This window comes from Oncorhynchus keta, chromosome 27 (assembly GCF_023373465.1).
Source record: "Oncorhynchus keta strain PuntledgeMale-10-30-2019 chromosome 27, Oket_V2, whole genome shotgun sequence".
NCBI lineage: Eukaryota > Metazoa > Chordata > Actinopteri > Salmoniformes > Salmonidae > Oncorhynchus > Oncorhynchus keta.
The window spans coordinates 23,070,570-23,142,658 of NC_068447.1; the positions used below are offsets into that span (position 1 = coordinate 23,070,570).

At 43.5% G+C, this 72,089-nt stretch overlaps 3 protein-coding genes and 1 long non-coding RNA gene across 6 annotated transcripts in view; 2 read left to right on the forward strand and 2 right to left on the reverse strand.

Annotated features, from left to right (window-relative positions):
- The first annotated feature begins 1,727 nt into the window (after positions 1 to 1,727).
- On the forward strand, positions 1,728 to 24,993 carry LOC118359616 (ninjurin-1-like). 2 transcript variants are annotated; one of them, XM_052481980.1, is made up of 3 exons: positions 1,728 to 1,872; positions 18,362 to 18,605; positions 22,176 to 24,993. In XM_052481980.1, exons 2-3 carry the CDS (start codon positions 18,413 to 18,415, stop codon positions 22,316 to 22,318), a joined length of 336 nt encoding a protein of 111 aa, XP_052337940.1. In that variant the 5' UTR covers positions 1,728 to 1,872; positions 18,362 to 18,412; the 3' UTR covers positions 22,319 to 24,993. The 2 variants fall into 2 exon arrangements, with proteins under 2 accessions (XP_052337940.1, XP_035594061.1); XM_035738168.2 differs by lacking the exon at positions 1,728 to 1,872 and having other exon boundaries at positions 17,650 to 18,605; positions 22,176 to 22,351; positions 23,686 to 24,993.
- Positions 24,994 to 25,117: 124 nt separating this feature from the next.
- LOC118359615 (caspase recruitment domain-containing protein 19-like) lies at positions 25,118 to 29,539 on the reverse strand. Of its 2 annotated transcripts, XM_035738165.2 has the most exons (6): positions 29,293 to 29,528; positions 27,749 to 27,906; positions 27,283 to 27,442; positions 27,005 to 27,073; positions 26,311 to 26,376; positions 25,118 to 25,969 (listed from the first exon to the last, which is right to left on the reverse strand). In XM_035738165.2, exons 1-6 carry the CDS (start codon positions 29,297 to 29,299, stop codon positions 25,857 to 25,859), a joined length of 573 nt encoding a protein of 190 aa, XP_035594058.1. In that variant the 5' UTR covers positions 29,300 to 29,528; the 3' UTR covers positions 25,118 to 25,856. The 2 variants fall into 2 exon arrangements, with proteins under 2 accessions (XP_035594058.1, XP_035594059.1); XM_035738166.2 differs by lacking the exon at positions 27,005 to 27,073 and having other exon boundaries at positions 29,293 to 29,539.
- Positions 29,540 to 42,835: 13,296 nt separating this feature from the next.
- On the reverse strand, positions 42,836 to 52,782 carry LOC118359617 (uncharacterized). The gene is made up of 5 exons (XM_035738170.2): positions 52,240 to 52,782; positions 50,455 to 50,643; positions 44,689 to 44,836; positions 44,248 to 44,412; positions 42,836 to 44,151 (listed from the first exon to the last, which is right to left on the reverse strand). The coding sequence occupies exons 1-5, from the start codon at positions 52,325 to 52,327 to the stop codon at positions 43,797 to 43,799; spliced, it is 945 nt and encodes a 314-aa protein (XP_035594063.1). The 5' UTR covers positions 52,328 to 52,782; the 3' UTR covers positions 42,836 to 43,796.
- Positions 52,783 to 71,820: 19,038 nt separating this feature from the next.
- Positions 71,821 to 72,089, forward strand: part of LOC118360351 (uncharacterized) — a 4,088-nt gene continuing 3,819 nt past the window's right edge. The window contains exon 1 of the long non-coding RNA XR_004820833.2: positions 71,821 to 71,850. This is a non-coding gene — a long non-coding RNA (uncharacterized LOC118360351). The remainder of the gene's footprint in view (positions 71,851 to 72,089) is intronic.

Below are 72,089 nucleotides of genomic sequence, written 5' to 3' on the forward strand. Positions count from 1 at the left end.
TTTGAGTCCCGTGTGTTCGCCACCATGTGTGAGAGGCTGGGTATGCACAAGACCCGCACTACTCCTCTCCATCCTCAAAGTGATGGCCTTGTGGAGCGCTTCAACAAAACGCTTGGACAGCAGCTGGCCATCGTCTCTTCCAAACACCAGCGTGACTGGGACAAGCACCTGCCTATGGTCCTCATGGCATGCCGCTCCGCTGTCCAAGACTCCACTTCCTGCACGCCTGCCCTCCTCATGCTGGGGAGAGAGATCCGCACCCCTGCGTAGATGGCGTTTGGTCGGCCCCTGGATAGCCCTCATGTTCCTCCGGGGCCGGAGTATGCCCGGAGACTCCAGGACCGCCTGGATACAGCCCACACCTTCGCCAGAGAGCAGCTGGTGAATGCAGGTGTGAGGCAGAAAAGGAACTATGACGTGCACACCCGGGGAAGGCACTTTGTGGCTGGGGAGCTGGTCTGGGTCTACAGCCCCCTAAGGAAAAAAGGCAGATGCCCCAAGTTGGACAGTCACTGGGTGGGACCCTGCAGTGTCCTGGAGAGGGTAGGGGAGGTTGTGTACCGGGTGCAGCTTCCTCCCAGGGGGAGAAAGGTGGCACTGCACCGGGACAGGTTAGCCCCATACAGAGGGGCCTCTTCTCCCCAAACCCCAGGAACCCCCACAATTCCCCTCTCTGGCAATGACATTCTCCAGGCACCCACCCTCAGGTGCCGCAGACAAGGCTCCAGACAGCCCACTCCCCCTGTCTCCCCCCCTGTGTCACCGCGTGGTTCCCCAGAGCCACGGACTGTATTACCCGTTCCCGCTTCCTTGTCACCCATATCCCTGCCTTCATCCCCTGTGTCCCAGAGGGGCACTCTGCGACCATCACGGCCACACAGGCAAAGGAGACCTCCGGGTCGCTTCAGAGACTTTGTTTGTTCCCTCGGGGACGAGGGACTTTGTGGTGGGGGGGCTGTGTAGCGACCCGCACAGACAGCTGTGTGTTATGTGTTAGGCTAGGAGGTGGTTGTGTTGTACTGACCAGTACCCGGTGTTCGCGGGGTCCGACCTGTCAATCAACCTGCTATCTGCCAATCACGGGAATGCCTGGAATGTTCTGATGCTGGGCATCCTGGTGGTTGGCGGAGTGGCGTGGAGGGGGGTTGGGCAGGGGGGTGGAGCATTGGAAGTTAAGACCAGGTTCAGCCTTTGTTCTCTCTCTCTTACGTCTGGGTTTCACAAGAGAAGGTCACAATTGGCTTGTGGGTTATCTGTCCTCTATTTGGCGTGTGCTACGGCCCAAACAGTAGCCTGTGTAAAGTTGGTGTAATAAACCGTCAATTCGTAAACTCAAGCCTCTGTCTGGACAATTGTTCATTTATGATCGAGTCAGGTCATTACAATATGATGAATTAATAATTTAATCATTAATTTGAGTTCCCTGCTCTAAATAATATTACATACATCTTTGTTTATAAAACATTTTTTAAATGTACTAGTATGATCATAAATATACACCCAGGCCTATGTTTCAATAATAATGTATTTTATTTGTAGACAACAACCCTGGACTTTGGTCTTCAAATGTGGTATTTTCAATCTATGTAGCTATGCCAGAGCAACTTTTGTTCCCCAGGCAAGCTATTATTATGGGGTGTATAATACTAGGATAAATACACCAGGATTTATGCAGTTGATCCAAATCGGGAAATTGATCCATCCCCCATTCCACAGCGCGCGCGACCCAAGAGATCACTTTCCTTCGCGGAGCAGACAAGTTGGTTCCACATTTTTTAATGTGAAACAAAACTTGCATCTTGTTTTTTTACCCCTGACATTGCCATCAATATGGAAATGAACGGCAGCGCCGACAGATAAAATGGAGGGGAGGTAAGTGATGATCTGTAGTTGCAACCTACTTAACATCAAAGTAACACGTTATCTCACTTCCAAGAGAGGTAATGGACTGGCAGCAATGTTGCCATTGCCATCCACATTAGCCATTGCCATCCACATTAGCCACTGTCGCCCGTTTAGCTAGGCTAACAAACCTGCCAACTGTAGGCCTAACAATATAACTAACAATATAATAATGTTTATAGACACAAAATACACTTTTACTGAAGCACACAATATTTCTTATTATAGTTTCCCTAAATTTAATAGCGGCTAGTCAGCTAATCTTGCTCTAAAATTGGTTACCATGGTGCCAGTGTGAGTTTATAGGCTGCTGCGCTTAAAGAGGCAGAGGCTGTGAGATCCCTCACAGACAACTGCATCACCTTTCATTCTTGGGATGTAAGCATCGAAGGCGATGCCATGATATGAAGAAGAAAAACACAACATTGTAGCTTAACTAAATATGTTATCAACACAAAACAACCTGTTGTAATATCGTGCACCATAATGTTTTCTACATTTCTTTGTGTCTACAAGATCTCCACCAATTAAGCCTTATTTGGAACCATATTGCATGCATTTTAAGAAATGCTTCATTTTTTTACAACTTTTTATAACACCATTTTACGATATCCTTTTATAGCACAGATATCAGATACATAACACCATTAAAATCTAACTAGTAATCAACACATTTTCAGTTTAGAAACGTTTTGGAGGGCACCCCACAATGTAACCTTGGCTATTGTTATAATAAAAAAATATTATAATCCTTGTTAGCAGAGCCCTTTAGTGCTTAGGATAGATTGTGTAGGTGAGGTTAGTCAGTTGAAATTCTGATTTTGTTTTGGGACAGTCTACGGATCAGATCAACACTTGGCCTTTCCTGAAATGGCTGACATCTTTTGGCCAGGTCTCCGGTGAAAGTCTGCATCTCTTGAGGAGTTGTGCCTCTATGCACCTAAGTGGCCCAGTGAATAATGAATGCCCTTTGTGTTGGATCCCTGACACGGTGTTCCAATAAGAAACAGTTTCATTTCTTTCATCACACATCCAATTTTAGTGGAAATAATTCTAAAGGGCTTGGTGTACGCATTTTGCTTAATGCATTTATGGTATTGATATGATGGTGCTCAATCAAATACTTTCATTAGCAATTTTGTGTTAACTAGACCCCTGTAATGTGTGTTTCAATTTCCCCAGTTATTGGGAGGTAGTTTAGTGCTACTTATAAAGCAATAACACTTTACAGAGGGAGGAAATGAGCTTCATTGTGTCATCCCAACAGCCTGTCCCTGTCCCCCATATAGCTCCTTTAAATTTCAGAGAGAGAGAGAGATAGAGTGTGCGCGTGCGTGCATGTCTAGCTACTGTCCTGAGACTGTCACAGTTGAGTCACGGAGGACAGAATATTGATATCTTTACACTCGATTCAATGTGCAATTGGTGTCATTTACAATATGTCTCCCCATAGTGAGAGTGAATAATGCCTCATGGACGCTGTGTAAATTGCTTTCTGTCCTCTCAGAGGACTTTATTTAATTTGCACTGCCTAAGCTCAAATCCGAGCCTGGAGATCCGCAGAACTACTATGTTTATTTTCTACCTGGTAGTTAATCGACTGATAAATGTTCTTGATTCGGCACAGCCACTGGCGATTTTATCATGTCGATCTTGGTGGGACAAACAGAAACATTTTTGGGGGGATGCATGCCAACAAAGCCACTAAACAATACATTAACTGCACTATAACGGTGACAAACGGAGCCCACAAACTGTTAGGGCCTACATAAAGCTGTCCCAACAGCAGAGCTTTCTTTTCAGCGCCATGGAGTGAATCCTTACCACCGCTACAACTTGCTATCAGCAGAGCCTCGTCTGGCAGCTAAATAGTTCATTCAGCTTCATTTACTGATAAAAAAATACATAGCTGATATGACTGACTTGTGTAAACAAATGTGGTTTCTACTGACAATTAAGATGTACAAACTATGGCATAAGGGAACAATGAGCGCATAGGAGGCAATCCATTATTTCGATTAAGACATTAATGAACGAGCTAAGATGGACGTAGTCAATATAACTGTTTGTAAATCACTTTTGAAATGTACAGCAACAGAATTTAGAACATGGGCCATTCTTACAGTATTCTCCCTGTACACCAAGCCAAAACCATAGGATAAATAAAGGGGGCATATAAGTAGACAATGAAAACTCTTACAATATTCGATGATGACTTTTGTCTAAAACAGGCTGTAGGCTACATGTGCACCACCAAGTCAGAACAGTAAGCTAAATTATGAAGGGGTTAAGGGACCAAATTATTAGGGTGAGGCACATGGGCTACTAATGGGGTTAAGGGACCAAATTATTAGGGTGAGGCACATGGGCTACTGATGTCAGCCAATATACACTTAGTATTCATTTCTTAGCTACAGTATACATATCTCCCTGGCATATTACATTATTTATGCAGCAGCATACAATACATTTTTGGACTCACCGTTGTGCTGTGCTCACTTGAACAGGAAGGTCCTTCATGTGGACAAATTTTGTCATGTAACTTTGTCATCAAAGTCTGGCATTCTCTGGATTTATGGTGCTTTCAAGACAACTAGGAACTCTGAAAAAAACAAGGTTGAATCATGACGTTAGTGAGCTTCAGGTCGGAGATCTAGAAAGAGGTCCGGGTTCCCAACTTGGAATTCCGAGTTGGATGACTGTTCAAAATGTATGTCCCAGTCGGAGCACATTTTTTTCAGAGTTCCCAGTTGTCTCGAACTCACTAAAGTTAGAGATTTCCCAGTTCTGAGTTTCCAGTTGTTTTGAATGCAGCAGAAGTCATACTTGATTGACAGCATGGCCAATGTATTCAACTTTTTCTAGCCCATGGTGTTGTGTGTGAATGTTTATCCTTTTAAGCTTGGAAAAGAGACCCTTAAACCCAGACTTGGACCACACCCCCTCTCCACCAAATAGAAGGCAGGGGAAGCAAAATAGTGGTTGCTTTGCATCGCTTGCAGTTAGCCACTGATTCCTTCCAAACCACTCATTGTTGAATTTGCGATTTCCAACTTGTTGCGTAATGTTTATGTCCAATGTCTGATGAGCACCGATACGTTTTATCTATAATTTCTCTTCATATGACAAGGATTTGCCAGTCGATTGTTGATGATGATTGTCTAGCTTGCTAGCTAAGATTTTGAAGGTATGACGTTGACATGATCAGTCCAATCAAAGCTACAGTAGATATAACGGGCACTGATAATGTAAATCTATGGCAGCACCCAAGGGGGCTTGAACTTCCTAGCTCTCCCTGTAGATTTTGAGTGACAGAACACTGAGCCAATCACTGCGCAACTAGAGAAGATTTCTTTTTTTTTTTACATTGTTTGCAAACTGATATGTGACACGTATTAATGCCAAAATAACATGCAAAACAGGCATATGAAAAAACATACACACACATATGTATGTATATACACACATATATATGTGTATATATATATATATGTATATAATATATATATGTATATACAGTTGGGCAAAAAGGTATTTAGTCAGCCACCAATTGTGCAAGTTTTCCCACTTAAAAAGATGATAAAGGCCTGTAATTTTCATCATAGGTACACTTCAACTGTGACAGACAAAATCAGAAATAAAATCCAGAAAATCACATTGTAGGATTTTTAATGAATTTATTTGCAAATTATGGTGGAAAATAAGTATTTGGTCACCTACAAACAAGCAAGATTTCTGGCTCTCACAGACCTGTAACTTCTTCTTTAAGAGGCTCCTCTGTCCTTCACTCATTACCTGTATTAATGGCACCTGTTTGAACTTGTTATCAGTATAAAAGACACCTGTCCACAACCTCAAACAGTCACACTCCAAACTCCACTATGGCCAAGACCAAAGAGCTGTCAAAGAACACCAGAAACAAAATGGTAGACCTGCACCAGGCTGGGAAGACTGAATCTGCAATAGGTAAGCAGCTTGGTTTGAAGAAATCAACTGTGGGAGCAATTATTAGGAAATGGAAGACATACAAGACCACTGATAATCTCCCTCGATCTAGGGCTCCACGCAAGATCTCACCCAGTGGGGTCAAAATGATCACAAGAACGGTGAGCAAAAATCCCAGAACCACACGGGGGGACCTAGTGAATGACCTGCAGAGAGCTGGGACCAAAGCCTACCATCAGTAACACACTACACCACCAGGGACTCAAATCCTGCAGTGCCAGACGTGTCCCCCTGCTTAAGCCAGTACATGTCCAGGCCCGTCTGAAGTTTGCTAGAGAGCATTTGGATGGTCCAGAAGAAGATTGAATGAATGTCATATGCTCAGATGAAACCAAAATATAACTTTTTGGTAAAAACTCAACTCGTTGTGTTTGGAGGACAAAGAATGCTGAGTTGCATCCAAAGAACACCATACCTACTGTGAAGCATGGGGGTGGAAACATCATGCTTTGGGGCTGTTTTTCTGCAAAGGGACCAGGACGACTGATCCATGTAAAGGAAAGAATGAATGGGGCCATGTATCGTGAGATTTTGAGTGAAAACCTCCTTCCATCAGCAAGGGCATTGAAGATGAAACGTGGCTGGGTCTTTCAGCATGCCAATGATCCCAAACACACCGCCCGGGCAACGAAGGAGTGGCTTCGTAAGAAGCATTTCAAGGTCCTGGAGTGGCCTAGCCAGTCTCCAGATCTCAACCCCATAGAAAATCTTTGGAGGGAGTTGAAAGTCCGTGTTGCCCAGCAACAGCCCCAAAACATCACTGCTCTAGAGGAGATCTGCATGGAGGAATGGGCCAAAATACCAGCAACAGTGTGTGAAAACCTTGTGAAGACTTACAGAAAACGTTTGACCTCTGTCATTGCCAACAAAGGGTATATAACAAAATATTGAGATACACTTTTGTTATCAGGTCGTCTACGAGTGATTTGGCACCAGGTTCTCCACAAACATGCGGTGCGCATCAGGAGAGGGGAGGCAACTCATTCGGCCGCACCCCGACCCTGTCACGAACGGCTCTACTCACCAGCCAAAAGAGACAGGCTATCCCGGGCCAACCGAAGCTCCACGGCGCTACGGTATCATTACATTTAGGGGCGGCAGTGTAGCCTAGTGGTTAGAGCGTTGGACTAGGAACCGGAAGGTTGCAAGTTCAAACCCCCGAGCTGACAAGCTACAAATCTGTCGTTCTGCCCCTGAACAGGCAGTTAACCCACTGTTCCTAGGCCGGTATTGAAAATAAGAATTTGTTCTTAACTGACTTGCCTAGTTAAATAATTTGCAAATAAATTCATTAAAAAAATCCTACAATGTGATTTTCTGGATTTTTTTGTCTCGTTTTGTCTGTCATAGTTGAAGTGTACCTATGATGAAAATTACAGGCCTCTCTCATATTTTTAAGTGGGAGAACTTGCACAATTGGTGGCTGACTAAATACTTTTTTGCCCCACTGTATATATATATATATACACACATATATATGTATGTATATATATATATATATATATACAGTGGCGTGCGAAAGTATTCACCCTCCTTGGCATTTTTCATATTTTGTAGCCTTACAACCTGGAATTAAAATGGATTTTTGGGGGATTTGTATCATTTGATTTACACAACATGCCTACCACTTTGAGATGCAAAATGTTTTTTTATTGTGAAACAAACAAGAAATACATCTTGAGCGTGCATAACTATTCATCCCCTCAAAGTCAATACATTATAGAGCCACCTTTTGCAGCAATTACAGCTGTAAGTCTCTTGGGGTATGTCTCTATACGCTTGGCACATCTCGTCACTGGCATTTTTGCCCATTCTTCAAGACAAAACTGCTCCAGCTCCTTCAAGTTGGATGGGTTCTGCTGGTGTACAACAATCTTTAAGTCATACCACAGATTCTCAATTGGATTGAGGTCTGGGCTTTGATTAGGCCATTCCAAGACATTTAAATGTTTCCCCTTAAACCACTCGAGTGTTGCTTTAGCAGTATGCTTAGGGTCATTGTCCTGCTGGAAGGTGAACCTCCGTCCCAGTCTCAAATCTGGAAGACTGAAACAGGTTTCCCCCAAGAATTCCCTTGTATTTAGCACCATCCATCATTCCTTCAATTCTGACCAGTGTCCCAGTCCCTGCCAATGAAAAACATCCCCACAGCATGATGCTGCCACCACCATGCTTCACTGTGGGGATGATATTCTCTGGGTGATGAGAGGTGTTGGGTTTGTGCCAGACATAGCGTTTTCCTTGGTGGCCAAAAAGCTCAATTTTAGTCTCATCTGACCAGAGTACCTTCTTCCATATGTTTGGGGAGTCTCCAACATGCCTTTTTGGCACACACCAAACGTGCTTGCTTAGTTTTTTTCTTTAAGCAATGGCTTTTTTCTGGCCACTCTTCCGTAAAGCCCAGCTCCGTGGATTGTATGGCTTAAAGTGGTCCTATGGACAGATACTCCAATCTCCGCTGTGGTCTCTTTGTTGCCTCTGATTAATGCCCTCCTTGCTTGGTCCATGAGTTTTGGTGGGCGGCCCTCTCTTGACAGGTTTGTTGTGGTGCCATATTCTTTCCATTTTTTAATAATGGATTTAATGGTGCTCCGTTGGATGATCAACGTTTCGGATATTCTTTTATAACCCAACCCTGATCTGTACTTCTCCACAACTTTGTCCCTGATCTGTTTGGAGAGCTCCTTGGTCTTTATGGTGCCGCTTGCTTGGTGGTGCCGCTTGCTTGGTGGTGCCTCTTGCTTAGTGGTGTTGCAGACTCTGGGGCCTTTCAGAACAGGTGTATAACAGATCATGTGACCGATAATGTGACACTTAGATTGCACACAGGTGGACATTTTTCATTTCACTTCACCAATTTGGACTATGGTAACCCAACAGTGCTGTGAAGCCTTGAAGGCCGGATTTAGTAATGGGAGCTACAGGCTATAGGTTACAGGCTAGGTTGGTTGCATTGTATTGCCATTGTAATGTAGGTAAGCTACAGTATACTGTGCTTTGGAATAGCAGTGTTTGCATATGTTTCCGGTGGGATGTTAAACTAAAAGCCCTTCAGAGAACCATGAAAATGTAATACAGTTGTGTCGATCCCTGGGCTGGACACAGGCCAGTCTCTGAGGTGAGCAGAGGAGACTGATGGGACATGATGGATGGAGAACACAGAAGTGCTGATGCGGAGAGATAGAGAGGCAAAGAGTGACACACATCCTGTAGCAGCATCCTCTTCATTTAAAACCCAACCACGCATCCTGCAAGTCAAGCAAGAACAGAATAAAATACATTCTGATGAAAAATGCAACTTGGTCTGCATAAATGCTACACTCTGTTATCTTATATTCTTATAAGGCTGGAATTTTCAGGATGTCGCCTAGTCTGGTTGCCATTCTTTTTCCTGCCAATGCAGTTGGCTAAAGAGACAGAATTGTAACCATAGTGTACAGTACGTATCCCAGAGTGTCCCTTTTGTATCGCCTAGAGCCCAACCTGCCCCTCAGTCAACTAGGGAATAGCAGACTAGCACCACAACTGTCTGGCAGTTTAGAAAAACCCCATTCACAGATGAAAACAGCTAGAGTAGGCATAGCTGTTCATTGATGCTGGCCTGGGGTTAAATGAGTTCACTTCTCACACAGTGGATTATTTTAGTCAGAGTCAGCCCAAAGTGAGGATGAGCTTAAAGTTTGTGAAAGTCTATGTGCTTGTATGGTAAATATCAACAGCCTAGTCTGGGTACTCAGATGAAGGAAAATGCATGTTTTTTTGACTAATTATACATTTTCACAACAATAGTGTAGTATTCACAACTGTGACTTGTCTTCATCAGGCTTCCCTAAGGTGAGCTGAATTACCATGCCTTCAGGTAGAGACTGACAATGTTGGTGCGGTAACCCCTGAGAACATTGTGTGAAAGCTTGATCTACAGTGAAGACAATGCATGTTTTTAGATGAGACGATTAATCTATTTTCTCAAAAATAGTGTCATTCACAACTGTAATTGTTCTTCTTCATCTGGCTTCACTTAAGCTGAGAACATTGCGTAGAAAATGTTTTGGAGTCTGTGAAAGCTTGTGCTTACTTGAACTGAATAGAAGCACTTTCAATGGGAGTTTGAGGTTGTGGGGAGGGGGGTCCTACCAGAGTGCTGCAAGCCAGGCACTGCTGCCAGTATTTACTAGGACCCGATGGATTCTGTGGGGCTTTTTCAATGCCCCTGTAAATGTAAAGAAAAGACAGATAACCTACAGAATCAATCAAACAAAAGTGAGACATGTAGGCTACTAGGCTATACTAACAGGTGTGGCATGTCAATGATAGCCAGAAGAGTTGGCTAAAGTATAGGCTACAGATCTGGGACCAGGCTACCTCAGCACATAGGCTAGCTGTCTTCCAGGTAGATCAGGTAATTGTGCTGTAACGGACTAGAGCATAGGAAACAGTTATGACAGTTATCACTAGGGACTGCTTGGGCTGTAGTCAGTGACACATTTAATTCACACCTACTGTAGTGGGTTGGGCAGGCGGTGTTGAGAGGTATGCAGACAGAGAGTGACAACATATGATTTCCTTTGAGCGTTATTACTCAACTACGTGGGCAGCTATCTCCAGCTATTCTAAATGACTGCTGCAGCAACCTTCTACACTCTCTCAGTATCTCTCTCTCTCCCTCGCTCTCCCGCTCTCTCACTCCCTCGCTTTCGCTCTCTCTCTACCCCTCTCTCTCTACCCCTCTCTTAATTCAATTCAATTCAAGGGCTTTATTGGCATGGAAAGCATGTGTTAACATTGCCAAAGCAAGTGAGGTAGATAATATATAAAGTGAATATATAAAGTGAAATAAACAATAAAAATTAACAGTAAACATTACACATACAGAAGTTTCAAAACAATAAAGACATTACAATTGTCATATTATATATATATACACAGTGTTTTAACAATGTACAAATGGTTAAAGGACACAAGATAAAATAAATAAGCATAAATATGGGTTGTATTTACAATGGTGTTTGTTCTTCACTGGTTGCCCTTTTCTCGTGGCATCAGGTCACAAATCTTGCTGCTGTGATGGCACACTGTTGAATTTCACCCAGTAGATATGGGAGTTTATCAAAATTGGATTTGTTTTCAAATTCTTTGTGGATCTGTGTAATCTGAGGGAAATATGTCTCTCTAATATGGTCATACATTAGGCAGGAGGTTAGGAAGTGCAGCTCAGTTTCCATCTCATTTTGTGGGCAGTGAGCACATAGCCTGTCTTCTCTTGAGAGCCATGTCTGCCTATGGCGGCCTTTCTCAATAGCAAGGCTATGCTCACTGAGTCTGTACATAGTCAAAGCTTTCTTTAATTTTGGGTCAGTCACAGTGGTCAGGTATTCTGCCACTGTGTACTCTCTGTTTAGGGCCAAATAGCATTCTAGTTTGCTCTGTTTTTTTGTTAATTCTTTCCAATGTGTCAAGTAATTATCTTTTTGTTTTCTCATGATTTGGTTGGGTCTAATTGTGCTGCTGTCCTGGGGCTCTGTAGGGTGTGTTTGTGTTTGTGAACAGAGCCCTCTGTCTCGGGCTAAGACAGCTGTGTATTTAGGCCTAGGCAATAAACACACAGTTGAGTCTGGTCAAAGGCAGGATGTGATGATTGTTCTCTAAGGTCTAATGACTGAAGAATTATGCTTGATATTGTCACATCCTGTCACTGAAAGATCTGGGCTTTGAGACCAACATGTTACAGGGACGTGTTTTGTTCAGAGGTGGAGGGAGCACCTGGTTTTGTGGATGAGTGGAGAGGGGATGACAATTAACTGTACATTAACTGTACATTTATGGTTTTCCTTTAATTGATTATGCTGCCAAACATACCCTCGTAAAGCTGACTATCCTACCGATCCTTGACTTCGACGATGTCATTTACAAAATAGCCTCCAACACTCTACTCAGCAAATTGGATGCAGTCTATCACATTGCCATCCGTTATGTCACCAAAGCCCCATATACTACCCACCACTGCAACCTGTATACTCTCGTTAGCTGGTCCTCGCTACATATTCATCGCCAAACCCACTGGCTCCAGGTAATCTATAAGTCTTTGCTAGGTAAAGCTCCACATTATCTCAGCTTACTGGTCACAATAGCAACACCCACCTGTAGCAAACACTCCAGCAGGTATTTTTCACTGGTCATCTCCAAAGCCAACACCTACTTTGGCCACCTTTCCTTCCAGTTCTCTGCTGTCAATGACTGGAACAAATTGCAAAAATCACTGAAGTTGGAGACTTATATCTCCCTCACTAACTTTAAGCATCAGCTATCAGAGCAGCTTACCGATCGCTGCAGCTGTACATAGCCCATCTGTAAATAGCCCATCCAACCAAGTACCTACCTCATCCCCATATTTGTTTTTGTTTTTCTGCTCTTTTGCATACCAGTATTTCTACTTGCATATCCTCATCTGCACATCTACAGTGGGGCAAAAAAAGTATTTAGTCAGCCACCAATTGTGCAAGTTCTCCCACTTTAAAAAGATGAGAGAGGCCTGTAATTTTCATCATAAGTACACTTCAACTATGACAGACAAAATTAGAAAAGAAAATCCAGAAAATCACATTGTAGGATTTTTTAATGAATTTATTTGCAAACTATGGTGGAAAATAAGTATTTGGTCAATAACAAAAGTTTATCTCAATACTTTGTTATATACCCTTTGTTGTCAATGACAGAGGTCAAACGTTTTCTGTAAGTCTTCACAAGGTTTTCACACACTGTTGCTGGTATTTTGGCCCATTCCTCCATGCAGATCTCCTCTAGAGCAGTGATGTTTTGGGGCTGTTGCTGGGCAACATGGACTTTCAACTCCCTCCAAAGATTTTCTATGGGGTTGAGATCTGGAGACTGGCTAGGCCACTCCAGGACCTTGAAATGCCTCTTACGAAGCCACTCCTTCGTTGCCCGGGTGGTGTGTTTGGGATCATTGTCATGCTGAAAGACCCAGCCACGTTTCATCTTCAATGCCCTTGCTGATGGAAGGAGGTTTTCACTCAAAATCTCACGATACATGGCCCCATTCATTCTTTCCTTTACACGGATCAGTCGTCCTGGTCCCTTTGCAGAAAAACAGCCCCAAAGCATGATGTTTCCACCCACATGCTTCACAGTAGGTATGGTGTTCTTTGGATGCAACTCAGCATTCTTTGTCCTCCAAACACGACAAGTTGAGCTTTTACCAAAAAGTTATATTTTGGTTTCATCTGACAATATGACATTCTCCCAATCTTCTTCTGGATCATCCAAATGCTCTCTAGCAAACTTCAGACGGGCCTGGACATGTACTGGCTTAAGCAGGGGGACACGTCTGGCACTGCAGGATTTGAGTCCCTGGCGGCGTAGTGTGTTACTGATGGTAGGCTTTGTGACTTTGGTCCCAGCTCTCTGCAGGTCATTCACTAGGTCCCCCCGTGTGGTTCTGAGATTGCTCACCGTTCTTGTGATCATTTTGACCCCACGGGGTGAGATCTTGCGTGGAGCCCCAGATCGTGGGAGATTATCAGTGGTCTTGTATATCTTCCATTTCCTAAAAATTGCTCCCAAGGTTGATTTCTTTGAACCAAGCTGCTTACCTATTGCAGATTCAGTCTTCCCAGCCTGGTGCAGGTCTACAATTTTGTTTCTGGTGTCCTTTGACAGCTCTTTGGTCTTGGCCATAGTGGAGTTTGGAGTGTGACTGTTTGAGGTTGTGGACAGGTGTCTTTTATACTGATAACAAGTTCAAACAGGTGCCATTAATACAATTAACGAGTGGAGGACAGAGGAGCCTCTTAAAGAATAAGTTTACAGGTCTGTGAGAGCCAGAAATCTTGCTTGTTTGTAGGTGACCAAATACTTATTTTCCACCATAATTTGCAAATAAATTAATAAAAAATCCTACAATGTGATTTTCTGGATTTTTTTTCTAATTTTGTCTGTCATAGTTGAAGTGTACCTATGATGAAAATTACAGGCCTCTCTCATCTTTTTAAGTGGGAGAACTTGCACAATTGGTGGCTGACTAAATACTTTTTTGCCCCACTGTATCACTCCAGTGTTAATTGCTAAATTGTAATTACTTCATCACTATGGCCTATTTATTGCCTTACTTCCTTTCTTCATTTCCACACACTGTATACAAATGTTTCTATTGTGTTATTGACTATACGTTTGTTTATCCCATATATACTCTGTGTTGTGTTTTTTGTCACACTGCTTTGCTTTATCTTGGCCAGGTCGCAGTTGTAAATGAGAACTTGTTCTCTACTGGCCTACCTGGTTAAATAAAGGTGAAATAAAATAAATTATATAATGGATGCTGCACTGAATCTCTGTGCACTTCTTACATTTACAATAAAGGCTTTTTAAAATATATATACATATCCCTTTGTTTTCTCTGTCTTTCCCTTACACAGGGATTGTTGAGCTGAATAATTCATAGTAACAAAATAGTGGACCGTCCGTTTTTTGGTCAGGCAGAATAACAATGGACCTGCAGAATGATTGACTAACACTGCCTCTCCAGTAGAGAACGTCAGCGCAATCATATGCTAATACATGCTTTGTTCGTTTATACTTTTCCATCGAGAGTTCTATTCAAATACAGAACTGCGTCAGTCAGTCGGTTGCTTTCTGTACTTTTAATGAAAATCAAAGTATGTGTGTGTGTGTGTGTGTGTGTGTGTGTGTGTGTGTGTGTGTGTGTGTGTGTGTGTGTGTGTGTGTGCGGGGTGTGCACTTTTTTTGGACCTATGCCATTGCTTATGCTCAATCATGCCAAATTACCACTATCATTTTGTTGTGTCAGCCAGCCTCAGCCAGCAATGAAGAAATTGAATGAGGCAGGTTTCCCAGACTGCAGTGTCAGTCAGTCCTATGGATAGCTACACCTTCAGAACCTGTGGTCTCACATAAGACCTATTGATTAAGGCATAAGGGCTGTCCTTGAATGCCCTCAGTGGGTTCAGTGTGTGAGAAGAGAGCAGGTGACCCTGGCAGGTCGTGACAGTGTTCAGCACAGAAATCACTGTGTTTCGCTCAAGTATTTGGTATTCATTAGAATCCACATTTAAAATGCCCCACATAGCCTACATACACACAATATTCAGGTCTAATACATTTTTAATTTAACTAGGCAAGTCAGTTAAGAACAATGACGCCCTAGCCCAGCCAAACCCTAACCCTAACCCGGATGACGTTGGGCCAATTGTGCAACGCCTTATGGGACTCCCAATCACAGCCGGTTGTGATACAGCCTGGAATCGAACCAGGGTATGTAGAGACATCTCTTGCACTGAGATGCAGTGTCTTAGACCACTGCGCCACTCGGGAGCCCACTGTACATAGTACAGTGCAAATTACAATGCAAGATATAGAAAATGGCTGTGTCTCTTCACAGTCCCCTTTGTGCAGTAAGGTGTTATTTTATCTGTTTGCGTGTCTTGTGTTGTACCGATGAGTATCTGTCACTTATCACAAGGACACAAGTGTGACATCAGTTCTTTAGGAACACAGAGGGCATGTTTTTAAGAGTTGTTTAGTTTGTGTGACCTTGCAATTCTTAGTGCACTAACTCTATAAAGGCTCACAGTCTGGGTTGTAAGGGTTTTATCTTTTAATATGTCTATTCAGGATTGATTCAATAGTACATCCTGATGGGAAGGATCCTGATCCAGATATTTTGTGAACATGGCACAGATGTGCAGCACAGTAGGAGCCATGCCATAAATATAGGTCAGGCCACACCCCAAAAAGCACAGGGGTACTTTAGATATTTAAATGCCTCTCGCCGGGTACAGTTTCCTCACATAATTGTAAAGCTCATCATATAGCCTAACCACCTCAACATTTAAGGGATATTGGGTGGCTAATCAACACACCAGCTACTGCAGAGAACACACCCATCTCTCTCTCTCGGGTTACTGCACCAATGTTGCCAGTTTCTTCCTGAAGGCATGGTAATTCAGCTCAGCTCTGTGGTAAATTAGAGGGTTCTGTTCTCCCCTTCCTAAAACAGAACCTCTGACTGTCTCTCTCTGCTGTAAAGCCTACCGCCCCTCTCATCCACTGTCTCTATTCCTGGAACAGAGGGAAGGAAGGAAGATTGTCTGTACACAGCACTGTGACACAGCACTGACAATTTAACAGCCAGTCCTCCACAGCTGTTGGAGAGAGGGGGGATACATGCATCCAATGGTTTAATGTCATTGAATGGTTGTTAATGCATTGGAGATGGTTTAGCATGACTTCAAGTTCACTTTCCTCATGAGGCCTAGTTGTTCAGTCATTGCAAAACATTTAGTCAGCAGCACTTTAAAGATGGAATCTGCATTGGGGGAACAGCGCCATTGTCCACCCCAGCAGCTTTCATCTAGTTTTTGTTCTGTGGACTTATCAGAGGTGTGGTGCATCGAGCAGTGTGATAAAAAAACAAATGCAGTGTCTATTCTGCTGTTCTATCTCCAGGCAATGATGGCCAAGGGGGAAAAAACGGTGTTCGTTGTTTGCAGTAACTGCTTTGTTGTTGTAGCATCCCAAACGGATGTGGCAGTTTCACCATGAAGGATTCCAGCTTTAAGATCAGGGGCCTCATTTAACAACCGTGCGTAAATGTTGTACTAAATTCTGGCGTACATGGAGATTCTATGATTTGCGTGCGCAACAAATTATTGGGATTTATCAAACGGTCGCACGCATCATATACTGTATGAATGTTTTCAATGAATAATCCGACCATATTATATTTGTGGGCTCGTGAACGAGCGCTACAACCCCGCCTGGAAAACGCCCTCCATTCACTATTTTAAGGTAACATAACGCCCTCATTTGCTGTATGATTTGGAGGTGTTAGCGAGTGCCAATCACTGGCTGCGCTTTCTGCAAGATTGATTGACCTTTCGAACAATTTCTAAGTAAATGCTACTTCAGCCACCACGTCTATACAAAATACGAATTCCTGTTCAATATTTAGTGTATCAATAGATTTTATTTCTATCTCCTGCCTTGGTATATAGGCTCTGAGATTAAATAGGCTATTATGTTCCCGCTCCTATAGCACAGCAATACTGTAGCCTACAGTCTGTTTACTGTCGCGCATAGGTGGCTATTGAATGAGTGATGGATAAATGGTAGCCTAATATTTGATGTGTAGCGGGAATAAACAAGTCATGTCAGAAAAAGAGAGACATGCCTTGCAATATGACTATGATTTAGGTCGTGAAGACCTAAACAAATAATATATTAGGCGAGATGCTGGTATGCGATCTCCTTACCAACTGCAAATGCATATGTTTTATCACTAGGCAAACGAGTTAATGTTTTTATTAGCCTACCATTATTATCATTCCTGTGCATCAAACATCTTCATGTACACCTAATGAACAATATTTGCTTGCAATGCAGTTGATCAACTTGTGTGCACACATGGTTTGAGATTTGCGTGGAGAAGCGCACACTTTCCTGTCAAGTTCAAAATGGATAAATACCAACCTTTGTGGGAAAACTGATGCACGTATATTTTGTGCGCACGCACTTTGATAACTGAGGCCCCTGAACAGAGTTCGGTGGGAGCTGAATGGGACGTAGTCATCAGAGCAGTCCTGAACTCCCCATATGACCTGCTATCTAACATCATCAGCCATAGAGGAATCAATACCTGGAGGAACTGATTCATTTAATCATACATCCTTCATTCATCTGAAACATATAATATGGCTTTAATGTATTCATTATTCATTTTATGACAAATACAAAAATATGATGCATTCGCATTCAGTAGGCTACTTAAATTATCAGGTTGACAAAGTTAATGTACAGTTCCCACACAGGGCAGGAACAAAGTAGCAGTATCCCTTCACGACCAGAGATCCCTGTCCTGATGTGTCCTCGACCTGCACCTGGTGTTGTTCCTCTGTCCCGGAAAGTCCTCACTAACCCCACAGCCACAGTATTGGGCCACTAGAGTGTGTTTGTAAACATAGACAGGTTTGCAATGTAAACATACAGATAGCATTCAGTGTAACTAGGTGAAGGGGTGTAGGTGCGTAGTGTGTTTGTCAGGGGTGGGGGGATACCCGCAGAGATGAGCTCATAGTCTGGAACTTAGCCAAGGTGTGTGTGTGTGTGTTCGCCTGCACTTAATGGGAGTGTTTGTTTACTAACATGGATGTTTTTTTCATAATGCCTTTACTGTTATAATATGATAGATATGATAGTGGTGCATATGATAACAGCATTAATACATCATAGATGATCACTGACTGTGTTTTGTCTCATTGTGAGATGAATCTTGCTAAGCTAAACTTCCACCTAAAAAGCAAGTCTAAATCATAAATTGATGTCAATGGGAGGTTTATGTGAAAATGTGCGTTATGTGCATATTCTTCAACAATATAACCAGGTATCTGATTGTATTGTTGACATGTGTTTGTGTCTCCAGGTTCCCCATACAGGTGTCTGGCACGGTGGCAGCCCCTCTGCTCTCCTGAACATGAACCACTATGCCAATAAGAAGAGTGCAGCAGAGAGCATGCTGGACGTAGCCCTGCTCATGGCCAACGCTTCCCAGCTGAAGGCTGTCCTGGAGCAGGGGCCAGACTTCTCCTTGTACACTCCCCTCATCACTCTCATCAGCATCTCCCTCAGCCTGCAGGTCACTGTGGGGGTCCTCCTCATCTTCATCGGTGAGGATAACAACATTGTATCTCTGGAGGACATTTTTACAAGAAGCGTATTGAATGCAACACTTTTGCGTTTGCATCAAATAGGCCTACATTAGACAGTTGCATTCTAAACCTGCGTAATGATTGCTGTATTATGGACTCTTTTGACACTAGCCCCGCTCATGCACGCTATCTAAATGGAGCCGCTTGTGTCTCTCAATCTTCATGAGCCTTTTGTGTCTCATCTTCATCAGTGAACATGTGTTTTATAACTTCCTCCTCCCTCAACACTTTGTGTTGACCTTAACTGAGGACGACCTCATACCTATCAAATCCAATGTTTCCTGACATACAACCAATTACCTACTGCAGCGTTGCTGAGGTGCTGTAGCCATGGCAACTAGGCGTGTGTGTGTGTGTGTGTGTGTGTGTGTGTGTGTGTGTGTGTGTGTGTGTGTGTGTGTGTGTGTGTGTGTGTGTGTGTGTGTGTGTGTGTGTGTGTGTGTGTGTGTGTGTGCGCGTGTGAGCGCGTGTGAGCGCGTGTGAGCGCGTGTGAGCGCGTGGACGTTTTTAACCATTCTTGTGGGAACCAGAAGTCCCACAAGAATAGTAAACAAACCAAAATTTGACCAACTGGGAACATTTTGTTGGTTCCCACAAGGTCAAATGCTATGCTGTTGAAGATTGAATTCTTCAGGTATGACCGTACAGGCTGACAGTGACTTTGATCTTCAGCACTGGACAGAGACTGCTCTTCATCATGTCTACATCACAGAGACTGCTCTTCATCATGTCTACATCATAGAGAATGCTCTTCATCATGTCTACATCACATAGAATGCTCTTCATCATGTCTACATCATAGAGACTGCTCTTCATCATGTCTACATTACAGAGACTGCTCTTCATCAGTGTCTACATCATAGAGACTACTCTTCATCATGTCTACATCACAGAGACTGCTCTTCATCATGTCTACATCATAGAGACTGCTCTTCATCATGTCTACATCATAGAGACTACTCTTCATCATGTCTACATCACAGAGACTGCTCTTCATCATGTCTACATCACATAGAATGCTCTTCATCATGTCTACATCATAGAGACTGCTCTTCATCATGTCTACATCACAGAGACTGCTCTTCATCATGTCTACATCACATAGAATGCTCTTCATCATGTCTACTGCTCTTCATCATCATAGAGCTCTTCACTACATCATAGAGACTCTTTCATGTCATCACATTACAGAGACTGCTCTTCATCAATGTCTACATCATAGAGACTACTCTTCATCATGTCTACATCACATAGAATGCTCTTCATCATGTCTACATCATAGAGACTACTCTTCATCATGTCTACATCACAGAGACTGCTCTTCATCATGTCTACATCACAGAGACTGCTCTTCATCATGTCTACATCACTGCCCTCACATTTGCTCCCATTATTTCTGCACCATGTCATTCTGGTTTCAATTGTATTTTCTTGTGAAACCAGATAGTTAATGAATGGTGCAGGTCACATCACTGTAATTCATCTCTTACAGTCCCCAGTAGGAAAACACTTAGTATGTCCAGCCCATATGTTTTTAACCACTCTCTCTCTGAATTAACACTCATTCACTAAGTCACAAGGCTTTACTTTTCCACTAGTGAAATCCATTTGAAGGGATCATGCACTGAACCTGCATGTCAGAGCCATCACACTCTCCCTGTTTCTCCCTCTTCTCCCCATTGACCGTTGCTCAACCCATACCTCCACTCCCCCATCCTCCCATTCTCTCTTGTTCCTCCCCAAACCCCCCCTCTCCCTTCTCCACCTTCCATATCTCCTCTACTATTCCCTACTATCCCCCCTTGTCTTTGACCATTCGAACTGACTGTTCAAACAACTAACACACAGCTCAGACACCCATACCCCACCAAACATGCCACCAGGGGTCTCTTCACAGTCCCTAAGTCCAGAACAGACTCTGGGAAGCACAACGTACTGCATAGTGCCATGACTACATGGAACGCTGTTTCACATCAAGTAACTCAAGCAAGCAGTAAAATCGGATTTAAAAAACTGATAAAACAACACCTCACGTCACAACACGGACTGTGAAGAGACACATGCACACACACTCTAACACACACACACACACACACACACACACACACACACACACACACACACACACACACACATACTTTGATTTTCATTAAAAGTACAGAAACACAACGACTGACTGACAGTTCTGTATTTGAACACACGAACAAAGCACACACACACACACACACACACACATTGTGGTGTTGTATTATTGTAGTATTGTACATTTGTTATAATAGATAAATAATGTAGTCATGTCTTGTATGATGTTTAGTTTTATTTATGATGTAGGCTGTTGTTTTGTTGTGATGCAATTGTTTTATTCTTGTTTGGACCCCAGGAAGAGTAGCTGCTGCCTTGGTTAATGGGAGTTCTATTAAATACTCAATTGGTGGTGTGTGCTGTGAGTGTCTTACATACCATCCCCCCTGGCCTGGGCCAGACACACAGCCAGAGACACAGGCAGGGTTTCTCACAACGTTTAACATCTTCTAATCTGCCCCCCACACACACATGCACGTGCACACCACAGCAGGTTGGTGGCACCTTAATTGGGGAGGATGGGCTCGTGGTAATGGTTGGATCGGAATAGGTGGAATGGTATCAAATACATGGTTTCCAGTAGGTTGATACCATTCCATTAGCTCCGTTCCAGACATTACTATGAGCCGTCCTCCCCTCAGCAGCCTCCTGTGGTACACAAGCACATAACATTATCAGAACATCTACATCCACTACACATATATTCATAGATACCATTAACCATGCCCCTCTGTAAAAGAATAGACGTAGCTCTTTCCAGCAGTCAAATGATCAAATCGCCCTCTAGTGGTCTCCTGGGTAGAATGTTATTCATATTTTTCATAATTTCATAATTAATAAACATTAAAAAAACATTTAAACAACGAAAATCTGGTGTTCTATGTCAAACGCTTTTGTTATATTTCAGTCTTCTGTGATGTTTATAAAGATTAATATTGGGATGCAAACTCGAAATTAAATACATTTCAACTCTATATCTGACATGGTACAGCCCATAACCATGTGTGTGAGGTGTACAGTATGTGTTTGTTTCAAAGTAGTTTTGTTTAAGACTACCAAGAAACACTCTGTGTGACCCTGATTTTAGCCCACTGCAGTGTTAAGCTATTCTTTTTGTTCATTATACTCACTGTGTCCTGGTCACACATATGTTTCCTCTGAGCTGAGCAGCAGAGAGTTGACAGAGTTCTGTCCGGGGTACATGAGGACCAGGCCTGAGAGACACTTATACAGAGCACAGAGCACAAAGCAGTATGTCACTATGGATTGACTCCAGTCCCGGGCTAGCCGCTATCACTCAGGATTATACTTTTTATGTGTGTGTAGAGTTATCTGTGTGTATGTGTGAGAGAGGGAGTCTATGTTTGCATACGTGTGTGTTTGCGAGTGCATGCTGTGAGTGTTTGTAAAGCTCATCTGTACCAATTTCCCCTGTTCTCTCCACAGTGCGGTGGAACCTGAATGACCAGAGTAAACACTTCAGGCTGAATGTAATGGAGAACCTGGCCACAGGCCTCGTCTTCGTCATCGTAGTAGTCAACGTCTTCATCACTGCATTTGGAGTACAGAAACCCAATCAGAAAGCCTGACCAGGACACAGAAATGCATCACCACCCCCTTAGGTACACAGGTGCACACACACACACACACACACACACACACACACACACACACACACACACACACACACACACACACACACACACACACACACACACACACACACACACACACACTCTCTTCTCCCCTCTCTCAAACTCAAACAGGAATTGTTTTGCACTTTCCCCCAATAGTTTGTCCATGACTCAGCAGCTGTCCTGTTCTCCGTATCTCCTGACCTTCCTAAACGCCCATGCTCCCCCAACCTGACCCATAAATACACACTGTTCCAGGACTCGACAGAAACTTCCACTAGAAAACACCCCCCAACAAAACTCAACTACTGTCTTTTTATCAGTCCAGAACCCTTTTGTCCCGACGAGAGAGAGGTTTGCTTTCATAAACAACACTGTGTGTTTGTGTAGGAGACCAACAGGAAAACAGAGACAACAGCCAGGGATCATGTGACCTCCGTGTCTGCCTCCTGCCCTGTACTGTAGTTATCCCCAGCAAGCAAGCGCACACACTTTGCCTATCTCTCGCTCACTCTCACACACAAATACTCCAAGCCGCAGCATTGAGGAAGGCTGAGCACCGAATGTAAATTTTTTATCACATTTATGAGGTGAAAGGAGGACGTCATGGGTCTTGCTCAGACAGCCTGGGCCACTGTGCCTGAAGGGTCTGAAGAGCACATGTATGGAAAAAGAGTCTGTGCCTCACTCTCAAAACATAGAGAACACATTCAGCTTGTGTCGTAGTCTCGTAGTATGCTGCATTTACTGCATTTAAATAGAACATATTGTTGCAGCATTGAGCAGCAGTTGATGTGAAACTTGATCAATAAAAGAGCTAGCATTGCACTACATCAAGGATCTGCAATATCCCGGCTAGATGTGCCACTGATAATCTCGTCTCAGACCAAGGCACATAGAAGAGCTGTGAGAAGAGTGTATGGTTATTTTGGCTGTGTGGTGACTCACTATCATCAGATGCAGATAGAGAAAGAACTGCTCATTAAAGCTGAGGCCTTGATTAGACTCAGTACTGTTACCGCATACACAATTAACATCTCACTTTCTCAGACTCTGTACATCCTTGTACCATTCCGTCTCCAGCATTGAATGCACAGCTCATGGTGAAGAATTTCATTGGTTAGCTTAATGTAATAGAAATAGCTATAAAAAAAAAATCTAGTTTGACGGTTCTGTTCTTACCGCTCAAAATAAGATCATATGGCATTGTAATCCTAGGTTTGGCAGGGACACTCATAACTACTATTGTAGCTATGTACTGATGGAGTCTGAGGGAACATGACATCATAATCTAATGATACATTCCCCTTTCTTTCCCATAGCTTCCATTGCTAACCATGGAATCACACAGACAGACCATGATCCAGCTAGTGACACACAAATCCACTAACCAGGACAATAGACAGATCTATAAACATTTTGTATATCTATTGCTCTCATGCACTGTATCTGGCTCTAACTCAGTGTATTACCCCTGAGTTGGTTGGAGGAGTCTGGAATGAAAAGAACTTCTGAAGGATTTCATATTCAGATGCGCTTCATCATCATCATGGCTGCAGATCATTCTAAGCGGGACTAATAGAGGTCTGTCTGTTGGGACTGGGAGTACTAGGATTCAAACAGAACAATCACTCTAGTGACACCCTCGCCACTCCCTCACCCCTCCAATCCGCCACTCACCCCTCTTCCCCATCTGCTCTTTGATCTGGGTCTCCCTACAGACAGAAACAGATATAGAAACACACAGCTCACTGAAGCAAAGCTACTGAGAATAGACACCAGGACTCTTAACTGCCACAGAGAATCATCATCTACCAGACGTCACTCATCATCTATCTTACTGTAACCAGTAAGGGTACTAGAGGAGATTCCATAGAGAAATACACATGTTCACTTGAACTGCAGAATAGTAACCACACCTGTCGTCTAAAGCTGCTACGTAAAGCTGCTATGGCACTTGTGATCATCTTCATAGCAGCTCATTTCATTATCCTCTTATCTGGCCTGCAGATGTCTCTGGGCTAGGTCAGGAGTGCCCTCTAGTGGTATTTTTGGTGCTATTGCAATGATGTGAGATCTTTGTATTACATTGTCAGGTTATCACTCTCACAGATACATCCTGCTATGGTAATAAATGAACATCCAAAAAGCACCATACTGCCTGAAGAAGTGCTGCTGGCTTCTGTAATGTGTAAGTATGTTATTTGTGTAAACCAATCATATTTTTTTGTGATGTTTGTATTGTTTCCCACCCCTGATTTACTCCTAAACAAGTCACACCAAAATGAAATGTTAAAAAGGACAGCTGTTACTAACACTAGCAATGAAATGTTTAAAAGGACAGCTGTTACTAACACTAGCAACGAAATGTTAAAAAGGACAGCTGTTACTAACATTAGCAATGTGTGTACATGTATGTGCACTAGTCTATTCTTGTTTTTTCCCCAGAACATTCTACATTCCTAATTATGAAATGTATTTTTCTTAAAATAATAGTTATTCTTTATTTGTCCTATTTCACACATGTACATGTGTGTATTAATAAGCATGTGTGAATTGGATATGCGTTTTTTTTTTTTTTGCATTTCCCACTCTCCCCGAGACATCCTGGAGAGTGGGGTCACGGAATTTGCCTGATCTTTGCTTCAACTTTTTTTCTCTTAAACTGGTGCAACTATCAATATGCAACCAAACACGTTCCAGTATTATAGCGCATTCACATTTCTTCCCATCAAAAGAAAACAACATTCAAGATAAGAATTATGTTAGTTTATTATGGTGATATTCCTCAGTTCTCTGTTAACAATGGGATAGAAACAAGCTGTAATTGTCAGTCTCTCAGTGCAACTACATGTGAAGACATGCAAGGGGTAGTGTGAGGTTGACTTGGAGACTGTGAATAAGCTGTTGACTGTCAATCACAGTGTTAGAAGGCACTGAGCGGTGAAAATGGATGTGATGCTAAGGACACTCAGAAACTGTAGCATGTAAATGTAGTATGACAACACAGTGACAACATTCAAACAACAGACTGGTTAGGCTTTCAGTCTTTCACTTCAAACTGGGGTACAGTACAGACTTACAGTCTTCCTCCACTCCTGATGTTTAAAAGTCATCCATTCCCTCAGTAAAAAGGCCCTCCATTTGGACTGAGCTGTAGAACTTCAAATGAAATATTTAAGGATTTTCAAGTTAATCCAGAATTAAAGGTTCAGATTAAGTTAACCAGGGCATTTTGATTCCCTGTGATGTTTAAGAAAGCCTATATGACACTCTTACAAAGAGCATGGAGGCACTATGTCTGATTATACAAAGACATATTCAATGAATAAGTCAAATTTTCACTTAAAAATGCAGGGGTACTGTTCAAATACAATACTACTTACAAGTATGTACAAATATATTTTTAAATAGCACCATTTTAGTTCCCCCTGCAGGTAAATGTTTGGCATTGCAAAGATAATTGTTTTAGCATTTTCCACTGAATATGGCCTTATTGAATTTTGGATCCGTCCTTGGCGTGGGCTAGGAGAACCTCACTGGTCCCTCTGCCCAGTCCCAGCACTGAGAAGCTCAGAAATGGACCAGTAGCACTCAAATTACCCTCTGTCGGACAGAGACAGAGGGAAAGGAAGTGAGGAATAGAGGAGAGGAGGAATGGAGAGATGGGAAGAAAGAAATTGTGAAAAATGGATAAACGTGAATGACAGCAAGGGCATGACAGGTCAAGTATAAAAGTATTGAGGAATAAAAGTGGAGAGAGAGGGAGGGTGAATAAATCGATGACATGGATGACAGGGCATGACATGTTAAAACCTATAAGACACAACCTTCTTTTCCTTCCATAATTACCAAATCAGTGCACGTCATTGCGCAGTGAACATCTACTTCTAAGGTATTTTTAATCATTCAATGAGAAACCTTTTCTTCCTGAATGAAGGACTTACCTCCATAATAATAGAGCAGAGCTAAGCCCACTGCAAGGCTAAAGCAACTCAGGAAGAACAGAGGTCCTGCAAAGAGAGGAGAGATAGTATGCATCGTCTTGATGAGGGGGCACTGGACCGTGTAAATGGTAAGACAATCTCATAACATGGTAGACAGACAAACAGAGACAAGCAGGCATCATCATACTGAGTGATGTTATACCCATGGCTTCCTCTAAAGAAAATATATCTCTCGACCATGTGATCGGTAGTTGCTGGTTCATTAGAACTGTTCATTGACCTACTGTAAGGATAACAAAGTATTAAAAGAAATTAGGATAGAGGTTGTTTTGCGGGCGTGTGAGTGACACGTGAGCTGGTCTGACCTATAAAAGCAGAAAACTGGCTGATCACACTGAATGGAGGTTACTAAATGGCCACATGATGCTTAGCTGAGGTTATGGAGGTGACAGGGATGGATGCAAAACAAATCTTAGGTTGGATGCTTGACTGAGCTAAAAAAAAATGTGCTTAACCTACTCATAAGAAGCAACAGTTCCACAAAATTCTATTCCTAACAGGTCAAATTCGTTCAACTTCGAAGAAGAAATATACTATACAGTTGTTCCCTAACATTTGCATTCTGAAGGAACTGTCAACTTGTATCCAGTCAAGTCGTTAGTTATCCTTAGCACTAGTGTAATATTGGATTTACCCCTGTCATTAAGTACATATCTCTCCATGCGGCGGGCCACAGTGTTAGTCCCCATTGGGTCTGCAGGCTCTAGAACAAAGACACACGGAACACTGTTAGTCAGTCTCCACAGCATCACACACAGACACACAAATTGGCAAACATCTGTAAATAGGAAACTGACAGTGAAAGAGACAGATATAGAAACACACAGAGAAAGAGAGAGAGAGAAACGACCGGTATACAGACAGATGGGGACACACACAGCAAAAGATCAGTAAATCTACTCAGTGCTGTACCTCTTCTGCGGCTGACTCTGGTAGGCAGGTTGAAATAGACATTGTAGGCGTGGATCTGAAGCCCCCTGTAGAACTCATGACACGCCTCCTCTCCCTTCCCCTGCAGGTGCACCAACAGCTCAGCCAATCGCACCACAGTGGGCACACTCAGGTTCCTGAACTGGAGCAGAATTAGACAAGCATCCAATCACAAGTGTCCACCCAATTATCCATAGTGCATTCATGGATCTATAATAAGTACTTCATCCTGACTGTTATTGTCAATTATTCCCTAGAATTACAAAATACTACATAACACATTTCAAAAACAGAATCATTGAAAATTGCATGACCATTTGTGGCTGAAAAAGGTAGAGGCCTGGATGGTGAGGGTTCCCTGGTGAGAGTGGTAATGTAAAGCTGTGTGCACCCTGTAGTGAAGTACTCAATCCCTTCAGACAGTTAGCATACTCACTAGGCTACTTACCCTCTGGGCCTCCTTGTCAGTCAGTATCTGAGGGTAGATCCTGTTGAGCTGCAGCACCAGCTTGTCCACCAGCTCAGTGTGCATCCTCTGGTCTGAACACAGGAACTGGGAGTCTCTCTGCAGCTGCACATGGTAGCCGTCTGAGTATGACCAGGGAGCTAGGTAATACAGGAGATAAGGCACAAATGAATACACACTTTAATTAAACTATTTATTTCGTTTTACAATGTATAGCAAACATAGGACTTTTGTTTCAGAAGCACATAAATGGTCTCTTGCAACGCAATTTTTTATTTATTTAATTTAACCTTTATTTTACCAGGAAGGACTTTGAGATTTAAAATCTCTTTTTCAAGAGTGTCCGAGCCAAGATAGGCAGCACCAAGTCATTACAAAAATTACAGACAAACAACATGAAAAACTACAAGTAAATCTAGTAAAAACCATAGAATTCACAAGAGTATAACAAAATCAAAAACAGCAAGTTAAAAACATTGACAGGTCAGGGAATCTGTCTCAAGATCATTCATCGGTGATTTAAAAATAGCAATCGGGACAAGTTCTTCCAGTGTAAAAGTATTTTGTAAGGCGTTCTAAGACGATGGCGCAGAGTACCTTTGACCAAATTCAGTTCGGGCATTTGGAACAGTGAGCAGGATAAAGTCCAGCGAACGAAGAGAGTACCCACCCCATTTCGGAACAATAAAAATGCCCAAATAAAAAGGTTGTAAACACAAAATGGCTTTGTAAATAAAAGTATACCAGTGACTGAGCCTACGAGTGACTAGAGAAGGCCAGCCAACCCTGGTATACAAAGTGCAGTGGTGCGTAAGGGTTTTACAGTTTAAAATAAATCTCAAATAGAGTGAACAACGCACACCCCTACATGCTTTAACTGAACTAGTGTCACTGAGGTCAGATTAAAGAGGCAGGTTTAATTGTAACTCTGAATACTTGGCACTGAACAGCACTGTTGGCTGTCTACACTAGTCTATTCTGTAAACCATGGTTGTAGGCATTAGTCCTCCAAGAGGAAACAAGGGTTAAGAGGTTTAGTGTCCCTTTTTAGAAACATTAATTGATCTTGCCACGCAAGGGGCACACTGCGTTAGTGAAGATGCACCATGCAAAAGAGAAAGTGTTTACATTCTGTATTTACGCTCGTTGGTTACAGTGTTGCATGCATGGCAACATTAGTTGAAGCATTGCTCGCATAACCCTTGGTACAAAGTATCAAATTGCTATTGGCATATACAGAATATTAATGTATGTTATTGCGAGTTCTACTCAAATGTAAATCATATTTACAGTGTTTGTGGTAAGTGTAGGTCAAATGTTGGTCAAAATAACCAAGTAAAATACGACCAATAGTCTACTCTATCTTGATTTGTTATTGAGATTGAGAAGGTCAGCAACAGCCAGCCACCAGGTCGTGGCGGCGACGCGACATGGTGGCGATAGTGAGTGGCAGATTGTCCTCTGCTGCGCATGATTCACACATAACCAAAGCAAAAGCCCCAAAATATTTATTCAAATTCACTAACCTGCCATGGAAGATAACGGAGATAAGGCTTGAGGCTTCCCCCTTTTCGACCGATGACTACCTGTTAGCTAACTTCCTGCTCTCCCTACTTTGACGCTCTTCCCATGTTGACACCACAACCGGCCGTGCTCTGTAGCCTTGTGCACGAGGGACTATTAAAGAGTGGCGTCACTGACTGATAAATGTACCAGAATAGTTAAATGTCTAAGCTACTATTAAATAACGTGTACCTACACTGTTATTACGCGGCAGCCTACCTACCAATGTAACTCATTTATTTAACATTGTCCATACAAACCAAGCCAACAATAGCAAACAAAACCAACAATATTTTCCATACAGACAAAACCAACAATAACACACACTGTACAGTACCAGTCAAAAGTTTGAACACAACTACTCAATCAAGGGTTTTTATTTATTTGGACTATTTTCTACATTGTAGAATAATATTGAAAACGTCAAAACTATGAAATTACACATATGGAATAATGTAGTAACCAACAAGTGTTAAACAAATCAAAATATATTTTATATTTCAGATTCTTCAAAGTAGCCACCATTTGTCTTGATGACAGCTTTGCACACTCTTGGCATTCTCTCAACCAGCTTCATGAGGTAGTCACCTGGATGCATTTCAATTAACAGGTGTGCCTTGTTAAAAGCTCATTTGTGGAATTTCTTTCCTTTTTAATGCGTTTGAGCCAATCAGTTGCGTTGTGACAAGGTAGGGGTGGTATACATAAGATAGCACTTTTTGGTAAAATACCAAGTCCATATTATGGAGAGAACAGCTTGAATAAGCAAAGAGAAATTACAGTACATCATTACTTTACGACATGAAGGTCAGTCAATCTGGAAAATGTCAAGAACTTTTAAAGTTCCTTCAAGTGGAGTCGCAAAAACCATCAAGCACTATGATGAAACTGTCTCTCATGAGGACCACCACAGGAAAGGAAGTCCCAGAGTTACCTCTGCTGCAGAGGACATTATTTTATTTTTTTATTTCACCTTTATTTAACCAGGTAGGCTAGTTGAGAACAATTTCTCATTTGCAACTGCGACCTGGCCAAGATAAAGCATAGCAGTGTGAACAGACAACACATGGAGTAAACAATTAACAAGTCAATAACACAGTAGAAAAATGTCTATATACATTGTGTGCAAAAGGCATGAGGAGGTAGGTGAATAATTACAATTTTGCAGATTAACACTGGAGTGATAAATGATCAGATGGTCATGTACAGGTAGAGAGAGATATTGGTGTGCAAATGAGCAGAAAAGTAAATAAATATAAACAGTATGGGGATGAGGTAGGTAAAGTTGGGTGGGCTATTTACTGATAGACTATGTACAGCTGCAGCGATCGGTTAGCTGCTCAGATAGCAGATGCTTGAAGTTGGTGAGGGAGATAAAAGTCTCCAACTTCAGCGATTTTTGCAATTCGTTCCAGTCACTGGCAGCAGAGAACTGGAAGGAAAGGCGGCCAAATGAGGTGTTGGCTTTAGGGATGATCAGTGAGATACACGTGCTGGAGCGCGTGCTACGGGTGGGTGTTGCCATCGTGACCAGTGAACTGAGATAAGGCGGAGCTTTACCTATCATGGACTTGTAGATGACCTGGAGCCAGTGGGTCTGGCGACGAATATGTAGCGAGGGCCAGCCGACTAGAGCATACAGGTCGCAGTGGTGGGTGGTATAAGGTGCTTTAGTAACAAAACGGATGGCACTGTGATAAACTGTATCCAGTTTGCTGAGTAGAGTATTGGAAGCTATTTTGTAGATGACATCGCCGAAGTCGAGGATCGGTAGGATAGTCAGTTTTACTAGGGTAAGTTTGGCGGCGTGAGTGAAGGAGGCTTTGTTGCGGAATAGAAAGCCAATTCTAGATTTGATTTTAGATTGGAGATGTTTGATATGAGTCTGGAAGGAGAGTTTACAGTTAAGCCAGACACCTAGGTACTTATAGATGTCCACATATTCTAGGTCGGAACCATCCAGGGTGGTGATGCTAGTCGGGCGTGCGGGTGCAGGCAGCGAACGGTTGAAAAGCATGCATTTGGTTTTACTGCCGTTTAAGAGCAGTTGGAGGCTACGGAAGGAGTGTTGTATGGCATTGAAGCTCGTTTGGAGGTTGGATAGCACAGTGTCCAAGTACGGGCCGGAAGTATACAGAATGGTGTCGTCTGCGTAGAGGTGGATCAGGGAATCGCCCGCAGCAAGAGCAACATCATTGATATATCCAGAGAAAAGAGTCGGCCCGAGAATTGAACCCTGTGGCACCTCCATAGAGACTGCCAGAGGACCGGACAGCATGCCCTCCGATTTGACACACTGAAGTCTGTCTGCAAAGTAGTTGGTGAACCAGGCAAGGCAGTCATCAGAAAAACCGAGGCTACTGAGTCTGCCGATAAGAATATGGTGATTGACAGAGTCGAAAGCCTTGGCAAGGTCGATGAAGATGGCTGCACAGTACTGTCTTTTATCATTGGCGGTTAAGATATCGTTTAGTACCTTGAGCGTGGCTGAGATGCACCCGTGACCGGCTCGGAAACCAGTTTGCACAGCGGAGAAGGTACGGTGGGATTCGAGATGGTCAGTGACCTGTTTGTTGACTTGGCTTTCGAAGACCTTAGATAGGCAGGGCAGGATGGATATAAGTCGGTAACAGTTTGGGTCCAGGGTGTCTCCCCCTTTGAAGAGGGGGATGACTGCGGCAGCTTTCCAATCCTTGGGGATCTCAGACGATATGAAAGAGAGGTTAAACAGGCTGGTAATAGGGGTTGCAACAATGGTGGCGGATAGTTTCAGAAATAGAGGGTCCAGATTGTCAAGCCCAGCTGATTTGTACGGGTCCAGGTTTTGCAGCTCTTTCAGAACATCTGCTATCTGGATTTGTGTAAAGGAGAACCTGGAGAGGCTTGGGTGAGTAGCTGCGGGGGGGGCGGAGCTGTTGGCCGAGGTTGGAGTAGCCAGGAGGAAGGCATGGCCAGCCGTTGAGAAATGCTTGTTGAAGTTTTCGATAATCATGGATTTATCGGTGGTGACCGTGTTACCTAGCCTCAGAGCAGTGGGCAGCTGGGAGGAGGTGCTCTTGTTCTCAATGGACTTCACAGTGTCCCAGAATTTTTTGGAGTTAGAGCTACAGGATGCAAATCTCTGCCTGAAGAAGCTGGCCTTCGCTTTCCTGACTGACTGCGTGTATTGGTTCCTGACTTCCCTGAACAGTTGCATATTGCAGGGACTATTCGATGCTATTGCAGTCCGCCACAGGATGTTTTTGTGCTGGTCGAGGGCAGTCAGGTCTGGAGTGAACCAAGAACAGATATAGCCATATCTGTTCTTAGTTCTGCATTTTTTGAACGGAGCATGCCTATCTAAAATGGTGAGGAAGTTACTTTTAAAGAATGACCAGGCATCCTCAACTGACAGGATGAGGTCAATATCCTTCCAGGATACTCGGGCCAGGTCGATTAGAAAGGCCTGCTCACAGAAGTGTTTTAGGGAGCGTTTGACAGTGATGAGGGGTGTTCGTTTGACTGCGGATCCGTAGCGGATACAGGCAATGAGGCAGTGATCGCTGAGATCCTGGTTGAAGACAGCAGAGGTGTATTTGGAGGGCTAGTTGGTCAGGATGACGTCTATGAGGGTGCCCTTGTTTACACATTTAGGGTTGTACCTGGTGGGTTCCTTGATGATTTGTGTGAGATTGAGGGCATCTAGCTTAGATTGTAGGACTGCCGGGGTGTTAAGCATATATACAGTGCCCTGCGAAAGTATTCGGCCCCCTTGAACTTTGCGACCTTTTGCCACATTTCAGGCTTCAAACATAAAGATATAAAACTGTATTTTTTTGTGAAGAATCAACAACAAGTGGGACACAATCATGAAGTGGAACGACATTTATTGGATATTTCAAACTTTTTTAACAAATCAAAAACTGAAAAATTGGGCGTGCAAAATTATTCAGCCCCTTTACTTTCAGTGCAGCAAACTCTCTCCAGAAGTTCAGTGAGGATCTCTGAATGATCCAATGTTGACCTAAATGACTAATGATGATAAATACAATACACCTGTGTGTAATCAAGTCTCCGTATAAATGCACCTGCACTGTGATAGTCTCAGAGGTCCGATAAAAGCGCAGAGAGCATCATGAAGAATAAGGAACACACCAGGCAGGTCCGAGATACTGTTGTGAAGAAGTTTAAAGCCGGATTTGGATACAAAAAGATTTCCCAAGCTTTAAACATCCCAAGGAGCACTGTGCAAGTGATAATATTGAAATGGAAGGAGTATGAGACCACTGCAAATCTACCAAGACCTGGCCGTCCCTCTAAACTTTCAGCTCATACAAGGAGAAGACTGATCAGAGATCCAAAAAATACAGTTTTATATCTTTATGTTTGAAGCCTGAAATGTGGCAAAAGGTCGCAAAGTTCAAGGGGGCCGAATACTTTCGCAAGGCACTGTATATATATATCAGGAATCAAGGTAAGACCCAGATGCAGACTGTCGAAGTAACACTGTTTATTGTAACAAACGGGTGGGCAAAGACAGGTCAAGCCAGGCAGGGGTCGAAAATCCAGAGTAAGGCAAAGGTACAGGACGGGAGGCAGACTCACGGTCAGGGACAGGCAGGGTTCAGTAATCCAGAGTAAGGCAAAGGTACAGGACGACAGGCAGGCTCAGGGTCAGGCAGAGAGGTCAGGCGGGCGGGTACAGGGTCAGGACAGGCAAAGGTCAAAACCGGGAGGACAGGCAAAGAGAGGCTGGGAAACGATAGGAGCTGACAGGAAAGGTAGGCTTGAACGAACAAGACAAACTGGCCACAAACAGACAGAGAACACAAGTATAAAAACACAGGGGATAACAGGGAAGAAGGGCGACACCTGGAGGGGGGTGAAGGCAAGCACAAGCAGATCAGGGCGTGACAGTACCCCCCTTAGGGATGCCTGGGCGTATACCTGGTTGACTGGGGTTCCGGCAGGGGGAGGTTGGCAAAAGGGCCGGGTCCAAGATGTCTTTAGCGGGAACCCAGCACCTCTACTCCGGGCCATAACCTTCCCAGTCAACCAGGTACTGGAAACCCCTGCCCCATGGTCGAACCCTCGGGAGGCGTCTCACCGTGTACGCTGGCTGGCACTCGATGACACGGGGGGAAGGATGGGCCTAGAAACAGAAGACATGGGGTAGTCAGACATGGTTTTGACAGAAAAGGTAGGACAAAAATACGGAGGATACAGGTCAACAGAGGATGAACAGCAGAGGGGCTAATGATCTTGAACCGGGGGGGACAGGTCTCGGCTTCCGGGGGTGTAGCGGCGGGCCAGTGCCTCAGCCCTATGGCGACGTGTCAGTGTCTCAGACTTGACCTTCTTGGATACTGGTCGGTGCTGCAGAAGCGAAGTGGCCCGGGCCTTACTGAACCCCTCCCGGAGGTCCTGGTACTCTGTGCAGCTGGCGGAGAGGTCCGGGGCAATTTCCAAGCCCCCCGGAAGACATCCCGGGGCAGGCAGAGCTGACTTCAGGCAATGAGTGTGGCAGGACGGGCTACAGCCCATAATGGCACCTGTAGCCCTGTCAATGGAGGGATTGTGTTACTGGAGCCAAGAGAATCCCAATACCACGGGGACCTGCGGAGACTCAACCTGCAGGAATTGGATAGCCTCGCTGTTGTTCCCCGACCCTCGTAGGCTGATGGGGGTGGTCTGGTGGGTGACCCAGCCTATAGAGCGCCCATCCAGCACTGGGGATGCCCAGCTCTGACACCAGGGTAATGTCCATGAGACTCACATCGGCCCCGAGTCGATCAGTACCTGGAGAGACTTGGATTGGTCGCCCCACAGCATGGTGGCATAGAGAGGGGGGCGAGTAAGGAGACAATAACAATTATCTTTCAGACCCACCAGTGTACTCACTCCAACGAATGAGCTAGCTCTCTTGAAGGAACAAGTAGACACAAAATGACCGGCAGAACTGCAATACAGACAACTCTGGGTCTCAAGTCTGCGTACGCGTTCGGCTGGAGACAGCCCTGCCGAGCTGCATCGGCTCGGGAAGAGGTGAATCGGCAGTCTCCGGAGGTTCTTGGAGGGACTCGGGTAAACACAGATGCTTTGGGGGATGTAGACGCCAGGGACTTCTGGAGTTCATCAGCAGCAAGTTGGGATCCCCGAGTGAGTGACTGGGACCGCAATCGAACCTCTTGTCCCTCCTACATTCCCGTAGCCGACCATCGATCCGGATGGTTAAAGCGATGACTGAGTCGAGATACATCAGTAGTTCTTGGGCTGCCAGCTCATCCTTTACCTCCTCTGATAATCCATGCAGGAACATGTCGAACAGTGCTTCCGGGTGCCAGGTACCCTCCGCTGCTAGCGTGCGGAACTCCACCGCATAGTCTTCCACAGTGAGGGTGTCCTGCCGAAGCTGGAGTAACTCCCGGGTAGCCTGTCTCAATGTTAACAGTGAAGTGGCGACTCCAGGATGCTGGCCTTCTAGGCAGAGTTCCTTTGTCTAGAGTTCATCTGTCCAGTGTCTGTGTTCTTTCTTAATCTTTTCTTTTTATTGGCCAGTCTGAGATATGGCTTTTTCTTTGCAACTCTGCCGAGAAGGCCAGTATCCCGGAGTCGCCTCTTCACTGTTGACGTTGAGACTGGTGTTTTGCGGGTACTATTTAATGAAGCTGCCAGTTGAGGACTTGTGAGTCGTCTGTTTCTCAAACTAGACACTCTAGTGTACTTGTCCTCTTGCTCAGTTGTGCACCGGGGCCTCCCACTCCTCTTTCTATTCTGGTTAGACCCAGTTTGCGCTGTTCTGTGAAGGGAGTAGTACACAGAGTTGTACGAGATCTTCAGTTTCTTGGCAATTTCTGGCATGGAATAGCCTTAATTTCTCTGAACAAGAATAGACTGATGAGTGTCAGAAGAAAGTCTTTGTTTCTGGCCATTTTGAGCCTGTAATCGAACCCACAAATGCTGATGCTCCAGATACTCAACTAGTCTAAAGAAGGCCAGTTTTATTGCTTCTTTAATCAGAACAACAGTTTTCCTTGGATTAGCTAACACAACGTGCCATTGGAACACAGGAGTGATGTTCTCCGTAGATATTCTCTGCTTATGTAGATATTCCATAAAAATCTGCCTTTTCCCGCTACAATAGTTACTTACAACATCAAAACATGTTTACACTTTATTTGTGATCAATTTGATGTTATTTTAACAGACAAAAACAAGGACATTTCTCAGTGACCCCCAAAAATTATTTTTTATATATTCTTATATTTTATTTTTGCATTTTCCAATTAAGAACATTCAAAACAAAAGTGAAAAGATATTAGACAACGATAGGACAAAGTGACAGTAACAGACGAACATAACAAAAATACATTATAATTATAGTTATATAAACAAACATACAAAAATAAAAAATATTTAAAAAATATTTAAAAAATAACGAGACATTGGATCACCTGCCGTAGGCTACATAATATACATTACTTGTGAAACATTATGTGAGGATTATATATAGATTCAATCAATGAGATGTGGGGGGAGATTCTCCATATAGTCAATAAAAGGTTGCCAAATTCTGTAAAATGTCTTTAACTTATTCCTCAAGCAGGAAGTGATTTTCTCCAAAGGGATACAACTATTAACTTCCGAAAGCCACATTGCAACTGGCAGGGAGGAATCCAATTTCCATTTCAAGGCAATACATTTAGTGACCCCAAACTTTTGAACGGTAGTGTACGGTTGAAGTCGGAAGTTTACATGCACTTAGGTTGGAGTCATTAAAACTAGATTTTCAACCACTCCACAAGTTTCTTGTAAACTAACTATAGTTTTGGCAATCTACTTTGTGCATGACACAAGTCATTTTTCCAACAATTGTTTACAGACAGATTATTTCACTTATAATTCACTGTATCACAATTCCAGTGGGTCAGAAGTTTGCATACACTAAGTCTATTGTGTCTTTAAACCGCTTGGAAAATCCCAGAAAATGATGTCATGGCTTTAGGATAGGATAAAGTAATCCTTCTCACCCCCCTTAAAAGATTTAGATGCACTATTGTAAAGTGGCTGTTCCACTGGATGTCATAAGGTGAATGCACCAATTTGTAAGTCGCTCTGGATAAGAGCGTCTGCTAACTGACTTAAATGTAAATGTAAATGTTTAGAAGCTTGTCGATTGGCTAATTGACATAATTTGTGCCAATTTGAGGTGTACTTGTGAATGTATCTCAAGGCCTAACTTCAAACTCAGTGCCTCTTTGCTTGACATCATGGGGAAATCAAAAGAAATCAGCCTAGACCTCCACAAGTCTGGTTCATCCTTGGGAGCAATTTCCAAACGCCTGAAGGTACCACATCCATCTGTACAAACAATAGTACGCAAGTATAAACACCATGGGACCATGCAGCTGTCATACGGCTCAGGAAGAAGACAAGTTCTGTCTCCTAGAGATGAAGGAACTTTGGTGCGAAAAGTGCTAATCAATCCCAGAACAACAGCAAATGACCTTGTGAAGATGTTGGAGGAAACAAGCACAAAAGTATCTATATCCACAGTAAAACAAGTCCTATATCGACATAACCTGAAAGGCAGCTCAGCAAGGAAGAAGCCACTGCTACAAAACCGCCATCAAAAAGCCAGACTACGGGCTTGCAACTGCACATGGGGACAAAGATCATACTTTTTAGAGAAATGTCCTCTGGTCTGATAAAACAAAAATAAAAAAAAATAGAACTCTTTGGCCATAATGACCATCATTATGTTTGGAGGAAAAATGGGGAGGCTTGCAAGCCGAAGAACACCATCCCAACCGTGAAGCACGGGTGTGGCAGCATCATGTTGTGGGGGTGCTTTGCTGCAGGAGGGACTGCTGCACAACACAAAATTGATGGCATCATGAGGTGGGAAAATCATGTGTATATATTGAAGCAACATCTCAAGAAGTTAAAGCTTGGTTGCAAATGGGTCTTCCAAATGGACAATGACCCCAAGCATACTTCCAAAGTTGTGGCAAAATGGCCAACAAAGTCAAGGTATTGGAGTGGCCATCACAAAGCACTGACCCCAATCCTATAGAACATTTGTGGGCATAACTGAAAAAGCGTGTGCGAGCAAGGAGGCCTACAAACCTGACTCAGTTACACCAGCACTGTCAGGAGGAATGGGCCAAAATTCACGCAACTTATTGTAGGAAGCTTGTGGAAGGCTACCCGAAATGTTTGATTCAAGTTAAACAATTTAAAGGCAATGCTACCGAATACTAATTGAGTGGATGTAAACTTCTGACACACTGGGAATGTGATGAAAGAAATAAAAACTGAAATAAATCATTCTCTCTACTATTATTCTGACATTTCACATTCTTAAAATAAAGTGGTGATCCTAGCTGACCTAAGACAGGGAATTTTTACTAGCATTAAATGTCAGGAATTGTGAAAAACTGCGTTGAAATGTATTTGGCTAAGGTGTATGTAAACTGTATAGTGTGTTTGTTATTGTTTGTTTTGTCAATATGGAAAATGTTAAATAATAACATGAATATATCTATAACATGAGTATATATATAAAATATATATAAATTGAACAAAAATGGAAATGCAACATGCAACAATTTCAATGATTTTACTGAGTTACAGTTCATATAAGGAAATCAGTCAATTGACATAAATTTAATCTATTGATTTCACATGACTGGGAATACAGATATGCATATCGTGATCACAGATACCTTAACAAATAAGGTAGGGGTGTGGATCAGAAAACCAATCGGTATCTGGTGTGGCCATCATTTGCCGCATGCAGTGTGACACATCCCCTTGCGTAGAGTTGATCAGGCTGTTGATTGTGGCCTTTGGAAAGTTGTCTACTCCTCTTCAATGGCTGTGCGGAGTTGCTGGATATTGGTGGGACCTGGAACACGCTGGTCACCCTAAAGTCTTGCTGCCGTGCATGTTTGCTACTATCAGTGTTGACCTTGCCTATAGTAAACTCAGCAAAAAAAGAAAAGTCGCTTTTTCAGGACCCTGTCTTTTAAAGATAATTAGTAAAATTCCAAATAACTTCACAGATCTTCTTTGTAAAGGGTTTAAACACAGTGTCCCATGCTTGTTCAATGAACCATAAACAGTTGATGAACATGCACCTGTGGAACAGTCATTAAGACACTAACAGCTTACAGACGGTACGAAATAAGGTCACAGTTCTGAAAACTTAGGACACTAAAGAGGCCTTTCTACTGACTCTGAAAAACATCAAAAGAAAGATGCCCAGGGTCCCTGCTCATCTGCGTGAACATGCATACTGCAAGGAGGCATGAGGACTGCAGATGTGGCCAGGGCAATAAATTGCAATGTCCGTACTGTGAGACGCCTAAGACAGTGCTACAGGGAGACAGGACGGACGGACAGCTGATCGTCCTCGCAGTGGCAGACCACGTGTAACAACACCTGCACAGGATCGGTACCTCCGAACATCACACCTGCGGGACAGGTACAGGATGGTAACAACAACTGCCCGAGTTACACCAGGGATGCACATTCCCTGCGTCAGTGCTCAGACTGTCCGCAATAGGCTGAAAGAGGCTGGACTGAGGGCCTGTAGGCCTGTTGTAAGGCAGGTCCTCACCAGACATTACCGGCAACAACGTCGCCTATGGGCACAAACCCACCGTCGCTGGACCAGACAGGACTGGGAAAAAGTGCTCTTCACTGACGAGTCGTGGTTTTGTTTCACCAGGGGTGATGGTTGGATTCCCCTCTGATCCTCAACACTGGGGCCCCACAAGGGTGCGTTCTGAGCCCTCTCCTGTACTCTCTGTTCACCCACGACTGCGTGGCCACGCATGCCTCCAACTCAATCATCAAGTTTGCGGGCTGTATCACCGCCTGGTACGGCAACTGCTCCGCCCACAACCGTAAGGCTCTCCAGAGGGTAGTGAGGTCTGGACAACGCATCATCGGGGGCAAACTACCTGCCCTCCAGGACACCTACACCACCCGATGTCACAGGAAGGCCATAAAGATCATCAAGGACAACAACCACCCGAGCCACTGCCTGTTCACCCCGCTATCATCCAGAAGGTGAGGTCAGTACAGGTGCATCAAAGCTGGGACAGAGAGACTGAAAAACAACTTCTATCTCAAGGCCATCAGACTGTTAAACAGCCACCACTAACATTGAGTGGCTGCTGCCAACACACCGACTCAACTCCAGCCACTTTAATAATGGGAATTGATGGGAAATGATGTAAAATATATCACTAGCCACTTTAAACAATGCTACCTAATATAATGTTTACATACCCTACATTATTCATCTCATATGTATACGTATATACTGTACTCTATATCATCTACTGCATCCATATGTAATACATGTATCACTAGCCACTTTAACTATGCCACTTTGTTTACATACTCATCTCATATGTATATACTGCACTCAATACCATCTACTGTATCTTGCCTATGCCGCTCTGTACCATCATTCATTCATATATCTTTATGTACATATTCTTTATCCCCTTACACTTGTGTCTATAAGGTAGTAGTTTTGGAATTGTTAGCTAGATTACTTGTTGGTTATTACTGCATTGTCGGAACTAGAAGCACAAGCATTTCGCTACACTCGTATTAACATCTGCTAACCATGTGTATGTGACAAATACAATTTGATTTGATTTGATTTGCATTTATTGTTGAAGGAATGAGCATTACACTGAGGCCTGTACTCTAGAGAGGGATCGATTTGGAGGTGGAGTGCCCGTCATGGTCTGGGGCGGTGTGTCACAGCATCATCGGACTGAGCTTGTTGTCATTGCAGGCAATCTCAACGCTGTGCGTTACAAGGAAGACATCCTCCTCCCTCATGTGGTACCCTTCCTGCAGGCTCATCCTGACATGATCCTCCAGCGTGACAATACCACCAGCCATACTGCTCGTTCTGTGCGTGATTTCCTGCAAGAAAGGAATGTCAGTGTTCTGCAATGGCTAGCGATGAGCCCGGATCTCAATCCCATTGAGCACGTCTGGGACCTGTTGGATCAGAGGGTGAGGGCTAGGGCCATTCCCCCCAGAAATGTCCGGAAACTTGCAGGTTCCTTCGTGGAAGAGTGGGGTAACATCTCACAGCAAGAACTGGCAAATCTGTTGCAGTCCACGAGGAGGAGATGCACTGCAGGCAGTACCTAATGCAGCTGGTGGCCACACCAGATACTGTCTGTTAATTTTGATTTTGACCCCCCCTTTGTTCAGCGACACATTATTCCATTTCTGTTAGTCACATGTCTGTGGAACTTGTTCAGATTATGTCTCAGTTGTTGAATCTTGTTATTTTCATACAAATATTCACACATTTTAAGTTTGCTGAAAATTAATGCAGTTGACAGTGAGAGGACGTTTATTTTTTTTGCTGAGTTCATATGTATCTTATTTTTGTCTTTTTTCAGGAGCTAACATGGAGTATGAGTTTTTCCAGTTTATTAATGCCAGATTCCTCCTTATAAAAGGACATTGAATTGATAAAACTTTGAAGCTGAAGAAAACAGGAACATTTTGTCTGGTAAACTATACTATTGTTGCAATTGCAGGAAAGATTAAGGGAACCATCATAAAACAAATCATTCAATGTAGTAATTCCAGCTTTGTACCAATTCTTAAAACCACTGTCTGTATATGATGAGGAAAGAAGGGATTGTTAACAATCGGAGCGCAGAATTAGTATCTTCATGTCATATGACAAGCTGCTTTTGCAGTATTCCAATTATTTCATGGTGTTCGTGACAATGAAATTCTCATTTATGCTGTTTTTAATGGCACCCATGTTAGTATAGTATTGAATCTTGAATCCCTCAAAAATACCAAGCTTGTCTCATAGACTAGAGGTAACATAGTAAACGAAAATCCGGAACACTTAAATGACTATGTTATGTTTGGTATGTGAAGGGTGGATGGGTGGGCATATAATGAACAAGTCTATATAACGCAAATGTCTAGCAATCAAAAGGTTGTGTGTTTTAAAACTCATCATGGACAACTTTAGCATTTTAGCTAATTATCAACTTTGCAACTTTTTAGCTACTTTGCAACTACTTAGCATGTGTTAGCTAACCCTTCCCCTGACTTTTAATATAACTCCTAACCCTAATCTTAAACCTAACCCCTAGCCTAGCTAACATTGCCACCTAGGTAACGTTAGCCACAACAAATTGGAATTCATAACATATACGTATTGCAAATTTGTAACATATACAAATTTCAATCCAAAATGGATGATGGATATCCACAAATTAATACATTCCATACTAAATGTAACATATCAGATTTTTGTTTACTATGTTACATCTACCCCTGAGTCCAGGTTGAAAATACAGTCTTTTCAATAATTGGTTATTTTATTAATGGCAAACCACTCATCCTGACTCGGTGGTGGCTGACATCAAATGTAGGCTACTATTTAGGTCGGATTCTAATTCTTTGGCAAAACTCCCTTACAATCGTATTCCTAACTGATGACAGCACAAGTTAAAGAATGTAGAATTTATTAAATGATTCATTGTCAATACATCTGCAGTGGGACTTGCACAACTTGCATAATGTACCATCAATGTCAGTATCAGTTGGGTATAGGAATATAAAAAAGCTTCAGAAAATTCCCTTTTCATTCCAATAGTACAGAATAACATTTAACAGTTATTTGTACCATGAAGTACCATCACATACTATACACAACAGGATTGGGAATTGTAGCCCTACACATGCTATCCCTGGATCCAACAAAGCAGTAGCATCAAACCTAAAAATGCAGAATACTGTACAACGTTTTAAGGATTCTTTCCAGAAGCAGAATTACTAGATTTCATAACTCAGAGATACAGGATATTTCCGAACTGAACATGTTTACTACTGTACGTTTCCCGGAAGAACACAAGTGAAATCAATCAGTAACACAATAAGTGATTCCTATGGAATAATGAATGTCCTCACCAACTCTCGGCTTCTGGCAGTGTCCAGAGGGATAGGGTCTGCGTTTAAGGCACATGTCTGATGCAACCTAAAAATGCTGCTTTGTCACTCAATGGTCTACCGCTACTGGCGTGCTGGTTTGAATCCCCGAGCCGACAAGGTAAAAATATGTCATTCTGCCCTTGAGCAAGGCAATTAATCCTAATTGCTCCAGGGTTGCTGTCAATAATGGCCGATCGCCTGGCTGTGACCCCACTCTCCGAGGGTGTCTCAGGGGGAGTGGGATATGCAAAAAATACATTTCCATTTCACACCTCACACTTGTACAGGTTACCCACTTGTACATACAGTAAAACAGGACTATATGAGCGCCCCCTAATTATTCAGTCATTGGTGCCTGGTTGATAATGACATAGGCGTGGTCCCCATTGAGGTGGTCCTCTCCCTTTTGGATCCAGTTTCTTGATTGGTGTTCAGTTTATCCATGCCCATGTGGTCTATGTCCAGTCACTTCCTGGTTGTGACCTCACACGGATATGACCCGTATGGGGCGCTCCTGGGCACTCCACTCCTCCAGAAGTGGAGTGCTCACCACGGACACACTGCCCTCCTGTCCTACATACAGTCTGGCCAAGCCTGAGCCAGGGGGTACCTCTGGGTTCCGGTACCCCACGGTCCGAGTTGAACCTGGATACTGGGGTGGGATGGGGTTTTGAAGTAGGCCTGGATTGTTTGGTTGACCTGGGTTACGGTACAGGCCTGAGTTATGCAGAAGAATGGGCTGGTCGTAGCCTCTGCAGGGGAGAGGAGCTGAGTTGAGGGCTGGGCCGAAGGTGGAGGCTGGGGCTGGACCAGTCAGAGCATAGGGGTACTGATGGCACCTGTGGAGAGGACAGAGACAGCGACATTGAGCTTCTCAAGGCAAACTCACAGACACAAACATACAGAAGACACACACACACACACACAGTCCACACCAGCTGGGTCTCCTTTGGTCACACATTGAAGGGTCCTGGTGGTCCCATTGTCGCAGTGTCTTCTCCTGGGTGTTGTTATTGTTGTTTCTGCCCTTGTGGTCATAGTGAGAGGCCCTGTTCTCCTCCTGCTCTGCTCGCTCTGGCTGGTGCCACAGATCCGTCTCCCTGGCAATGCAAAAAAGCTGTTGTACATCTCAATATCCGTATGAATCCCTATAGTGCAGTACTCAACCACATGGGATAATTTATGGCTCTACATCTTTTATTGCACCTCCTGACATCTTACACGCTTTGTCTCACCTTTCCTGCCTCCTCTTTTCCTCTCCTCTCATCGCGTCTTTCCCTTACCTCTTCTCCTTTCATCTCTTCTGACTCTTCTTCCCATCCCCCCCCTATAATTTATACTTCTCTCCTCCCTCTTTCCTCCTCCTCTCCTCTCACCTCTCCTCCTTTTTCCTTTCCTCCTCCTTGACACAGTCGAGCAGACAGCAGGTGATGAAGGCCATGGACATGAGCAGGATGATGGCACAGCTAATGATAGAGGACACCACTGCCACACTGAACCCAAAGTCATCTGACATGGACAACGCTGGGAGAGGGAGGGAAAAAACATTTAAAAAATCAATCAATCTATTTAGGAAATCTGCCTACAGAAAGTGATGGCTATATCATATATTTGAATGCCCTTTTCACTGTATTACATTCAGCTAGAATAGACAAGTGGTCTTTCTGTTCTTTAAATGTTCCCAGAATGTTTCATTAGGTTGTGGGAACAGTCTGGTGGGAACACCTTTTACTGATTTAAAGGTCCAATACAGACATTTTTATCTCAATTTAAAATAATTTCTGGGTAACAATAAAGTACCCTTTACTGTGATTGTTTTAAATTAAAATGTTTGTTTTTTAAACAGCTAAATCATTACAGTGTTACAAGTACACAGCATATGAAGAAAATGGGAACATTTTAATAATACAGAAATAGTTCTATAATTAGACTGAAATCCCCCACAATAACACAGATATCCCCTGGTGGTACAGAAAGTTAATGATCTGGCTGCAAAGCTAAAGATTGTAGGTTCAATCCCACATGTTCTTTAATCATGTTGCTTTTGAAAACAGCTGTGAAATACGATCTACTGAAGGAGAGGATGTTTTTTGTTTGTCCATATTTACAGTGCCTTCGGGAAGCATCAGACCCCTTGACTTTTTCCACATTTCGTTAAGTTACAGCCTTGTTCTAAAAATGATTAAATAGTATTTTTTTTATATATTTTTCTACACACAGTAACCCATAAAGACAAACCGAAAACAGGTATTCAGAAATGAGCCTCGAAATTAAGCTCGGGTGCATCCTGTTTCCATTGATCATCCTTGAGATGTTTCTACAGCTTGATTAGAGTCCATCTGTGGTAAATTCAATTGATTGGACATGATTTGGAAAGGCTCACACCTGTCTATATAAGGTCCCACAGTTGACAGTGCATGTCAGAGCAAAAACCAAGCCAATGATGTTGAAGGAGTTCTCCGTAAAGCTCCGAGACAGGATTGTGTCGAAGTACAGATCTGGGGAAGGGTACCAAAAAAAATGTCTGCAGCATTGAAAGTCCCCAAGAACACAGTGGCACCCCAATACAAAAGGGATCTGAATACTTTCCGAAGCACTGAATAAATCCAGTCTGAAATACAGAACTTAAACTAACTGTAAAAAATAAAACATTTTGTAAAAATGTACTGTCCAGTTGTGCTGAAACTCAATATAATGCATGCGATATAATTCCTACTTTAAGACGATTTGAAAAGACGATCTGAAAATTCATACTTTCATCTGAAAAGCAAAAGTGATCCTCATCACTCATAGCCTTGTAAATATGGGCATATAAAGAGTATGGGTGAAGTGATGGTGTAACGGATCTCGTCCTCTTCTGAAGAGGAGTAGCGAGAAGGATCGGAGGACCAAAACGCAGCGTGGTAAGTGTTCATGATGTAATATTTAATAAATCAAACTGAACACTGAACTACAAAAACAATAAAGTGAACGAACAAAAACCGAAACAGTCCTGTCTGGCGACATACACAAAGTCAGAAAATAAACACCCACGAAACCCAGGTGGAAAAGGCTACCGAAGTATGATTCTCAATCAGAGACAACTAACGACACCTGCCTCTGATTGAGAACCATACTAGGCCGAACACAAAAACCAACATAGAAAAACAAACATAGACTGCCCACCCCAACTCACAACTTGACCATACTAAAACAAAGACATAACAAAGGAACTAAGGTCAGAACGTGAAAGATGGTGAATAACTCAGTGGCCAGTATTTCCCTGGGTTAGCTATGTCTAAGAAGGTTAAAAAGGAAGCATGGAATTCCTGATTGCCAAACGGCTATATACTGAAAAAATACGAAATAAAAGAGCTTCACTGGTGGAGCAGAAGATCAATTGAAACCCCACGAGGGCTGACTGTAAACACATTGAAACAATAGCTGGTTCTATTTGTATGAGTACATGCTGTTTAAGTGTCCTCTGGATGAAATCATGTGCAGATTGGAAACATGTGAATTTTGAAAAATATGTTTATGATGAAATGCTGTTCAAATGTGTGTCACTATATCGGCAACAACACAGTCCTCAATGTGAATTGCCATGGAGAGGAAAATAATTGGGATGTATTCCAATCTGCTTTAAGGAGCTACACATTTTAATGTTGTGGTAACTACACATTTTTAAAGTTGTGGTAACATTAGGTAAAACCTAAATATAACATTTTCTAAATATTCTTGAAATGTTCTGAGGACCTACAAGACAAGGTAAAATGTATATTGTGTGAACGTCAATGGAATAGTATGTTAAACCTAAAACAAATATGCTATGAACGTTGTAAAAATGAACTTATTTCATTCTAACAACATTAAGGGAATATCCTGTGTAACCTAATTTAAACATTGCATGAATGTCATCACAGCTAAGCATATTTTGTGTTTTGGGAACTTTTCTCTTATACCATACCCACACTGTTCCCACAACCTAATTAAATGTTCTGGGAACCTTTAAATAAATCAGAAAGGCTATTCTGCCAACATTCTTGCAACATCAAAGGAATGTTTTGTGCTCCCTGATACAAACATGATCTAAATGTCAGCACAACTGGACAGTTGTAGTGTTTTGTGCTCCCTGATACAAACATGATCTAAATGTCAGCACAACTGGACAGTTGTAGTGTTTTGTGCTCCCTGATACAAACATGATCTAAATGTCAGCACATCTGGACAGTTGTAGTGTTTTGTGCTCCCTGATACAAACATGATCTAAATGTCAGCACATCTGGACAGTTGTAGTGTTTTGTGCTCCCTGATACAAACATGATCTAAATGTCAGCACAACTGGACAGTTGTAGTGTTTTGTGCTCCCTGATACAAACATGATCTAAATGTCAGCACATCTGGACAGTTGTAGTGTTTTGTGCTCCCTGATACAAACATGATCTAAATGTCAGCACATCTGGACAGTTGTAGTGTTTTGTGCTCCCTGATACAAACATGATCTAAATGTCAGCACATCTGGACAGTTGTAGTGTTTTGTGCTCCCTGATACAAACATGATCTAAATGTCAGCACAACTGGACAGTTGTAGTGTTTTGTGCTCCCTGATACAAACATGATCTAAATGTCAGCACATCTGGACAGTTGTAGTGTTTTGTGCTCAAACATGATCTACAAACATGATACAAACATGATCTAAATGTCATCACATCTGGACAGTTGTAGTGTTTTGTGCTCCCTGATACAAACATGATCTAAATGTCAGCACATCTGGACAGTTGTAGTGTTTTGTGCTCCCTGATACAAACATGATCTAAATGTCAGCACATCTGGACAGTTGTAGTGTTTTGTGCTCCCTGATACAAACATGATCTAAATGTCAGCACATCTGGACAGTTGTAGTGTTTTGTGCTCCCTGATACAAACATGATCTAAATGTCAGCACATCTGGACAGTTGTAGTGTTTTGTGCTCCCTGATACAAACATGATCTAAATGTCAGCACATCTGGACAGTTGTAGTGTTTTGTGCTCCCTGATACAAACATGATCTAAATGTCAGCACATCTGGACAGTTGTAGTGTTTTGTGCTCCCTGATACAAACATGATCTAAATGTCAGCACATCTGGACAGTTGTAGTGTTTTGTGCTCCCTGATACAAACATGATCTAAATGTCAGCACAACTGGACAGTTGTAGTGTTTTGTGCTCCCTGATACAAACATGATCTAAATGTCAGCACATCTGGACAGTTGTAGTGTTTTGTGCTCCCTGATACAAACATGATCTAAATGTCAGCACATCTGGACAGTTGTAGTGTTTTGTGCTCCCTGATACAACATGATCTAAATGTCAGCACAACTGAACAGTTGTAGTGTTTTGGGAACGTGCCTCTTGACATTTCCCCACACTGTTCCCACAACCTAACGAACTGGATAGTTTTTGTGTTTTGGGAAGATATCTCTCACCAGACGGTTCCCACAACCTAATGTCACATTGTGGGAACCTTTAAAGAACAAACAAAATATTGTTTTTTGTAAAATCAGATGAATGTTTTTTGCATCCTAAAATAAACATTGTAGAATAATCTGCACAACTGGACAGTTTTTGTGTTTTAGGAACATATATTTTATGATGTCCCCACAATGTTCCCACTAGACTGTTCCCACAACCTTATGAAACATTCTGGGAACCTTTAAATAACCTTCAAAGAACAAATGTGTTCTAGGAATGGTATTGCAACATCATGTGAATGTTTTAATCAAACATTCTATAATCATCAACACGATTGGACAGTTTTTGTGTTATGAATGTTCTTGGAACTTTCACTGAACCAATTCTGGTTTGCTGGGGATCTCCAATATATTCCTCTATATTCCTCATCTTCAGAATAATGAAGAGACTGACAAGCAGGCAGACACAGCTCTGGGGGAGTTTGCAATCCCTGTACTTTTTCCACTCAATGCATTCTGAATCTTTTAATTTACTCCACACACACAGAGAGACACACACTGTCCTAAGAGGACAACTTTCATTTTCACAGTAGAGTTGAGCCTGGCTCATCCATAATGTATGACTGAAGTGACGGCTGTCTCCACATGCTCTCAGCCATTGATTGGCCAGAGTCAGGCAGACAGGGTGAGAGGGACAAACTTGACAGTCTCCCATTTGGATTTCTGGTCCTCATCAAATACAAATATGCTTTACATAAGAGGATTAGAAATATGAAAATAATGTCTAGGAATATTTCAAGAACAAACTTAACAGGCACTGTAGTGATGCTGTTTCCTTTTCCTCTTTTTAAAAGATTTGGATTAAATCAAATCAAACTATATTGACAACCAAATACAATGTAATATCACAAAATGATCTTACATTTGAAAACAACCAGAGCTTGAAACCCTATGCCTATTGTATTGTCTATTTTTAGTTTAATTCTAGGTTGAATTGAAACTATATCTGTTGATAACATTGTAAATGCTATATAGGGCTAAAAGGCATCATTGATGATCTATGAGTGATAAAGGATGGCCACATTTCATTTGCTCCGTTAAACTACTTACTTCGATAGCAACAATGAAGCTACACTGAGTGTACAAAACATGAAGTACACCTTCCTAATATCCTTCTTTAACCTGTCTCCTCTCCTTCATCTACACTGATTAAAGTGGATTTAACAAGTGGCATCAATAAGGGGATCATAGCTTTCACCTGGATTCACCTGATCAGTCAATGTCATAGAAAACTGGTCATTCTCATGATGGCACATTGGTAATAGTCAAGTGACAAATATCATAGCTGGCTGAGCTTGGTTAAAACCCTGGATGGGAGACCAAATGGTAGCTATAGATAGATATATTCTCCAGTAGTAGGTTCTGCCCAGCATGTTTTTTTTCTGATATTGGCTATCCTTCTGAAGATCTGAAGTTGTTTTAAAGGTACAAATTCAACATATTTTATAGAAGATCTGTCTATGTTGAAATTTGGTTACCATGATGACATAATCCTGTGGTAGAAGTTTCACCCTAATAACAACAGTTGATTACTTTTTTCAAATCCAATGTATTTTCAAAGTAGATTCCACGTCACAATACATTAACAAATGATGTTGATCCAGCCAGTTTGTGCCCAGTGGGTAGGTATCCTCTCAGCCTTAGATACATACGTTTACACCAGGGAGAACCTCCTGACCACTGGGTGCTGTTGCTGCCCCAGACGCAGGACACCTCACTGCCCCCAACCAGATGGTGTCTGGACGGGCACTGCAAGGTGATCACCGTTCCCACATTGGTGCCATTCCCCTGGATAATCCTCTGCGTCCCCAGCGCAGGAAGGGGCATTGGGGTACACTGGCCTGGAGGGGGAGAACGGAGATGGTCACCATAGTATATCCAGCCATATGTAAGCAGAAGAGAACACTACTTTACAGAACACTACAGTGCAGAACATGGCACTACAGAACACTCTGCATAGAAGCCCTGTAGGGGGCTGCCCAGCATTATGACAACAACAAAAACACCCCATCTGCAACCCTGCGCTTTGCTCTATCTAATGATGATTGTCTCAAATAGGAAAGATGATACATGATTAAACAAAAGGCCTGATAGCTTGTCGGAAACTCAGGACGCATCTGGAGCCATGTTAAACAGCTGGTTAATCAGGCTCTGTTTTACACACTGAAATATGACTATTCACAGAATGATAGTACATTCTCTGTTTACATTATCACCTTATAACCTTAGGTATAATGGAAATGTCATTGAGGAAAACTGTCTGTGAAATCATGTAGCCTAGGCCTATTACGATTGAGGACAAATTGATGTAGTGTCTCTTTGCCACCACAAGAGGTCCTACATGTTGGAGAAATCATGTCTGAACTCTTCAACGGTATGTGAAAGAGGGACCGAGTTAATTTAGATAAAGTTTGAAATAGCGTTAGTAAATCTAAAACGTCTGAGTGTTCCTTTGAATGAATGCTAGTGAGAGAGAGAGAGAGAGAGAGAGAGAGAGAGAGAGAGAGAGAGAGAGAGAGAGAGAGAGAGAGAGAGAGAGACCGAGAGAGAGTTAGCAAGCAAGAGTTATATTGCTGACTGAGTATTGGGTGTTAGGCAAATTCATAAACCATCATTTATGATAGACAGCGCTGTGTGTGTATGTGTGCGCGCGTGTGGGTGGGTGTATACGTGTGTGTGCGCGAGCGTGGGTGTGTGCATGCCTGTGGGTGTGTTAGCGTGTGTGTGTAATTGTGTATGTGTTCAAAAGTGTAGACTGTACATCTGATATCTCAGTACAGCCGCAGTGTTAGTTGATGTGAAACTAAGAATCCTGCCATTCTGAAAGCCACCTGCAGCTTCTCAGACCATGTGATCTATAGGAACACACTCTCACTTCCTCTTTAGATTGTTTCACCCTTTTACACAACGCAGACTCGGAATAGACAATAGACTATTCTCTTGGTGTATTGTGTTTTTTGTTGCTAGGTATTACTGCACTGTTCGAGCTAGAAACACAAGCATTTCGCTGAACCTGGGAAAACATCTGTAAATCTGTGTAGCGACTAATAACCTTTGATTTGATTTGAAGCCATAGCCTATAGCTTTGATTCTTTGTTGTCATATGATACTTTGTAGGCCTAAACAAATTATGCGTAGCTTTTAGAAAGTAATGTAGTTATGCTGCTTTGTAAATAATTGAGCATTACAGACACAGTACATGATATACATTAGTTTATATGTGTGTGTGTGCGTGTGTGTCATGGAATGCATTTTCTCCTAAAAAATGACATGTTGGCAGGTCCACTCTGTGATGGTGTACGCACACAGTTTGCAGCTATAAATGGTTCATAACAAATGCATTTAACAAATTCATAATGCCTCCAATAAAGCTCTAATTTCAGCCACTGCACGAATGACATGACACCTATGCCCATCTTGGATAGAATCTCACTTACCTGTATAATTACGGCCGCCACTGTTTCCGTTTTCGGTTGAATAAATATTTCTGGAAACATCAACCACCGAAGCTGTAGCCGTTGACATGTCTGATGTAGATCTACCCAACCCTCGACAACCCCTGCAGGACGCGCGTAAAAACGAAAAGGTAAAAACGAAAAGGTAAAAACGAAAAGGAGGCCCACAGGATGATGCTCCAATAGCCTAGAGCTGGAGAATTGTGGTGACTGTGCTGGATTGTGTTCGCGCTCCGTCTCACCGGCTGTTGGTGCTCAAGCGTTAGCTTCTCTCTTTTCAGGGCGCATACTGTAGTTCTCTGGCCACCAACCCAGCAGTGTGTGTTGTTTGGTTTATCGGCACGGCTTGTCTCGCTGCGCTCTGACAATGCACTGACTGTGCCGAGCTAAAATCCGACCTTCTTTCTGTGAGAAATTCTGCAATAGTATTCGGTGTGTTTGTCAGAATGTCACTACCTTCACTTGGTTCACTCGATGTCACGGTTATAGGCGTGTTGTCCGGGAAAGTTTCAGTTCTCAAATCAGTCTGAAGACCGATATGTGTTTGTGGCCTCAGCATTATACTGATTGCAGATCAGCTCATGAGTAACGGGGAGGTGAAGAGTGGAAATATTTGAAATGTTAATGTATCATAAGGGACCAACTTTTTTTTTTTTTTTAAATATCCATGTCTCTCATACAGTTTGTTGATTACACATTATCTACTGAAGCTCTCGTGGGCAGCAAGTATGAGACGGCGCAGAGAAGCGGTATTTGGACATGCATCGGCGAGATACGTGCTTTGATAATGTAACATATATATTACAGAATGAAATTAGGAATTTTCATGCGAGAGGGAGACAGACAGGAGTCAGGGTTTTTGGTTTCACGGGATTGAGACTGGATAGGAAAATAGCCTAGACTGAGAAGATGTATTCCCCAAGTACATTTACACATGCTCGGAGTTTTACTTGGTGGTATGGTGTTGCTAGTGAAATACATTTGAGACATACAGAAAACTGAGTTTAAACACGTTTACATACATTATTTCTGAATTGTTAACAGACTTCATATCTGTGACAGAGATGCCTATGTATTGAATTGTGTATAGGCCTGTCAAACACACACAAATAGCAACACGCCTTTTTTTAGGTTTATTAAACAGCATTCGTGTCTCGTGTGCAGTCCGTTAATGTGAATTGTGCGTGTGTTTGAATTTATGGCAACTTTGTGTGAAGTAAATACCGCTTCCATGCAGCAAAGGCTTCCATGCAGCAAAGGCTTCCATGCAGCAAAGGCTTCCATGCAGCAAAGGCTTCCATGCAGAAACCTGTTTGGATAGTGTGCTATTTACATTTGGATCATCTGCTGCTGTGCATGTTGTGGATTCTGTCGATTTGCATTAGTGCGACATTCAGGATGAAAAAAAAATGCATTTCGCAGGTCTTGAGAAAGAGAGATTTGGGGGTGGGGGCAGATTAATCTGAGTTTATAATCAAGGTCATTGAAATCTGAGATTCCCTAAAAGCAGGCCACTTCGATACAGCTATGACTGGAAGTGAGTTTTTCAAAGCAGATTAGGAGAATCTACACAGCAGGTTAGGCTATTTAACTAGCAAGTTAAGATAATACGGTTAAAATCAAATCCAATTTTACTGGCCACATACATGTGTTTAGTAGATGTTATTGCAGGTGTAGCGAAAAACTTGTGCTTCTAGCTCCAACAGTGCCGTAATATTTAACAATTAATATCTAACAGTTTCACAACATATACCCAAAATACAGGTAAATCTAACTGAGGAATGGATTAAGAATATATATACATATATGTCATAGCTGCATTGGAGTAAGATACAGTGACATAGTATAGAGTACAGTATGTCCATATGAGATGGGTGATGCAATATTTACAAACAATTAAAGTGACTTAGATACCGTAGAATAGTATAGAGTACAGTATGTACATATGAGATGGGTGATGCAATATTTACAAACAATTAAAGTGAATAAGATACTGTACAATAGTATAGAGTATAGTTTATACATATGAGATGAGTAATGCAAGATAAGGAGGAGACATTATTAAAATTACTAGTATTTCATTTCCGTAAAGTGGCCAGTGATTCCTAATCTATGTCTATAGGCAGCCGCCCCTGATGTGCTAGGGATGGCTGTTTAGCAGTCTGATGACCTTGAGATAGAAGCTGTTTTTCAGTCTCTCGGTCCCAGCTTTGATGCACCTGTACTGACCTCGCCTACTGGATGGTAGCGGGGTGAACAGGCAGTGGTTGATGTCCTTGATTATATCTTTGGCCTTCCTATGGCATCGGGTGCTGTAGGTGTTCAGGAGGGTCGGGAAGTTTGCCCCTGGTAATGCGTTGGGCGGAACGCACCACCCTCTGGAGAGCTTTGCGGTTGTGGGCGGTGCAGTTGCCGTACCAGGTGGTGGGTGATACAGCCTGACAGGATGTTCTCAATTGTGCATCTGTAAAAGTTCATGAGGGTTTTAGGCGTTAAGACAAATTTCTTTAGCCTCCTGAGGTTGAAGAGGGGCTGTTGCGCCTTCTTCACCACACTGTCTTTGTGAGTGGACCATTTCAGTTTGTCAGTCATGTGTATGCCAAGGAACTTGAAGCTTTCCACCTTCTCCCCTGTGGTCCCATTGATGTGGATAGGGGGGTGCTCCCTCTGCTGTTTCCTGAAGTTCACAATCATCTCCTTAGTTTTGTTGACGTTGAGTAAGAGGTTATTTCCCTGGCACCACACTCCCAGAGCCCTCACCTCCTCCCTGTAGGCTGTCTCGTCTTTGTTGGAAATCAAGCCTAATAATGTTGTGTCATCGGCAACCTCGATGATTGAGTTGGTGGCGTGGTTGGCCACGCAGTCATGGGTGAACAGGGAGTACAGGAGGGGGCTGAGCACGAGCACCCTTCTGGATCCCCAGTTGAAGATCAGCGAAGAGGAGGTGTTGTTTTCTATATTCACCCCCTGGAGGCGGCCCAGGGGGTCAGAAAGTCCAGGACCCAGTCGCACATGGTGGGGTTCAGACCCAGGGCCTTGCGCTTGTTGATGAGCTTGGAGGGTACTATGGTGCTGAATGCTGAGCTATAGTCAATGAACAGCATTCTTACATAGGTATGCCTCTTGTCCAGATGGGACAGGGCAGTGTGCTGTGTGATGGCAAATGCATTGTCTGTGGATCTAGAGGGGCGGTAAGAAAATTGAAGAGGGTCTAGGGTGACAGGTAAGGTGGAGGTGATATGATCCTTGACTAGTCTCTCAAAGCACTTCATGACGACAGTTCAATTACCTTTGCTTTCTTAGGTACAGGGACAATGGTGGCCATCTTGAAGCATGTAGGGTCAACATACTGGGATAGGGAGAGATTGAATATATCTGTGAACACACCAGCCAGCTGGTCTGCACGTGCTCTAAGGACACGGCTAGGTACATCATCTGGACCGGCACCCTTGCGAGGGTAAACACGCTTAAACGTCTTATTCACATCGACCACGGAGAAAGAGAGCCCACAGTCCTTTGTAGCGGGCCGCGTCGGTGACACTGTATTATCCTCAAAGCGAGCGAAGAAGGTGTTCAGCCTGTCCGGAAGCAAGATGTCGGTGTCTGCGACGTGGCTGGTTTTCGTTTTATAATCCGTAATTTTCTGTCGACCCTGCCACATATGTCTCGTGTCTGAGCCGTTGAACTGGGACTCAACTTTGTCTCTATACTGACGTTTAGCCTGCTTGATTGCTTTGCGGAGGGAATAACTACCCTGTTTGTATTCTTCTGTATTCTCAGTCTTCTTTCCCTGGTTAAATGTGGTGCAGCAGGTGGAAAGCAGGTGGAAAGGGACCATAGGAGGAGGCAGGTAGCTGGGTCCAGGGGCAGGCAGAAGGTCATACACGGTAGGTCCAAAAATGGCAACAGTACAGACAGAGAATAGGCAAAAGGTGTCCTGAGTGAGGCTTGCAAAAATTATCATACACGGGAGGAGAGAAGAACAGGAACTGTTTTCCGAGGATCTAAATGTTTGGGAGTATGAGTTGGACGCAGACGTTACACAAATGCTCCGATCTATCCACGGTTTTTGTTTGGGTAGGTTTTAATAGTCACAGTGGGTACAACATCTCCAATGCACTTCCTAATAAACCCATTCACTGTATAAGTATATGTGTCGATATTATTTTCTGAAGCTACTCTGAACAAATCCCAGTCCTCATGATCAAAACAACCTTGAAGTGTGGATTCCGATTGGTCAGACCAGTGTTGAATAGTCCTCACCACGGGTGCTCCCAGTTTGAGCTTCTTTCTAATGGAGGGGAGGAGCAAGATGGAATCGTGGTCCGATTTTCGGAATGGAGGATGGGGGAAAGCCTTATATGCATTCTGGAACGTAGTATAGCAATGATCCAGGGTTTTAGCAGCACGAGTACAGCAATCAATATGTTGATAGAATTTCGGGAGCCTTTTCTTCAAATTTGCATTGTTAAAATCCCCAGCTAATAAATCCCCAGTAATAAATACAGCCTCAGGATATGTGGTTTCCAGTTTGCATAAAGTCCAGTGAAGTACTTTGAGGGCCGTCGTGGTATCCGGGTGGATATAGACCACTGTGGCTATTATTGACGAAAATTCTCTTGGGAGATAGGGTTAGCGAAAATGCACACCTAACCTGCTACGAATAGTCACTTCAGGTCCTAGCTGTATCAAAGTGGCGTGTTTTTAGGGAGTCCCAGTGAAATATATCAGAAGGGCAAGCGTTTCATGGGATTATTTAAAATACTCATAAAAATAATCTTCTTCCATCCAATTAATGTCCAAGGCGTCCATCTCATTTCCTAGTTAAAGGAGTCTGTTTTTCCTGCTCCTCCTTTCTTGCCTCTGCAGATTGTTTTGATGTGTCAATTCAATTGGTTTAATGGTAAACCATCGAATTGGTCCTGGGCTGGTATTAATAATTTAGCTCAAGAGCAATGCCCTGACTGTTACGGAGTCTAGTTGATAGGTATTCGACTAGCCGGACTGTTCCCCAGACTCCACGTGTAGGGATTTGTACAATGCTTAACAAGGCTATTGAACTTGACATTGGTGTCTGTCTTTATTTCTTTATCTAACATATCATACAGAAACATGGTATCAGAAGTGGCTCGGAAAACACACGTTTGTTATTTTTGTAGCTAAATACAGTATAGGAGCAGTTACGTTCCATATGCGAACACACGCCGTTTCCTACTCATAACACTGATCAACTCGTTGTTAGCTGGCTAGCTAGCATCACTACCTACCTCGATGACTGAAGGCAAAGAAATTTCCTATTCCATTGCTATGGCAGCGAACATTCCGCCACCAAATCCCATGGTTCTCACAGGGGACTGGAATACTAATTGGGACAACTTCAGGGATGAATTCGAGGACTATGCGCTGGTGACCGGTCTACATGAGGAACCCAACGAGGTACAAGCGGCAACTCTGAGTAGTTTAATGGGCAGCGAATGCAGGTATATCTACCGGCACAATCTCATCCTCACAGCACGACATCAGTGTGATGCAAAGGCTATATTGGATGCATTGGAGAATTACTTCAAACCTGCCAGAAACGTCATTTACGAGCGGTTCGTTTTCGGAAGCTGCAAACAGGAAGACAGTGAGTCAGTACACAACTTTGTAACCCGTTTGAGAGAAAAATCCACCACTTGAGAATACGGGGGATTGAAAGATGAATTGATTCGAGACAAAATAGTTCTGGGAATTGCAAATAAGGATACGCGCCAGCATCTACTGAGAGAGAGAGACTTAACATTTGTAACTGCCATCGAAATGTGCCGCGCTGCTGAAGTCACTGACATGAAAATGAGAGCAATGGAAATCGAAACCCCACGCTCCAACATTGATACTGTTCACGCTGTTGCTAGGCAGACATTCAGACAAAACCAATCGAGGCAGAGTAATTCACCACGAACAGTGAACACAGAGAGCCCCGAAGCATGTAAATACTGTGGGAATACACACACACACGTGGCAATGAGCACTACCCTGCCTACGGAAAACTATGCAGAGCTTGTGGAACTAATAATCACTTTGCAAAAGTGTGTCTCAAAAGCAAAAGAAGGGTGAGTGAGGGCAAGATTCACTGTGTTGAATGATGTCACTCAATGTCCAGAGCGGAACAGTGAAAGTGACATTTACATACATGAATCCATTGGGGCTGTACACTCAAGAGGGAAGAAATGGTTTGTGACACTACGATTACACAACAAGCAACAACAATGTCAACTGGATTCCGATGCTACATGCAACGTAATGAGCTACAAAGACAAAATCAATCTGGCATCTGACACACATCTATTGCCCAGCGATACTAGACTAAAGCTGTACTCAGGAGAGCTAATGAGCTCTATGGGCACCTTTGCGACCGAATGTGTTATTCGGGGACGCAAACACAAGCTAGAGTTTGAGATTGTGAAAACCAGTCAACATCCTCTCCTCTCAGGCTCTACATGCGAATGCCTGGGACTGATGCAGTTCACTGTACCAAATGACCTGCACATTGTGGATCATGTCCAGCATGGACCCCTGTCCAAAGAACAACTACTCAGCAGATATGATGATGTATTCAACATGCCTGTTGAATCAGTGCCTGGGGAGGTACACTTTGAAGTGAATGAGAGCGTCACTCCAGTCCAGTGTGCTCCTCACAATGTGCCCATTGCAATGAAAGTGTAATGGCCACATGACATCTGTGACTGAACCAACTGACTGGATCAGTAATATGGTCATAGTGAGAAAAAAACAGAGAAGCTGAGGGTCTGCATCGACCCAAAGCATCTGAACCAAGCACTGAAACGATCCCACTACATCATGCCGACACTAGAGGATGTCCTCTATAAGCTTCCCAAGGCCAGGATTTTCACCTTGGTGGATGCCCTAGATGCATTCCTTCACTGCAAGCTGGACGAGTGGTGTGGGGGCTGTGCTTTGGCAAAGTGGGTGGGGTTATATCCTTCCTGTTTGGCCCTGTCCGGGGGTGTCCTCGGATGGGGCCACAGTGTCTCCTGACCCCTCCTGTCTCAGCCTCCAGTATTTATGCTGCAGTAGTTTATGTGTCGGGGGGCTAGGGTCAGTTTGTTATATCTGGAGTACTTCTCCTGTCCTATTCGGTGTCCTGTGTGAATCTAAGTGTGCGTTCTCTAATTCTCTCCTTCTCTCTTTCTTTCTCTCTCTCGGAGGACCTGAGCCCTAGGACCATGTCCCAGGACTACCTGACATGATGACTCTTTGCTGTCCCCAGTCCACCTGGCCGTGCTGCTGCTCCAGTTTCAACTTCCACCTGGCCGTGCTGCTGCTCCAGTTTCAACCGTTCTGCCTTATTATTATTCGACCATGCTGGTCATTTATGAACATTTTAACATCTTGGCCATGTTCTGTTATAATCTCCACCCGGCACAGCCAGAAGAGGACTGGCCACCCCACATACGCTCTCTCTAATTCTCTCTTTCTTTCTCTCTCTCGGAGGACCTGAGCCCTAGGACCATGCCCCAGGACTACCTGACATGACTCCTTGCTGTCCCCAGTCCACCTGACCGTGCTGCTGCTCCAGTTTCAACTGTTCTGCCTTATTATTATACGACCATGCTGGTCATTTATGAACATTTGAACATCTTGGCCATGTTCTGTTATAATCTCCATCCAGCACAGCCAGAAGAGGACTGGCCACCCCACATAGCCTGGTTCCTCTCTAGGTTTCTTCCTAGGTTTTGGCCTTTCTAGGGAGTTTTTCCTAGCCACCGTGCTTCTACACCTGCATTGCTTGCTGTTTGGGGTTTTAGGCTGGGTTTCTGTACAGCACTTTGAGATATCAGCTGATGTACGAAGGGCTATATAAATACATTTGATTTGATTTGATTTGACAAAGAAAGCAGCTTCATGACTACCTTCTGGACCCCCTGGGGTCGGAAACGCTGGCTCAAGCTCCCATTTGGTGTCTCAGTGGCGCCTGAGGTATACCAACTCAAGCAGCACGAGTTACTAGCTGGGCTCAAGGGCATTGAACCCATCGCCGATGATGCCCTGATCATAGGCTGTGGTGACACAGACGAAGAAGCAGAACACGACCACAATGTGAAGCTCCTGGCACTGATGGAGTGCTACCAATCAGTTAAGCTTCGTCTTGGCTTGAAGAAGCTGCAGTTCAAGGTGAAAGACCTCCACTTCCATGGCCACATTCTCTCGGCAAAAGGCCTGAAGCCGGACCCAGACAATGTCCGAGCGATCCTCGACATGCCAAACCCGTCTGATGCAAAAGGAGTACAGCGTCTCATCGGTTTTGCAAACTATCTTGCAAAGTTCATGCCACACCTATCAGCAGTCTGTGAGCCTCTGCGCCGGTTGCTGGACAAAGATACACCATGGCACTGGCTACCCAAGCACGAGGCCGCAGTGCAGGAGATTAAATCTCTGGCATCATTCATGCCAGTGTTGTGCTACTACGAATTCACTAAGTCTGTCACAATCCAGAGCGACCCCAGCCAAAGGTGAAGGCCAGCCGAATGCAGGAAGGCCAGCCCGTTGCGTTTGCCTCATGAGCGCTCACCCCCACCGAACAAAATTATGTACAAATTGAGAAAGAGTGCCTCAGCATTGTCTTCTCCTTCTCCTGATTCCATCACTACTTATATGGTCGAGAGCTGGTCACCGCTGAAACTGACCACAAACCACTCATTGCCATATTCAGTAAACCTCTCCTCAACGCGCCCAAGAGGCTTCAAAGCATGCTCCTGACTCTGCAAAACTACAGCCTGAAGGTCATTGAGCAGGGCAACAGCACACACTGAACAGGGCAACAGCACAATGTACGGGCAGAGGCACTGTCTATCAGCAGCAGGCCATCTGTTCACTACAGCAGGAACAACAAGATGTTCAACAGATCAATCAGGCAGACTACTTAAACGTCACAGATCACCGCCTAGCCCAGATCAGGCAACACACTGACAAGGACGGACACCTACTGTCAATGAAGTCCATGGCTCTCGCAGGTTGGCCATACCTGAAAGAGGATACACCTTTCACAGTGAGAGAATACTGGACCTTTCGAGATGAGATCAGCATGCAAAATGGCGTCTTGTTCAGAGGTCAGAAGGTCATTATCCCCAAATCCCTACTTCCAGAGATGCTTACCCCCATACACTCCAGTCACGTTGGAGGTGATGCCTGCTACCGCCAGGCTCGTGAAACATTATACTGGCCAAACATGCAAGCAGAAATTAAAGACCTTGTCAGCAACTGTACCACATGCAACGAGTACGCTCATGAACAGCAAAAGGAAACCATGATGTCACACAAACTGCCCACAACGGCCTGGCAAATAGTCAGCATGGACTTATTCAGCCACAGACAAAAGGACTATCTTCTCATCGTTGATCACTACTCTGACTTTTGGGAAATTGAACTGCTGCCTGACTTGTCTGCAGAGACGGTCACAAAGCTCTGCAAGGCGCAGTTTGCAAGGCAAGGTCCGCATGACAAGGTAATCATGGACAATGGCCCACAATTCATTGCACAGTTCAAGCGATCGCCTCAGAATGGGAGTTTGACGACGTGACCTCCTCTTCAAGACACCCAAAAGCAAATGGCAAGGCAGCTGTCAAGATTGCAAAAAACTTGTTAAGGCCTTGCGTGACAGCAACGACCCATGGAGAGCGATCTTACAGTGGAGGAACACACCCACCGAAAATATGGATAGCAGCCCAGCACAACGCCTTCTGTCCAGACGTCTGAAGACTACCATCCCCGTAGCTGGTTGGGTTGGTTGGGTTGCGTCATGGTTGGCATCACGGACAAACTGCGTCACAGAAAGCCACTCGCTAAGTGCTTCTACGACCGGACTGGTCGAGACCTACCAGAGCTGGAGGTGGGTGAAACGAGGTGGATGAAGCCGCTGCCGGGAGACCACACAGGACTTTGGAGGCTGGGCACATTGCATACAGAGAGTAGCACCACGTTCTTACCTGATGGATGTTGGTGGCTCCCTCTATTGTCGCAATCGGGTGGATCTGCGCGTAGTAGAGCAGACAAACCAGAACACGCCATACACTCACCTCGATGAGCTGGATCACAGTCCAGGCCTACGGGTAAGGGGTGCAGAATTGAGACATGAGCCAACTGAAGGTGAGGCTTCTACCCCACCAAGCTCTCCAGCTCGTGGCCCTAATCCTACCCCTGTCAGAGCCAATACTTACTCACGGGTGGGTCGGCTGTGCAAGCCACCGGACAGGCTTAATCTGTAAGCAAGAGACTGTTAACTTGTCCTCTGTTTTTTATTTTTTTATTTGACCCCCTTTTTCATGGTATCCAATTGTTAGTAGCTCATCGCTACAACTCCCGTACGGGCTCGGGATAGACGAAGGTCGAAACCCAACCAAGCCGCACTGCTTCTTAACACAACGCGCATCCAACCCGGAAGCCAGCCGCACCAATGTGTCGGAGGAAACACTGTTGCACTGCCCCTGGCAACCTTGGTTAGCGTGCACTGCGCCCGGCCCGCCACAGGAGTCGCTGGTGCGCGATGAGCCAAGGATATCCCTACTGGCCAAACCCTCCCTAACCCAGAAGACGCTAGGCCAATTGTGCGTCGCCCCACGGACCTCCCGGCCGCGGCCGGTTACGACAGAGCCTTGGCGCGAACCCAGAGTCTCTGGTGGCACAGCTGGCGCTGCAGTACAGCGCCCTTAACCACTGCGCCACCCGGGAGGCCCAACTTGTCCTCTGTTAATTAAAATAAAAAATAAAAAGGAAGATGACAACTGAAGTAAAAAGAAAATGTAATGCTTTTTCAATTGTTATGACTTGACTGTTAAGAACTTATTGTCATGCCGTTATGTTTGCACTTTATATTGAAAAGGATGATGTTACGGAGTCTAGTTGATAGGTATTCGACTAGTCAGACTGTTCCCCGGACTTCATGTGTAGGGATTTGTACAATGCTTAACAAGGCTATTGAACTTAACATTGGTGTCTGTCTTTATTCCTTTATCAAACATATCATACAGAAACAAGGCCTTCATTACAAAATGAGAAGCCAGGGTTGCCAACTGAAAATAATACATTTTGAGAACAAAGTTATACTGTAGGTCAACAGACAGTCAAGTTTTCCTTGGAAATAAACTCCAAAGGGTGGAGAACGTTTTGATCCTCAGGGGAAAGACAGATACAGAAAACTTGATTTGAGAATCAGACACAACAACATGTAGCTCACATAAAGTACTTGCCCACAAACATACGATCATCAATTTGTACAGACAGACCCAGACAGTCACACAGCCTTTTAAACACTTCTAAATGTTTATTATGCAGAAACCACAGTGATAAGGCACCTTGCCCCTTTTCTCTATTGACTCCTGGTCATTGTGAATGCAGGGTGGGTATGGGGCTGCTCTGCTCTGCTTGATAAGTCCTCAGATGTGCACACCCCCTTTCACCTGAGGTACACCAGACACCACCCCAGACACCACACACACACACACACACACACACACACTCTGATTCATTGAAATAACAACTCAATCATTTTAAAGAGTCACTTGTCAGTGAGTTTTGATGCCAGATCTCAGTGGTTGTGGTCACCCATGGATTGAGTAGAGTTAAAGTATCCTGCCCAGCAGCACAATGCGTCTCTCTGTGGGCGAGAGGCAACCCCTGCCCTGGGCTATATAGACCTACTAGATGAGAGGAGACTATGTCTTTACTTTCTTTCTCCAACTATTGCAGAGGTGGGCAGTAAAATAAAGTAATTGTGTGAGTCAACAGAGCAGCCTGTTCTTATAGACTAGATGTAACATAGTAAACGTAATTCTGGGACACTCAAAATAGTAAGATATGTTACGTTTGGTATGGTTAAATAAGACAGAAGGTTACTTAAGGCAAAAATGAAAGTAGGGTTATTGGTCAGGGTGGATGGGTGGGCATATAATGAAAAACTCAAAACTCTGGCAACCTAAAGGTTGCATGTTCAAATCTCATCACAGACCACTTTAGCTAATTAGGTACTTTGCAACTACTTAACATGCTAGCTAACCCTTCCCCTAGCCTTAACTCTTTAACTTAACTACTAACCTTAACCCTAACCCCTAGCTTAGCTAACGTTAGCCACCTAGCTGACATTAGCATTAGACACCTAGCCACCTAGCTAACATTAGCCACAGAAAATTGGAATTCGTAACATATCATACTGTACGTTTTGCAAATTCGAAACATGTTGTACAAATTGCAATTCGTTACATATTGTACGAATTGCAATTTGTAACATATCATACAAATTGTAATTCGTAACATATACGAAATGGATGATGGACATCCACAAATCAATACATACCATATGAAACGTCACATATCATACTAATTGGAGTATATTGGATTTGCATGTATTATGTTACCCCTGTCTACCCCTGAGTCCAGGTTGAACAGAGAGATGGATCATATGTCTCTGAGGAGAGTGTTTTTATTGCTTTTGGATCGAATGAGGACAACTCTGTTGAAAGGAAGAAGATAAGTAGTAGAGAGGATTTTGAAGAGATGATCTCAGACATTCTAGTCACAAAACCTGGGCAATCTAACTTCCTCATTTTTACACATAGATACAGCCCTAGAGATAGTGTAACTCAAGAAAGACACCTGGCTCACATGGTGTTGGTAATAAATGGTGGGATATTTCCCAGAGGATTGGTGAAATGGGATCGAAAAGAAAATGGGAGCTGAACGTTATACTGTGCTGACGCTCAAAGTGAATCCACTAAAAGAAACATTAACAATACATCTGCTTAATCAATACATCTGCTGTTTATTGTTAATTGAAGTCCTTTAGCTTGGTTTACTTTTCCTCACCCAGCTGGAAATAATTGACACGTGACAAGGTGTATGTGTGTTTGTTAGTGTGCAGAGCCTGAGGGAGCACAAACAGACACACACACACATGCACACACAAACACACTCACACACACATGTACACACACACACACACTGGTGACCCTCGGTACAGCTCTGGAGTTATCCTCTCCAGTGTTGGAGAAGGTTGCCACAGCAACAGTGGATTTGTTCTGGCGTGGTTTCTGTCCTCACAGTTTGGGCTCCCAGCATCATCCATCCAGTCATATCCTCTTCTGATCTATCCATCCTTATATCCTGCTCTGAACCAATACAGCACAGCAGAGGAATAGAGCAGCAGAGGAGGAACCAATAATAATGTACAGAGGGTCACCAGTCCCTCTAGTGGTGTGGGGGCTGTGCTTTGGCAAAGTGGGTGGGGTTATATCCTTCCTGTTTCGCCCTGTCCGGGGGTGTCCTCGGATGGGGCCACAGTGTCTCCTGACCCCTCCTGTCTCAGCCTCCAGTATTTATGCTGCAGTAGTTTATGTGTCGGGGGGCTAGGGTCAGTTTGTTATATCTGGAGTACTTCTCCTGTCCTATTCGGTGTACTGTGTGAATCTAAGTGTGCGTTCTCTAATTCTCTCCTTCTCTCTTTCTTTCTCTCTCTCTGAGGACTTGAGCCCTAGGACCATGCTCCAGGACTACCTGACATGATGACTCCTTGCTGTCCCCAGTCCACCTGGCCGTGCTGCTGCTCCAGTTTCAACTGTTCTGCCTTATTATTATTCGACCACGCTGGTCATTTATGAACATTTGAACATCTTGGCCATGTTCTGTTATAATCTCCACCCAGCACAGCCAGAAGAGGACTGGCCACCCCACATATGCTCTCTCTAATTCTCTCTTTCTTTCTCTCTCTCGGAGGACCTGAGCCCTAGGACCATGCCCCAGGACTACCTGACATGATGACCCCTTGCTGTCCCCAGTCCACCTGACCGTGCTGCTGCTCCAGTTTCAACTGTTCTGCCTTATTATTATTCGACCATGCTGGTCATTTATAAACATTTGAACATCTTGGCCATGTTCTGTTATAATCTCCACCCGGCACAGCCAGAAGAGGACTGGCCACCCCACATAGCCTGGTTCCTCTCTAGGTTTCTTCCTAGGTTTTGGCCTTTCTAGGGAGTTTTTCCTAGCCACCGTGCTTCTACACCTGCATTGCTTGCTGTTTGGGGTTTTAGGCTGGGTTTCTGTACAGCACTTTGAGATATCAGCTGATGTACGAAGGGCTATATAAATACATTTGATTTGATTTGAATAACTTCCAATGAAATCAATAGTTAGTTCTACGGTATCAACATGTTAGCCCCTAAAAAGGGACCAGCTCCCTAGCTTGACATAGTTGTGATGACTTATTCTTATATTTTGGTAACAGCTCTCGGCTGTGCTTCCCTTGGTAGTCTGTAACAGTTTGCAAGCCCTGCCACATCCGACGAGCGTTGGAGCCGGTGTAGTGCGATCCGATCTTAGTCCTGTATTGACGCTTTGCTTGTTTGATGGTTCGTCGGAAGGCATAGCGAGATTTCTTATAAGCTTCCCGGTTAGAGTCCTGCTCCTTGAAAGTGGCGGCTCAGTGCGGATGTTGCCTGTAATCCATGGCTTCTGGTTGGGGTATGTACGTACAGTCCCTGTGGGGATGATGTCATCGATACACTCATTGATGAAGTCAGTGACTGATGTGGTGTACTCCTCAATGCCATCAGAAGAATCCTGGAACATATTCCAGTCTGTGCTAACAAAACAGTCCTGTAGCTTAGCATCTGCTTCATCTGACCACTTTTGTATTGACCGAGTCACTGGTGCTTCCTGCTTAATTTTTTCTTGTAAACAGGAATCAGGAGGATAGAATTATGGTCAGATTTGCCAAATGGAGGGCGAGTGAGGGCTTTGTATGCCTCTCTGTGTGTGGAGTAAAGGTGGTCTAGAGTTTTTTTTCCCTCTGGTTGCACATTTAACGTGCTGATAGAAATTTGGTAAAAACAGATTTAAGTTTCCCTGCATTAAAGTCCATGGCCACTAGAAGCGCCACCTCTGGATGAGCGTTTTCCTGTTTGCTTATGGCGGAATATAGCTCATTGAGTGCAGTCTTAGTGCCAGCATCAGTTTATGTAAACACCTACGAAAAATACAGATGAGGTCTACAGCTTATCATGAGATACTCTACCTCAGGTGAGCAAAACCTTGAGACTTCCTTAGATATTGTGCACCAACTGTTGTTTACATATTTGCATAGTCCACCATCCCTTGTCTTAACAGACGCCGCTGTTCTATCCTGCTGATACAGTGTATAACCAGCCAGCTGTCTGCTGATAATGTTGTCGTTCAGCCACGATTCTGTGAAGCATAAGATTTTACAGCTTTTAATGTCCCGTTGGTAGTTTAATCTTCCTCGTAGGTCGTTGATTTTATTTTCCAATGATTGCACGTTAGTTAGTAGAACGGAGGGCAGGGGGGGGGGTTTATTCGATCACCTACGAATTCTCAGAAGGCAGCCAGACCTCTGTCCTCTTTTTCTCCGTCGTCTTTTCACGCAAATAACAGGGATTTGGGCCTATTCCCGGGAAAGCAGTATGTCATTCACGTCGGGCTCATCGGACTCATAAAAGGAAAAAAAGCTTCTGTCAGTTCATGGAGAGTAATCACTGTTCTGATGTCCAGGTGTTATTTTCGGTCATAAGAGACGGTAGCAGCAACAATATGTACAAAATAAGTTATAAACAACTAGGCGGCACACAGGGAGTAGGAGGGGCCTGGGTGGAGGGGCAGTGAAGGTGCCCTTTCCAACGTGTCCTTCTGTACGTTTCTCTCCCTGTTAGGGGTGTGTCTCTGTTTCTCTGTTTCATATAGGCTAATAGATGAGAATACACTACTGAATGGGTTTTCAAATTTGGATGTCGACTCAAGGTCCTGAAGCAGCACTGATGGTTCGCTTTCAGTCAGTCAACTTTGGTACAACATACTATGGACAACACTCTCGGTTGAAGGAAATACAATCACGCTTTCCACTGGTGATAAATGTGAGGCTTGGTGAGATTTTACTCCCCCCCTTACTGAGATTTACTGTCAGGGCCCAGGTCTGGCAGAATATCTGCAGAAAATCTAAATGCTGCTGTAGGCCCACCTTGGCTGGTGACAGAATCACCAGATCATCAGCAAACAGTAGACATTTGACTTCAGATTCTAGAAGGGTGAGGCTGGGTGCTGCAGACTTTTCTAGTGCCTTCTCCAATTTGTTGATATTTTTGTTGAAGAGGGTGGGGCTTAAGATGCATCCCTGTCTCACCCCACTGCCCTGTGGGAAGAAATGTGTTTTTTGCCTATTTTAACCGCACACTTGTTGTTTGTGTCCATGGATTTTATAATGTTGTATATTTTTCCCCAAACACCACTTTCCATCAATTTGTATAGCAGACCCTCATGCCAAATTGAGTCTAAAGCTTTTTTGAAATCAACAAAGCATGAGACGACTTTGCCATTGTTTTGGTTTGTTTTTGTCAATTAGGGTGTGCAGGGTGAATACGTGGTCTGTCGTATGATAATTTGGTAAAAGGACAATTTGACATTTGCTCAGTACATTGTTTTCACTGAGGAAATGAATGAGTCTGCTGTTAATGATGATGCAGAGGATTTTCCGCATATCCCACTGTAGTTATTGGGGTCAAATTTGTCTCCACTTGTGTATTGGAGTGATCAGTCCTTGGTTCCAAATATTGGGGAAGATGCCAGAGCTAAGGATGATGTTAAAGAGTTTTAGTATAGTCATTTGGAATTTGTTGTCTGTATATTTTATCATTTCATTGAGGATACCATCAACACCACAGGCTTTTTTGGGTTGGAGGATTTTTATTTTGTCCTGTAGTTTATTCAAGGTAATTGGATAATCCAGTTCTGATAGTCTTTAAAAGTTTATTCTAAGATTTGTATTTGATCATGTATATGTTTCTGCTGTTTGTTCTTTGTTTTAGAACCAAAAAGATTGGAGAAGTGGTTTACCCATACATCTCTGTTTTGGATAGATAATTATTTGTGTTGTTGTTTGTTAAGTGTTTTCCAATTTTCCCAGAAGTAGTTAGAGTCTATGGATTCTTCAATTACATTGAGCTGATTTCTGACGTGCTGTTCCTTCTTTTTCTGTAGTTTATGCCTGTATTGTTTTAGTGATTCACAATAGTGAAGGCGTAGACTCAGATTTTCTGGGTCTCTGTTTTTGGTTGGACAGGTTTCTCAATTTCTTTCTTAGGTTTTTGCATTCTTCATCAAACCATTTGTCATTGTTGTTCCTTTTCTTCGGTTTTCTGTTTGACAGTTTTAAATTTGATAGGGAAGCTGTAAGATCAAATATACTGTTAAGATTTTCTACTGCCAAGTTTACACCTTCACTATTACAGTGGAACATCTATAGCATTTCTTAATACTACTCAATTCCTTTGGCTTTGATGCCTCATTATTAACAATTGCTCTGTTCAAGTAGACTGTGATTTTGCTGTGGTCTGATAGAGGTGTCAGTGGGCTGACTGTGAACGCTCTGAGAGACTCTGGGTTGAGATCAGTGATAAAGTAGTCTACAGTACTACTGCCAAGAGATGAGCTATAGGTGTACCTACCATAGGAGTCCCCTTGAAGCCTACCATTGACTATGTACATACCCAGCGTGCGACAGAGCTGCAGGAGATGTGACCCGTTTTATTTGGTTATGTTGTCATAGTTGTGCCTAAGGGGGCATATGGGGGAAGGAAAGCTGTCACCTCCAGGCAGGTGTTTGTCCCCCTGTGTGCTGAGGGTGTCAGGTTATTGTCTGGTTCTTGCGTGTAAGTCGCCACAGACTAGTACATGTCCCTGGTCCTGGAAATGATTGATTTCCCCCTCCAGGATGGAGAAGCTGTCTTCATTAAAGTATGGGGATTCTAGTGGGGGGATATAGGTAGCACACAGGAGGACATTTTTCTCTGTTAAGATCATTTACTTTTTAATTTCTAGCCAAAGGTGTTCGATGGGGTTGAGGTCGGGGCTCTGTGCAGGCCAGTCAAGTTTTTTCACAATGATCTCGACAAACCATTCTGTATGGACCTTGCTTCGTGCACAGGGGCATTGTCGTGTACTCCGACTGTGTGGCCATGCACGCCTCCAACTCAATCATCAAGTTTGCAGACAACACAACAGTGGTGTGCTTGATTACCAACAACGACGAGCCTACAGGGAGGAGGTGAGAGCACTCTGAGTGTGGTGTCAGGAAAACAACCTCTCACTCAACGTCAACAAAACTAAGGAGATGATCGTGGACTTCAGGTACAATTGCATCAAAGCTGGGACCGAGAGACTGAAAAACAGCTTCTAGCTTAAGGCCACCAGACTGCTAAACAGCAATCACTAACTCAGAGGGGCTGCTGCCTACATTGAGACCCAATCACTAACTCAGAGAGGCTGCTGCCTAAATTGAGACCCAATCACTGGCCACTTTAATGCAACTCTAAATAATGCCACTTTAATAATGTTTACATATCTTACATTACTCATATCACATGTACAGTGTATACTGTATGTTATACCATCTATTGCACCTTGCCTATGCCGCTTGGCCATCACTCTTCAATTGACTTACAAGTACATATTCTCGTTCACCCCTTTAGATTTGTGTGTATTAGGTAGTTGTTGGGGAATTGTTAGATATTACTGCACTGTTGGAACTAAAAGCACAAGCATTTCACAAACACTCGCATTATCATCTGCTAACCATGTGTATGTGACAAATAAAATTTGATTTGATTTTTTAAATTTAAAAACAGGAAAGGGCCTTCCCCAAATTGTTGCCACAAAGTTGGAAGCACAGAATCATCTAGAATGTCATTGTATGCTGTAGTGTTAAAATGTATCTTCACTGGAACTAAGGGACCTAGCCTGAACCATGACAAACAGCCCCAGACCATTATTCCTCCTCCACCAAAATGTACAGTTGCAATATGCATTCGGGCAGGTAGCGTTCTCCTGGCATTCGCCAAACTCAGATTTGTGAGTCGGACTGCCAGATGGTGAAGCATGATTCATCACTCCAGAGAACGCGTTTGCACTGAGTCCAATGGCGGCGAGCTTTACACCACTCTAGCCGACGCTTGGCATTGCACATGGTGATCTTAGGCTTGTGTACGGCTACTCGGCCATGGAAACCCATTTCATGAAGTTCCTGATGAAAAATGATTGTGCTGACGATGCTTCCAGAGGCAGTTTGGAACTCAGTAATGAGTGTTGCAACCGAGGACAATTTTTACGGGTTACGCACTTCAGCACTTGGCAATCACGTTCTGTGAACTTGTGTGGCCTACCACTTCTTGGCTGAGCCGTTGTTGCTCCTAGACCTTTCCACTTCACAATAACAGCACTTACAGTTGACCGGGGTAACTCTAGCAGGGCAGAAATTTGACGAATTGACTTGTTGGAAAGGTGGCATCCTATGACGGTGCCATGTTGAAAGTCACTGAGCTCTTCAGTAAGGCCATTCTACTGCCAATGTTTGTGTATGGAGATTGTATGGCTGTGTGCTCGATTTTATACACCTGTCAGCAATGGGTGTGGCTGGAATTGCTGAATCCACTAATTTGAAGGGGTGTCCACAGACTTTTGTATATATAGTGTATTTCCGTTTTCGGCTCCTCCTTTTGCTTCTGAAGAGCAACAGAGGTTACGTGCCCTGTGTCCATGGTGAGCTTTATGCACATACATTGAATAGACCCGGGATATCTGATCTTTGTGACTAGGTTTTTGTCTGTTTTGCTAATCCAGTTTACAGTAGGGTGCTCCTTAAACAGCCTCTTTCCCACTGGAGTGTGGAGGCTAGCTCCCTGTCATATAGTAGCATGGGGTAAGGGTTACCTAGCGGTGTACCCTTGCCGACACCAACTGACTAAAAGGGAACGTTATCACTGGAAGCATCTTGGGCA

Bases quoted from the DNA above. Each gene is read 5' to 3' on its own strand.
- LOC118359616 (XM_035738168.2), top strand. From the start codon at position 18,260: ATGTCAATGGGAGGTTTATGTGAAAATGTGCGTTATGTGCATATTCTT. The intron at 18,606-22,175 runs GTGAGGATAACA...TTCTCTCCACAG, and splicing joins GGTCCTCCTCATCTTCATCG to TGCGGTGGAACCTGAATGAC.
- LOC118359615 (XM_035738165.2), bottom strand. The intron at 27,074-27,282 runs GTACAGCACTGA...TCTTTGTTCTAG, and splicing joins CAGAGTCAGCCGCAGAAGAG to AGCCTGCAGACCCAATGGGG. The intron at 26,377-27,004 runs GTAAATCCAATA...CTCTCTTTGCAG, and splicing joins ATATGTACTTAATGACAGGG to GACCTCTGTTCTTCCTGAGT.
- LOC118359617 (XM_035738170.2), bottom strand. From the start codon at position 52,327: ATGTCAACGGCTACAGCTTCGGTGGTTGATGTTTCCAGAAATATTTAT. The intron at 50,644-52,239 runs GTAAGTGAGATT...CTCCCCCTCCAG, and splicing joins TGGCGGCCGTAATTATACAG to GCCAGTGTACCCCAATGCCC. The intron at 44,413-44,688 runs GTGAGAGGAGAG...TTGCATTGCCAG, and splicing joins GAAAGGAAAAAGGAGGAGAG to GGAGACGGATCTGTGGCACC.